Source organism: Triticum dicoccoides, chromosome 3B, assembly GCF_002162155.2.
Source record: "Triticum dicoccoides isolate Atlit2015 ecotype Zavitan chromosome 3B, WEW_v2.0, whole genome shotgun sequence".
Lineage (NCBI taxonomy): Eukaryota > Viridiplantae > Streptophyta > Magnoliopsida > Poales > Poaceae > Triticum > Triticum dicoccoides.
This window is the reverse complement of record NC_041385.1, coordinates 356,181,246-356,253,334: the sequence shown is the minus strand read 5'-3', so window position 1 is coordinate 356,253,334 and position 72,089 is coordinate 356,181,246. Positions and strand designations below refer to the sequence as shown.

Genomic DNA, 72,089 nt, shown 5'->3' with positions numbered 1-72,089 from the left:
AACAATCGATTTCGATAACAATTAATTAAATCCTGCCTAATATTACCTGCCTAGATCAATCACGGGAGGAATCAATCAATTTCGAGAAAAATAAATCAAATCCTGCTCAGATCAATATTACCTGCCCAATATTCAGTCAATCAAGGAGGAAATTGCTATTGTTTTTGAAATAATCAAGGGAGGAAATATCTACTGAAAAATTGATTCCAGTATTTTGGAAACAATCAATATTATTTTTGAAGTAACCATAAATTTGCTGGATGTAAACAATTATGCTGGCAACTCGTAATGGCATTTTAGTTGTCATCTGAAGATGAAGCTATGAATTGGATGTGTTGTAGGGTGGAACCCTAGGTGAAGATCTTTCATGAATTGGAGGGGAATCCCCAATAACAAGATGAACACAAGAGGGAAAACAAGAGGAACACTCAAGAACAAGTCCAAATCACACATCCACTAGACTAACAAACACACAAGATCCACAAGGTACATGAACAATCAAAGGGAAACAAGATACATGGTAGAGTTCATCCCAAATCCTATGAAGGAGATGAGGGCTTGATGATCCTATGATGGGGATCCTTCCCCAAGAAGGAGGGCTTGGGTTTGGTCACTCCAATAGGAGGTCTTGATCTCCTAGTGGAGTGGATCCATGGAGCAAACCTCACAAATATCTATCATATACTTTGTTATCCTTCCAAATGACCTAGGAGGTGTCCTTATATAGTCTAGGGGCAACATAATGCAAGAAGAGAGGGGTACAAGGCCAAAAAGGCCATCAACGTGTGGCTGGGCGAAGGGGGGCGGGCACTCGGACGGCTCAGGGGGCGGCTGGCATGTGGCCGGGCACCCGGGGTGGCGCTGGAGAGGGCCGGGCACCCGGGGGCCCAAGTCCTGGGCACCCGGGGGTGGCGCTGGAGATGGCCCAGGGCACGCCAGGCACCCGGGGTGGGCTGGCGAGGCCCAAGTGACAGGCCGGGCACCCGGGGCCAGTTGGTCGGGCACCCGGGGCCGGCTGGGGCGCCGCCCAGGCTGTGGCCGGGCACCCGGGGCCTTGGCAGACGGGCACCCGAGGAGTCCAGGGGCTGCGGCCTCTTCTTCTCCTCGGTCTTCTCTCCTCTTCCTTCTCCTTCCTCCATGCGTCTCCTGGTGAACTTGGTGTTTCCCTCCGTGCTTCCTCGTGACGATCTCCCAAGTACCTAAGAATGCACAACGTATCCATTTGAGGTATAACCTGACTCTCGTGTGAATCCGAATGAAACTCAAAGAGGAAAGAGTTCACCTCGGTTCCGACGTCGCGTGCGTGAGCTCTCGTCGTAGGTCCTCTCCATGCTTGCGGTGGCGGTGTGACATCCATGGGGATGGTCGAGGGATGCTCCGCATCATCTCCCCCCCCCCTTGGGAGAGATCCGTCCACGGATTGTGATCTTCATCACCATGGGTAAGAGAAGGCGTTGCCGTGTAGAAGTGGACAACCACCAAGCACTTGTCATGTTGAAGCTCGAAATGGTCACCCTCCAATGTCGCACCGTCTTGTAATTCCTTCAAAAGGAGCAAAGATAACAAGCACTTGGAAAAACAAATATGGTTGGCATTAAAGCAAAACCAAGCATTCAAGAGGTGATTCACCCAACAAGTGTTGTCATCAAGCATAGCATATGGTTTGACAAGGGAGTGTGGCATAGCATGTAAGCACATAAATTTATCATATGGAGAAGCATCATGGAAACGAGGATGTAAATGGGAGGTAGCGACGCAAATATGTGTGTCAAGAGAATAATCATCTACCTCAAGATCATAGCAAACATGCATAAAACACTCAATAAATGGTCGATAGAAAGCATAAGAATCATTCACAACACCAAAGAAGATGATATGTCTAAACACATATATCAAGTGCAAGACAATCCAAGCATAATGTGCATAAGGTGTAGTGAAAATCGAGTGGCACTCAACACGATAGCAAGAGCAATTGTTCATCATGTGTGAGGCAATCAAGGCAAGCATGTAGCAATCAATGGGACATGGCATAAGTGAAGTAACGACATTGTTGCAACCAAGCATGTTATAGGTCCAAGTAATCCAAGAATTGGATGCAACATGAGAAAGCATAGGAATCAAGTCGTGTGAACTAGTGGAGCGAAGATGCAACGCACTAGATGAAATCATGGCAATCATGTCATGTGAGAAAATGATAGATATAGGAAATGCACATGACATAGCGCAAGCACGAGCACAAAGCATGATCATAGTATCATCATAGGCATGGGTCATAGGTAGAACATGGCAATAACAAGCAATATCTCCACCAAGCTTGCAAATACACATGCACGTAGTAGAATCAATCATCATGTGTAATGCAAAGCATGGGTCACAAATGCATGGCAAAGGCATCGGAATGAGCATATCATGCAATGTGAACATGGCAATATGGGCATAAAGTGAGAAGTGGTAAATAACCCATAACCAAGTGAGAGCCATGTAGAAGAAATGCGCAAAGTCCTTGCGCGAAGAGAGCGGTGGGAAAGGCAATCCATGTGATCCCAAGTCATCGTTGCTCTCTAGAGCTCGTTTTGTCAACTCGTGGGATTGCGAGGTTGACAAGTATTCATGGGTACCTACACAAAAGAAACACAAACCAAAGAAATTGTGCGCGTGGTAAATGTACACATCATCCATCATGATGTGTATGTGCACATGTGAGTTAGCACAAGATAAGCATCGCTCAAAGAAATTTGATGCATGGTATAAGAACATGTCATCCATCATGAAAGAATAGTTATTGTGTATGACACGATGGAGATGCAAATTTAGCATAGAAGTATATGGCACATCAATAGCATGTTTATTCATGGGAAGCATATTGTGCACACAATTATTGGGATCATGCAATGGATAGGATGAATCAAAATCTCCTAATATGGATGGGGAAACTATGGGGGTCTCCTCATGAGCAATAGCGGAAACATCATATGGAGAAAATGGAGAACATCCACAACAATGCATATCCGAAGCTAGGTGGTCATGGCATGGCATATGAGATAAATGATGCAAAGGAAGCATATCAATGTCATCACAAGAAAAACAAATGCCAATAACCATGGGCTTGTCATCTATGCCATATGTGCAAATTGGGTTTATGTTGATGGCATATGCATAGTCACTATGGTGAGATTGCAAATAAGACATATGATTGATCTCATGCATAGCATATGACAAGTCAAGCGGATTATCAAACATGATGTGACCAAGAGAATTATCACAAGAAATCCTATGTAACATGGCATCCCAACTACTAGACTCCGCATGGCAATCATCAAACTCATCATAAATGGGTAAATCGTCGCATGGGGAAGTTGAACTAGAATGAAGCATGTCGATAGGTGGATCAACATCATGCAAGCAATCAATACCAAGGATGTCCACTAGTGGGACAAGAGCATCACCTTCACCTATGTTACCTTTCTCGTTCCACTCAAGTGGTGTAGGTGAGGTGGGAAAGATCAAAGCATGGTCAACATCAACATCGTGATGGGACCATGTGGGAGGTGCATCATAGTTCGCCATGGCCATCGTCTTGTCCAAAGGAAGGACTAAGTCGTCGAGGATCGGCACGTCATCATAAATGGGACCTAGCACCAAAGGAGAAGACACAAAAGAGGTAGAGGTTAAGTTGTTAGAAATCGGAATGGCCTCACATGCCCTATCAACTACCTCACACTCTCTATGTGGTGGTGGCTCACTCACTCCCTCAAGGTAGGTGCACTCAATGTCACATATGGTGGAGTCACTCAAATCACTCAAGTGGTGGTGGTGGTGGCTCTCCTCACATGGGAATTGGGGTAACTCGTCATATATGGGGCTAGTGGTGAAGTCACTCTCACTCTCAATATGGTGGCACAAGTCACTCAAGTCATCATACGTCGCCGTGGTCGAAGGGAAAATCCCATGCTCAACCATCTTGTCGTCGTCGCCATGGATGAAGGCCGAAGATGGCACATCATCGCTCTCCTCCATGACCGAAGGGAAAATCTCATGCTCAATCATCTCGTCATCGTCGCCGTGGATGGCCTTGAGAACACTTGGCGAAGATGCTGAAGTGGTGGTAGTAGTCGTAGCTCCGTCTCGGTGGTGCTTGTCTCGCGGTCTTCTCTTGTGCTCATGAAGTTTGGCCGTAGCTTGATGTAGATCTTTTTGGGACTTGTAGGTGTACGCATCGCGAGCATCTTCATCTTGATGGTGTTGTAGTGCTTGAGCTCGATGACGTACCGAAGATTGGCCACTTGAGCGTCGCTGCCTTGAAGATGCCGAAGGGGAAGAAGACTTGTAGTTGGCCAACATGTCGTGTACTTGATCCCTTTGTTCGGCCAACTTGGTGTTGAGGTAGTCTCTTGTCCGTGCTTCAAGTTGATGAATGTCGGCGGTGAGTCGCTCAATGCCTCGCGTTGCTCGTTGTAGTCCGAAGATGGGCATTTTGGTGATGTAGTTGTTCATGCCGTCGTTGTCATGGAAGACCGGAGATGAAATGCCTTACCTATCCATCACAAGACTCGAGTAGAGGTGAGTAGGAAATGAGATAAACAATACCAAGTTACCTTTTCCCAAAGTTGAGGATGTATCCCGTTTCACTCAATGTGAGATGAAAGAATAGTGGAATTGGTACCGGACTTGTTCACTCACACCTATCAAGTAAAGCTTATGGTGGATCTCGGTGAGGATAGTGGCACAAATTTTTGATGCAAAATGTTAGCAAGAGTCAATAATGTTGGAAAAGATTCACAAATTCGCAAGTGAAACAAGTAGACCAATAGCAATATGTGGCACACGGATAGATAAATGGGGTCGTGCAACCAAGGAATGAGCACAAAATCTGGAATCCACGGAAAACGCTCGTGTTGCACAACTCAAGAGAGACGCTAGCACGATTGCTCAATAGGCGGATACGACACTTGTGCACAACCTAGAAGATGCAAAATGTATGAGCTTTCTATCCCAAGAATGCTATGTGTATGATGTTCCCAATGTTCCTCTCAAGATGATCCAAGATGATCGGATATGACAATCTTATGTGCAATGTGGTATGATGCTATGGCTTTTGCTCACGAGCTCTTTGCTCTCTTTTTGCTTAAAAGCTTATTCTCTTTTTTCTGATATGGCCACTTATGCAAAATGTAGAAACCAAGATAGCAATTATGTATATGCGGGAACGATCTTGTGACACAAGGGGTGATATGATGATACCACGATGATACCAATATGATATGGTATGTATGCAATGGAAGGTACGGATCACTAATGTGCACAGGTAACGTTGCCGGCAATACTCAAATGGCTAGTCTCGATAGGCAAGTGACGCAAAATGGGCTAAGGGGTTAACAATGTAATGGCAAGTATGTACAATGAAGGGGTACCACGATACCAAGGTGATGCGAAGGTTACCGTTCTTGCTTACGGTTAGGGTGTCAAATTGGTGAAGTGGTCGATGTCGATGACGACCTCGTGGCGATGATGAGTGGCGGTGTTCTTGATGTAGATACCAAGATGATGTAGACCCGTCCCTAAGTAGCCGAAACACCTTAGGAAACAGTAAAAAACCGCGAACACAAAATCTCAAGGAAAATGTCAAATGGTGGTAGCGAAATGTGTTGGTGGTTCCGGAGTTAGCAAATGCGGAAGTGGTGGTGGTGGTTGATGATTAAACAACCGTCCCTAAGTAGCCGAAACACCTTAGGAGACTGAAGTCACCACTCAAGCAACCACAAATGCTATATGGAACTAAAATGGGTTAAGTTGCGGAAAGCGATGGTGGTATGGCGGATGATAAGGTGGATGGCCTATGCAAAGATGCCAAAATGCCAAATTTTTGATGGAGTCAAATGATGTTGGAACCTATCTAGATGGATGGGGGATGTCAATAGCTACTCAACGAGCTAAAGAACGTCAAAATCGGACTCCGGAAGTGAAAGTTATGACCGAAACGGTGAGTGGTGTTGGGCTGTTTCGGGGGGGTGCGGGCACCTGAGGGTGGGAGGTGCGGGTGCCCGGGGTGGGCAGGGGCAAACAGCCCGGGGGTGCGGGTGCCCGAGGCTCGGGGTGCGGGCACCCGGGGGGGTCAGCGAGGTTGCACGGGGGGGTCCGGGTGCCCGGGGTTTGAGGTCCGGGTGCCCGGGGTTGACGGATTTGGGCGGAAATTCGTGGGAAAGTGCAAAAAATTGGTGGACTTCATGGAGGGAAAGGTGAAGATGGATGGGGGAAAGGCTAGATCCACTTAAAACAAAGCAAATCCATGGATCAAATCCAACAAAATCTCAACAAACCAACAAAACACAAAAAAAATTGAGGCTATTTTTGGTGGGGAATTTTCGAATTTGGGGAAGAACACAACAAAATTAGGCTAGAGAACAAGAAGGGGGGCTCCAATTTCGTGAGAAACCATGGCTCATGATAACAAGATGTTGTAGGGTGGAACCCTAGGTGAAGATCTTACACGAATTGGAGGGGAATCCCCAAGAACAAGATGAACACAAGAGGGAAAACAAGAGGAACACTCAAAAACAAGTCCAAATCACACATCCACTAGACTAACAAACACACAAGATCCACAAGGTACATGAACAATCAAAGGGAAACAAGATACATGGTAGAGTTCATCCCAATCCTATGAAGGAGATGAGGGCTTGATGATCCTATGATGGGGATCCTTCCCCAAGAAGGAGGGCTTGAGTTTGGTCACTCCAAGAGGAGGTCTTGATCTCCTAGTGGAGTGGATCCATGGAGCAAAGCTCACAAATATCTATCATATACTTTGCTATCCTTCCAAATGACCTAGGAGGTGTCCTTATATAGTCTAGGGGCGACACAATGCAAGAAGAGAGGGGTATAAGGCCAAAAAGGCCATCAACGTGCGGCTGGGCGAAGGGGGTCGGGCACCCGGGCAACTTCGGCCGGGCACCCGGACGGCTCAGGGGGCGGCTGGCATGTGGTCGGGCACCCAGGGGCCCAAGTCCCGGGCACCCGGGGTGGCGCTGGAGAGGGCCGGGCGAGGCGCCGGGCACCCGAGGGTGGCGCTGGAGATGGCCCAGGGCAGGCCGGGCACCCGGGGCCAGTTGGCCGGGCACCCGAGGTGGACTGGCAAGGCCCAGGTGACAGGCCGGGCACCCGGGGCCTTGGGGCCGGGCACCCAGGGCCTTGGGGCGGGGCACCCAGGGCCGGCTGGGGCGCCACCCAGGCTGTGGCCGAGCACCCGGGGCCCTGGCAGCCGGGCACCCAGGGAGTCCAGGGGCTGCGGCCTCTTCTTCTCCTTGGTCTTCTCTCCTCTTCCTTCTCCTTCCTCCGTGCGTCTCCGGCTGAACTTGGTGTTTCCCTCCGTGCTTCCTCGTGACGATCTCCCAAGTACCTAAGAATGCACAATGTATCCATTTGAGGTAGAACCCGACTCTCGTGTGAATCCGAATGAAACTCAAAGAGGAAAGAGTTCACCTCGGTTCCAACGTTGCGTGCGTGAGCTCTCGTCGTAGGTCCTCTCCATGCTTGCGGTGGCGGTGTGACATCCATGGGGATGGTCGAGGGATGCTCCGCATCAGGATGCCTCTAGAAGATGAGAGGAAGAGGATGAAGCTCAAGAGGAAGAGGATGAAGTTATGAATTGGATACTTCAAGAAGATGAACAAGCTCAATGAGATGAAGAAGATCAAGAAGATGTCGCGGGTAAACAGAAAAGAAGAGAATTGTCAGATAAGGAGAGGCATGGTGTTTACTTTGCCTTGCTGGTATTCGAGCTCAGAGATGGATCTGTTCAACCAGACGACAAGCTGCTAGTTTCAACCCTGTTGAACATAAGTGTACGATCTGTTGAAAGAATCTGGGAAGACGCCAAAAATCATATTGCCGAGGGCAAAGAAGTAGATGTCTCAAACAAGAAGAAAAGAAGATCTTGCCGAAAGAGAAAAGAGTTGGATCTTGCAAGGACCTCAACAATCCCACCGAATAGAAGAAGGACAATTCAATCTCTGGCACGATCTCTATGTGTGGCCCGATCGACCCTACATAAGAGGTTCCAGTTGAATGAGCTCAACCGCATCACAAGCACTGTGAAGCCTCACCTCAAGCCAGAGAACAAGCTTGCGAGATTAAAATTTTGCATGTCCATGCTCGATGACAAGTGGATCTCAACTTCCTGAGCTATGTTCAAAACAATGACCAATATGGTTTACATTGATGAAAAGTGGTTTGACATGACGGGATTGAAGAATAGTTACTATGTACTTCCAGGAGAACCTGAACCCAAGCGCACTGTGTCAACCACTAACATCATTGGGAAGGTAATGTTCCTAACTATTGTGGCCAGGCCTCGAAATAACAATGAGGGGGAGCTAACATTCAATGGAAAAGTCGGCATTTGGGCATTCATCGAAGAGACTAAGGCGGTGTGAACCAGTAAGAACAGGGCAAAGGGAGCGAAAGTGCTGAAACCAGTGAGAGTAACTAGGCCCGTGTCAAGAGATTATCTCATTAATAAGGTTATCACAGCAATTCAAGATAAGTGGCCTGACGATGATGAGGGAGTAACAATATTCATCCAACAGGATAACACAAAGCCCCATGTCCTTCCCAATGATGTAGCTTTTTGAGAAGCTGTGGAACAAACTGATCTAGACATCTGATTGCTACAACAACTGCCAAATAGCCCTGAGCTCAATTGTTTGGACCTCTGCTTTCATAACTCTCTCCAGTCTCTAACCGACTGCTGGTCACCTACAAACATCCAGGAACTGGTATAGGGGGTGGAAGAGGAATTTGAGAACTATGATCCCCACAAGTTGCACAGAAGCTTTATCACATTAGAAGCAGTTATGTTTGAAGTTATGAAAGACAAAGGAGGAAATCAATATAAGTTGCCACACTTGCACAAGGATCGTATTGAGAATGATGACAGGGAAATAATTAGTGTATATTTCGACAGTCGGGTAGTTGCTGATACCAGGGCCATTGTATAAGGAATGCAATAGAGGGGAGAAAGAAATTATCGGAAGATTAATGGTGTAATCCTTGTGCTCCTTGTGTATGTCTTGTGTAATCATGTGTCAAGAGGGGACAAAGAGGCCCTTATGTCATGTCCTTGTGTGTGCCTTGTCTAATCCTTGTATATCAATTCCTTGTTCAAATTTATTTGAATTTATTGGAAATGTTGGAATTTATTGCAATTTGTTCATAAACTTGAACATGGAGTATTTTCAGCAAAAAAACTTGAGTATGGCAACATTTTCTGCAAAAAACATCTTGAGCATGAAGTATTTTCACCAACTTACAAAGAGTATATAAGGGGTATTTTCACCAACTTACAGAGAGTATTTGAAAATTTGGTCACTACAGGACCACTACACTACTCCATGTCACTACTGTTCAGAAACAAACTTGGCTGAAAATTCAGTCATTCTAAAATTCTAAAATGCATTAACAACAAGGCCTTGAGTAAATATAGACTTGCTAACAGCATGTTCTGATCCACTAACAGCAAGTCTAAACTTGGTAAATCTGGTCAACAAGAGTACTCCAGAATTGATGAAGCTATGGTGTACTCATACTTTTGTCATTTATGCACAATAAAAACAGAAGCTATGGTGTACTCATACTTTTGGCACTTGGGAGGATGAGGGCCTCAGAATTCAATCAGAGAGACAGGAAAGGAAGGCCACTAGATAAGGAGGGAAGACTCACACTACACCACACACACACACACACACATACACACACACACACACACACAAGACATGATGTGAAGATGACCCGAGTTTTTTTTCAGAAACAGAATTCAGAGTGGTTCAAAAAGATCCATTCCACTGACAAAATTCAGTTAAATGTTTCAAGCTGAGACTAGTTCACTGAAACCTGTGCACAACATTTCAAATGATTTGTCAATTAAACATTTAAATAAAAACTACAGTAGATCAGGACTCAATAGCTGAGACTAGTTCACTGAAAGAAAAATAAAACGCACAAGATCAGGACTCATGCTGAGACTAGTTTCTGATTTACTCATGATTGAAAATGCCAATTGCTTTGCTTTACAACCAATGAGGAGGCCCACATCAAGGAGTACTTTACTCTGTTAATTACCGTTACTTTACTCTTTCTTAGTCACAAACAAGCATGTAGAATGGTCTCGATTTGTTTACATGATGGGAGTAGCAGATAATTAAGCCGAACAAATAATTCAGGCAAGCTTAGCTTCTAGCTAGCTGCACCACAAGTGCTAGTGCAGTATCAACTACAGTACAAAGTTTCTATAGTAAACCCGCCGTAGCACCGTCAAAAAGAAGAAATAAAGTTTCTATAGTCCCCTGGTATGGAAAGCTACACTACAAAAAAGAAAAAGAATCAGCAGCATTCACTTGAACCTGGTTTGATTTGCTTAATTACCCGACAACATGCCGATAAACGAACTCTAACACCGAGACGTGATGTCACCGCCTTAATTTAACCCAACTAGAGGAGATCTCTGCATCAGCACTACAATGTAAGCTACCATGCCAGCATGCCCTATGTCCCTGGATCTAAAGAAAAGGGTGTGAAACCAGATACAAGTTGTAGAAGAACTAGTTTCTATCTCATCTTGTTTTACACATCTCTCTCTATCTCTCTCAATCATGGCCAGATCGAAAGCATCAAACTTTAGCAGCAATCAGTAAACAAACGCCGATGAATTATTGACACGTTACGTTGGCTCTAGATGTGCGAATGGGTCGCTTAATCTTCTGAATCTCTGGATCAAACTAAAAGTGCCCACATCAAGGAGCAAATTGACAGTTTTGATAGTGAACTTTAGTCTAAATCTTAGCATCAAGTAGTTTCAGTACTCACCTCTGAATCTGAAATCTTGAACAGGAGTGGACAACCTTGAGGTGTTGGACAATGTCGACCTTGAGGTGCTGGTCAATGGCATTGTGGCTGAACAGGAGTGGACGACGTCGTCTACCTGCTGGCGACGGCGACATGGGGCGGAAGGCGGCGACGGCTTGCTGGCGAAGGAGCTGCGGCGTGGCGGGGCCGCCGGCCGAAGATGACGCGGGAGGGGCGGGGTGGGGCCGGCGGGGGAAGGGATGGAGGCTAGCCGGCAAGGAGGTGATCCACGACGTGCAAGGGAACTAGGCGGCGACAAAAATCGAACCATGCCGCTTGCTCTGTTTTGGCAGGGGAACGAGGCGGCGACGGAGGGAGGGGGGGGCGGCTACATGGTGCGGCAGAAGGTGGGGGTGAGCAAGGTGGCGTGGGGCGGAGGGTTGGAGGCAGCGCCGTCGCCGGCGTGGGGGAGCGACAAAGAGCATTGAAGGAGATGGGATGGACTGCGGGTTTGGTCGGGAAAATTCGAAGGACTAAATTGGAAAAAGCCCTTGCGACACATGTAACCACGCAAATCATCCTATGGTTGAATAGTTGTGATATAGGGTACAGCTGAGTCAGGGCCCGTAAACAGATTTCCGCTTGCCCATCCCATAGTTGAACTAGTAGTTATAAGATAACACTAAATATACTCCCTCTGTCCGGAAATATTTGTCGGAGGAATGGATGTATCTATACGTATTTTAGTTTTAGATACATCCGTTTTTATGCATTTCTCCGACAAGTATTTCCGGACGGAGGGAGTACTCTAGAAGAGAGAATATAGACAACAATAGGCGACAATATTTAACAATCATCTCACTGGTAACATTTCATCCAGACGGAGAAACTCGAGTGAGCGTGTTTCAGCACAACAAACAGGCCAACATGTTACACTTGTCCAACTTGAGTCGTTGGTATCCTGTAGGCGGAGACCAAAACAGGTCGTTTGCACAACAATATAGACATCATCCTTCATGCTTAGCAATTAGCAATGGTGGGGAGGCCGTCGTCCTTTTCAATTGCAAGATTAGTGCGTCAAGATCAAGTGAGGCGTGATTTTATCCAGTAAATCGTTGTTGGATCCTCCAGGTTACCAAAATGGTAGCTGCTTCTACAATCGCACGACTCTGCTTTCTAGATCTTCTGGACACTGTATCCAGCTTCTTCAGTATTCAAGCTGTCGTTCCAGCTCTGAAACTCCGACCCTCCGAACTGTACTTCCTTAATGCCCAGATGACTGCAGAGAACCAAACAAACCCGAATAAGATTGAATTGTTCTTGCATATATGAATACCGTAATAAAAACTTGACAAAGTGCAGAAAAATGCGAAGGTAGCAGTGTCATTCTAGCATTGTACCACCCGGGGAACTAGCAGTCAGGCAGATTCATTTTAACATATGAAGTCAAACAAGAACTAGACATGTACTTGCCATTATTCAGACAAACCAATCATGAGTGACATGTTGGTAAAGAAACAAATCAATTAATATACATTCCTTTCAGGTGGTCTATTTCAGGGCCGTGCTCCAGGGCACGCGACACCAGGGGCAGGAGACCACCCCTTTTGCTTGGTTCGAGGGTGGCATGGCAGACACGGGTACTACATGAGATGATCGGAGACACTGCAGTTTATCCAGGTCCTGTCCGCATGATACGCATGATGCGTAAAACCCTACTCCTACTTGTTTGGTTTCTTTGGTGGATGAAGGTCACAAAGTTGTGGAGTGGTGCTGCTTGTCCCGGGAAGGAAAAAGCAGATTCTAAGCTTATGTCTAATTACCTAAAATGGTGTCCCTTTATACGGTAGCCTGGGCCTTCTTTTATAGGGTAGGGGTCACCACAGTTGCTAAGAGCATCTCCAGCCGTTTGGCCCCCCAGCGCATCCGGCGAAGGGCTTTGAGCGTTTGCGCCGGCGGTTTTTTCAGCCAGGGGGGAATCAAGTTTCCAGCCGCGCCCCCAGGTTTCGGCCCCCAAACGCACAAAACTTAAAGGTTCTCTTTCCCGCTACCAAAAAACGACACAGGTTCAACGATCATCATGCCACAGGTCAGCGATCGAACATAGCCAAAGTCCGGCGATCAAAAGGGGGGAACCATAGACATGAAACTCAAACGGCTGGCTCCTCTGCCGTAGGGCTGGGAGAGGTCGGCGTTGGCGTCGTGGGCACAGCTTCAGTGCTCGGCGTTGGCGTGGGCATGGACGTGGGCGTAGGGGCAGTGGTCGCCGCCGGTCCTGGCATCTGGTTCAAGATGAGGCCGCGCTCCGCCAGGTACCACGCCTTCACATGCTCGTCCATCGTCGACGTGTATGCTCCCATCAGGAACGCCAGGTCGGTGTTCCTCTTCTTCGCAGCGACATATTGGTCCTGAGAAGGTCGAACTTGACGCCCTGCTTCGTCATCAACGCCGACCACCTCGCCTCGGATTTCTCCTCCCTCTTGGCGGCGTTGCTCTTGGCGTCGGCGATGCACTGTTCTATCGACGATTGCAGCCATTCCACAGCGGGTGTCGCGTCCCTCGCCCCCTTGGCTCTTTTGTTGCCATCAGGACGCCGTTCTACCGCTGCTGAGGCAAGCGCGTCCGGGTTGGAGACACCATCCTTGGCCTTGGCGAGAGCGAGCCGGCACTCTGTCCATTTCTCGCATGACTTGATCTTGGTGAACACATGAAGGAACTTGAACTCTTGGTCGATGTTGTCCTGGCGAAACATGTCGAACATCCGAACCATCTGCACAGTCGAAGAACAAGTGTCGGCGAAGTACACGGCGAAGAGCTGGGCCGGCGAGCGATGGACATACCTGACGCTTGAAGTTGGCGCCGCTTTTCGAGCGAGCCATGACCTCCTCTTGAATCCCATGACACTTGTTGCAGGCCTGCTGGATGGTCGCTCAATGGTTCGCCATGGCCTTCTCGCCGCGATCCATGTGAATGCTGGAGAAGTCGGGGTCGACCAATTTGCGCTCGTCGAACGCCGTCTTGATCCTTCTCCAGTAGGTGTCGGCGTTCTGATTCGCGCCGGTGATTGGGTTGATGCTGACAGTCTTCCATGCTTCGGCGAGGCACTTGTCTTCCTTTGGCGTCCACTTGACACGAGGCTCGCCAGGCCTGGGGTTGGATGGCCGCTTCTTCTTTCTCCCTTTGGCCGCTGGCTCCGCCGGCTCTTCCTCCTCGGCATCGTCATGCTCGATGTCCTCCATGTCAACAGCAGTGTCTAGCGTTTCATCTTGCGAGCGGAACCTAGGGCACAAAGCGGAGGCGACTGAGCCGTTCGTGATGATCTCGTCCATGTCGGCGGCTGTGCTGCTGAACTGCGGGGCCGAGCCAAGTGCGAAGGGTAGGTCCCCAAGGCGCAGAGTCAGCGCAGGCGAGCCTGAGTACGTCAGCGACAAGTAGTTGTATTGGGTGTTGAGGCCGGCGGTGAACGCGGGGAAGGGTGTGCGCGGGTCGGGGTTGAAGACCGGGGGGGAGGGGGGGCGGCGGCGCGGCGCCATGCGGGAAGGTGATGTTGGGGTTGAAGCCGCCAAGCGCGTCGCCGTCAACATACCCAGGCGAGGGCGCGTACCCCCACAGTGGAGGCGAGAAGTTGACCGGCGACGCAATGCTCTGCTGGCTCCCCCACGCGCGCCTCCTCCTGCTCCGCCGTCGCGTCCCTGGCCTTCTTCATGTTGAGCCTGTTCTGCCGATCAGTGGTGACCGCCGCCCGGCGATCAACGTCGGCCTTCCACTGGGCGTTCGTCAAGCCCGGGGGCCTTGGCATCAGCGCCCTCGGCTTCCTCTGCTTTGGCTGGACGGAATCAGCGGCATGGCGGGCGGACCTGGGGAGAATGGCGGGAGCGGCGGGGAAGAAGGGGGCAGTAATGGGAAAATGGAGGGAAAGGGGAAAACGACGGGAAATGCAACCGGTGTCGCCGACAGCACGGGCCCACGCACCATTTCGCTTCAGCTGGTGCCCCCAAGCGCCCCCTGGTGTGCTGGGTTTTGCTTGGGTTCGCCATTGTAATTTCGGCCCAAACCAGCGAAAAACGAGGATCTGGGGGCGCGGTTGGGCCATTTTTTCGGCGTTGGCGGTAAAAAAGGCGCCCCGGGGTCCCTGTTGGGGGGCGGCTGGAGATGCTCTAAGAACGGTGCACCTAGACGTACACCATGACGTCTGCCACCCGCATGAAATGCGGGGGCAAGTGTCTTTTTTTCTAGCTCCGGGAACGAACGCCGGTGATGCGGAGCATCCCACGATCAACCCCATGGACGTACCTACATCCCCCTCGACACCACTTGGACCTATGACAAGAGATCGAGCGAAGGCTATCGAAGATAAGGTGAACTCGCTCCTCTCCGAACTACCCCTTTCTACACATGAGTCATGGCTACTACCTCAAGCGGAAACATTATGTGTGATCAGGTACTTAGAAGAAGGCCACGGAACAGCTACATTCAATGGCCAAGAAGGCGAGGACACCGAGCGTGAAGGCCAAGAAGAAGGGACGCCGAAGATGTCACAGCCACCGAACGTCCGGCGCCTGGAGCCCAGCCTGCCCAAGTCACAGCCGACGCATGCTACAGTGAGCGGACGACCGGCCCGGACCGGACGTCCGGCAACACATCCCAGCGAGCGGACGACCGGTCCGCACCGGACGACCGGCAGCTGCACACCCGAAGCGAAATTAGCGGAAGAACGAAGACACCGGACGTCCGGCACCACCATCATATAACAGAATCAGCGGAAGACCGACGACTACCGGACATTCAGCCGTTCATGAGCCACCGGACGACCGGTCCCCAGCGGACGTCTTTTACCTGTGAGGCCGCAGCCTCGGGCTGATGCCCTTGTACCCCTTCACTTCGGCTCCCATTTGTACTACGACTATAAATAGACCTCTCCCGCCTCCTAGCTAGGGTTAGCGTTGATTTAGCTCATTTGTGAGATAGAGCCTCGCTCATCCACCCGCATCTACTCCTTCGTGAGGGACCGACACCTCTTCGGAGAAGATCCACTTGGATTCAAGACCTCCTTTCGAGAAGACCATCTTCAAGACCTCCTCACCAAGAAGAACCGGTTACCCTATGTATCGTCCCTTGTTGGATTTGGATCTTATATCACCTTGTGTCTCGATGATCTAGCGCATGTGTGACTTTATTCTTGTTGGTTGAGTGTTCCTCTCGTGTTTTTCCCTCGTTCCCCTCCTCGTGTTCTTGGTGTTCCTCGTAGGGATCCACTCCAAACGTGAAAGATCGTCCTCTAGGGTTCCACCCTACATCATCTTGGTATCATGAGCCACGTTGATCACGTTTTTGGAGCCCCTACCCTTTGTTTTCTAGCTTGATTTTGTTGATTTCGTCATAATTCCGAAAATCCCCACCAAAAATAGCCCCAAAAGTTTTTTGTGATTTGTTGGTGTGATGAAGTTTTGTTGGATTTGATCCATGGATTTGTGTTGCCTCATGTGGATCTAGCTTTCCCCCATCTTCTTCACCTTTTCCATCCACAAAATCGCTCGGATTTGACCTCTCCACCTTCCTCCACCACGAAAACGAGTTGTTCATCCCGTGCCCGAAATCGCCCAGGCACCGGACGACCGCTGGCCACCAGACATCCGGCGACCAGACGACCGTTGTCCACCGGACGTCTGTTGAACCCTGACGAAACTGAACATTCTCAGTTCAGTTCTCCCCAGTTCCACCGCCACTTCTGCATACGCACTTGCATACCACCACCACTTTCCGCAACTACCACTGCTCACCCGTTTCGCACTCTGACAAGTTTCGACACATTTTGGTCTTTGAGATTTTGAGTTGCGGTTCCCGTGTCCTATTGTGTTTCGGCTATATAGGTGCGGTTCGACATCAACATCACCGCCGCTCATCTTCGCAAAGGACTCATCATCGCCAAGGACGGTAACCTCGACGACATCTTTGTCATCCCATGCCATTGCATTGATAACCACATAGCCTTACTTTTTGCGTTGCTTACCCATCGAGACTAGCCATTGAGTATTGCCGGCAACATGACTTGTGCACATTAGTGATCATACTCCATAGCATACATACCATATCATAGTGGTGCATATCTTGGCATCATCTTTTGTGTCACAAAGTTGTCATCGCATACACAATTACTATCTTGGTTCATGAAGTTTTGCATGAGAAAAGAGCTCAAAAGTGAAAGAGCCAAACAAGCTTTTAAGCAAAGAGAGAAAGATAAGCAAAGAGCTTATAAGCAAGAACCATAGCATCATACTACATTAAGATTGTCATATCCGATCATCTTGGATCATACCATCGGAACACCATACATATAGCATACTTGGGATAGAGGTAGTTGCATTTTTGCTCCGTAGGTTGTGCACAAGCTCTGTATCCGCCTATTGTGCAATCGTGCTACCGTCTCTCTAGTATTGTGCAACAAGAGCATTCTCGTGGACTCCACATTTTGGCTCATTTTTGGTTTGCACAATCCCACTTATCTATTTGCGTGTGTGTTTCCGTGTACCACTACTTGCTTGGTCTACTTGTTGCATTTGCAAATTTGTGAATCTTTTCCAACATTATTGAAGCTCACTTACAATTGCATCAAATTTTGTGCCACCATCCTAACCAAGCTCCACCATAAACTTTTACTTGTGTAGGTGTGAGAACCGACAAGCATTGGTACCAATTGTGCTATTTCATTGTCCGCATTCGAGTGATTGTAAGGGCATATTTATCCCTAAGGTGTTTTGGTGATTGATGACAATGCTTTTACGGACTAATCGCGTGCCTTGAGTATTTCAGACGTTTCGTCACTAGGCACAAGACGGTTTGGTGCCCCTCGAAGACTATGGAAGACGGCGTTTTTCTACGTTTCTTTTCGGTGGATTTGAGTCGTAGGAAAGCCGTACTATTAAGAGGGGGTCCGCGTTGGAAAGGTTCGGGTGGAATCATCACGTACACATTTACTCCCTCTGCACCGCCTTTCCCTTGCGCTTTGGAGCAACCTCCGTTTTCTTCATGTATTTGCAAAGAGAAGGATTCCTAGTGTTGCTGTTCTGAGGCATGCGGTAGTACTGCTCTTAGGAGCGGTAGTACCACAGGCCCCCACGGAAGTACCGCACGCCCTTGCGGTAGTACCGTAGGTGCCCACGGTAGTACAGCTCCTATGGAGCTGTAGTGCCGTGGCCTCAGGCCTGACTCAGCCGCTCGTGCGGCTGTAGGGGCGGATGTAATTTTTACATCCGCGCCCCACGGGGTAGTACCGCCCCATGCGCGTGGTAGTACCATGAGTCCTGGTCTGGCACAGCAACATGAGCGGAAGTAGGGGCGGATGTAGTTTTTTACATCCGCTCCCTGCGCGGTAGTACCGTGTCGGATTTTTGCACTGTTTGATTTTCAGCAGAAGTAGGCACGGATGTATTTTTATTCATCCACGCCCTTCCCAGGCTAGTCCAATCCAGCCTTGCGGTAGTACCGCAAGGGGGAGCGGTAATACCGCGTCAGCGGCAGTACCGCCCTCAGCCTTTGCGGCTCGGGCCTAGACTAGCTCCTGCCGTAGCAGCGGTAGTACCGCGGTCCTCCGCGGTAGTACCGTGAGCCCCTGCGGTAGTACCGCAGGTCGCGGGCTAGCTAAGTGGATAACGGTTGGATTTGTCTCTCCACTATATAAGGGGTGTCTTCTACCTCTAGTTGACTACCTCTTCCACCCCAAAGCTCCATTATTGCTCCAAGCTCCATTTTCGCCCGATCTCTCTCCCTAGCCAATCAAACTTGTTGGTTTGCTCGGGATTGGTTGAGAAGGCCCCGATCTACACTTCCACCAAGAGAAATTTGATTCCCCCCACTAATCCTTAGCGGATCTTGTTACTCTTGGGTGTTTGAGCACCCTAGACGGTTGAGGTCACCTCGGAGCCATAGTCCATTGTGGTGAAGCTTCGTGGTGTCGTTGGGAGCCTCCAATTAAGTTGTGGAGATTGCCCCAACCTTGTTTGTAAAGGTTCGGTCGCCGCCTTCAAGGGCATCAATAGTGGAATCACGGCATCTCGCATTGTGTGAGGGCGTGAGGAGAATACGGTGGCCCTAGTGGCTTCTTGGGGAGCATTGTGCCTCCACACCGCTCTAACGGAGACATACTTCCCCTCAAAAGGAAGGAACTTCGGTAACACATCCTCGTCTTCACCGGCTCCACTCTTAGTTATCTCGTGCCTTTACTTTTGCAAGCTTATTTGTGTTGTATCCCTTGCTTGCTTGTGTGCTTGTTGTTGTTGCATCATATAAGTTGCTCACCTAGTTGCATATCTAGACAACCTACTTTGATGCAAAGTTTAATTTGGTAAAAAAAAGCTAAAAATTATTAGTTGCCTATTCACCCCCCCCCCTCTAGTCAACTATATCGATCCTTTCAGATCCTTTCAATTGGTATCAGAGCCTCATCTCTTTATTAAGGACTTTGCCGTCCGAAGAGTATGGTTGACACCGTAGACGGTGTGGAGGAGCACTCCGGTGTGAATCCGAGCTCGTCTATGGCCGATGGGGGAACCGCGGTTTCTCGTGAGGAATTCAATATGGCTTTGGACACATTAAAAACCTCCATGACAACCGAGGTTGAAAGCATGTTTAATAAATTCTTAGAAGGACTTAAACTATCTACCTTGCCGATGAAAGTGGGTGATCCCACTAACAAGGTGACGGATGCTAACTCCGACAAGGGGGAAGCTACTAGTGAAAAGGGTCCTTCTACTAAGTGGTAGAAATGGCACCGGCATCTTTGCCAATGTGGAACCTCCAATCTATGGAGGACCGATTCCCTTTACTCATTTAAATCATGTCGGTCCTCCTCCTAAGATTGTGAAAAATGAGGACTTTGATTCTTGGGTTTATCGCTTCAAGCGTCATTTAAATCATGTGAATACTAATCTTTGGAGAATCATTGAAGAAGGTTTTCATCAACATGACCAGAGCAACTTCACCCCTAGAGAAGCCGTGGATAATCAATTCTATGAGAATGCTCTCTTCATCATTCAAGATGCGGTTCCACCCGAAGATCTCCCTCATCTTCGACCCTTCGCCATGGCCAAAGATGCATGGCATTGTGTTGTTTCCCTCTATAAGAGAAGCACAAGCATTCAACGCTCCAACTATGAAGTGGTGCAAGATGAAGCCGATGAGTTTGCAATGAAAGAAGATGAAGAACCTCGTGAGCTCTTTCGGAGAGTAACCAAACTCGCGGTCTCACTCCGAGATCATGGGAGTAAGGACACGGATGACAATTGGATCAAGCGCAAGTTCCTCAAAGCAATGATGCCTTACCACAAGGCCATGTCCTCCGTCATCCGTCAAAGACCGGACTTCCACTCCTTGACCTCAAATGAAGTGTTGGATGAGTTTGTGGCAATGAGGATATTAGACAAAACCGCTGACAATGTGGTTTTGCGTTCTCAAACAGCAAAGAAGCCCAACCTTGCCTTGAAGGCCAAGGTTATTGTGGAAGAAGAGGAAGATGAGGAGAGCAACCCCGAAAATACAAAATATAATTATTATGAGCACATGGCTCTTCCTTCAAGGCAATTTTGAAGCAAGAACACAAGGCCCAACTTCAACAAGAACAACTCAAGTGGGTTCAAGGGCAAGCAACGTGTGAGAACATGTTACAATTGTGGCAATGTGAGCCATTTTGTTGTGGATTGCCCTTACGAGAAGCGGGAAGACAATGGTGGCAAGCTCATCCGAAAAGACAAAGCCAAGTCCTTCCCAAACAAGAACAACTTCACCAAAAAGACTCCTACTCGAGGGTTGGTGGTTCAAGAAGAGTACCATGAGGATGACGATGATGATAAAGATAGTGAAGCCATGCCCATGGCCTCCGTTGCCATTGCCACAACTCCACGGGTGTCCCTCTTCGACTCGCCCAATGAGAACATCACCGCCAAGTGTCTCATGGCTAAAGCCACCAACAAGGTAGCCCCCAATATCAAAACCACCATCATTACTAATCCCTCCTTGACGGATGACATTGATGAAAGTGAGGGGTCTAATGAGGAAGTAAATGAATTTGAGTCTTTTATGAGTAAGCTCAAGGGCAAATCCAAGAAGCACTTCGTTGCTCTCTTGGAACAACTTGGTGAAGCCAATGACATGATCGAGGCTCATGAAGAAACCATATCTAAGATGGAAGGTCATAGTCGTGACTATACCGATGAGATATCGGATCTCTCTAATGCTCTTGAGGAAGAGCGTGGGCATCGTTTGGCTCTTGAGGAGTCACACAACGATGACCATGCTAAGTTAAAAAAAGATCTTGATCATGCTCTTGTTGTATCTCGTGTGCTAACTTCCGAGAAGGCTAAACGAGCGCTGCTTCCACGGGCGATCTGGCGAGCGGGAGGAGCGGGCCTGGCGATGGGGTTGGTGGCGGGGGGAGAGAGGAGAAACCTGCAGCCGGACCAGAGGAAACACGGCAGCGGCGGTGACGAGAAGAGGGTCAAGCACGAGTTGCGCGTGCTAAAAAAAACCTAGGCTCTAATACCATGATAGGAATATGCAACTTGTATTCCAATGAGGCCATAGGCCAGTATATATATACATGTACAGGTGTAGGAAATATATGCAGGAAACCCCTTATACAATGGGGTAAATACAAAAGACTACATGGACTCTAACAGTAAATACCCTACACACATAACTAGGTAAGAACTAGTGCCTTCTGTTCCATTTTAATTTGTTCAACAGATGCTACACCATGATTCCAAATTAATATTTCGCAGACATGACTTTCATGAGGCATGCAAAACAGAAAGACAGAGGGAATACACATAATGTGAAGTATATCTAAGGATCCAACTGCATCATCCTAGTGTTCAGATCCTGATGAACAAAGCCTTTAGTCCCAAACAAATTGGGGTAGGCTAGAGCTGAAACCCATAAGAGTGCAGTATATAACAACAATGATAAAATAGCAACAAATGATTCCTCAAAAGAAAAATGAAGTTCAAGGTTCAGAGTCTCACTCCGAATTTATGGTGGTTAATGAATTAAGCAGGATGTCCAAAAGCAATGGATCTTGAATACCAATGTCCACCCTGGGGAGATCAATAAGATCAAAACTAAGAGTCAAGGCTAATGTCAAATGCAACTACATATTGAACAAGTACAAGATGCATAATATTTTCTGTCAGATAGATCTATTTTAATTAAAGGGACTGGATATTTCTGACTCAAGCAGCCACACAAGCCTGAGAAAAAATATATTAGTATGATAAATGTCATTTAATGAAGGTGTTGCACAAAGGTATAGTTTAGTGTTCAGGGTTGAAATATGGAACAGTTTAGTGTTCCAGTAGATGTTGCACAAATGTACAGTATATTAGATAAATGGATAGTTCATACAATTCAGATGCTTGTCATAAGTGGAACTAGTATCAATTTCAGTCAGAGTTGGGACGTCGTACAAACTGATTTGACATACATGCAATAAGTCATAGCAGGCTTATTGCACCAACAAATTTGGTTAAAAGTCTGAGGTCGCACCAACTGATTTCTGAAAATTACACCCAGATTCAATGGTCTTTATGTTGCAAATGCTCTGTTGCATGTAATGTTGTACTTTGCAAAATCTTGCTTATACAAACAACTGACAATGTCATTTAATAAAGAATGTTGTGAAGCCAGATAGAACAATCATGAAATCAGACTCTGGAATGACAACCCTGTTCAAATTACCCTGCCATAACTCACATGCCAACATGAAAAAAATTGCAATCAACAGTTTGTAATAAGGGCTAGAGAAAGAATCCACACCAGACACGTGCTAGGTTCTCTTGAATCTCTAGATCACCAATGTTGTAAAAGGATGTTGGTGTGGTGTTTGCTGCTTCAAGAGCATCATAAGTTGGTCTTTTACAATCTAAACTCAACTGTGATAGCTGCAAAGAAACAGTAGTTTCTTACTGCAAAGTAGGAAAGTCCAATTGAAGAACTGAAGTGACCACAATATCCAAGATAATAGCAGATGTTAGGTGTTATATTCTTTTTATGTCAGCCATTTCAGCAAACACCATAGTATAGTGAAAGTGAACACTATGAATTAGCTGTGTGGTGAGCCACGTAAGGTCATCTACCAGTTTCAAAATGACAAATGTCTCATAATTAGCTGATATAAAGATTCTCATACCGTAGTATCATCATAGTTGAAGTATATGAGCAAGAAAACAAAGGATTTGCTCTCTACAAACTTCAGAAGGGGCCGTACATCTGGTGCAATAAGTTTACCTGCATATTCATGGAATTGCACCCACCAAGGCGTCCAAGTATATGCCATGATCGCAGAGTCTGCAAGCACAATAAAAACGAAAATTGCAACATCATGTGAATATATTAGCTGCTACATAAAGCATCACGAGTACTTTATTTTGAAGGAAAAATGAAAGAACTCACATCACAAATTAATTTCACATCTTTTGGCAATAGAGCATTGTAGAACTCAAACCATATATATGAATTGGAGAAATCAAACCTAGCACAGGCAACAAAAAACACAAATTAATTACACTAGCAAAAGATCGTGAATACATCTTGTACACATGGTGCATGTATGGGTATGGAAGAAAACAGCGCTTGTTATGGCCGGTTTAGCTAGGCCCACCGGGCATCTTAGCCCACAAGTTATCTTAGGTTAATTCTTATGCAAGTTATCTTAGGTTAATTCTTATGCAAGTTATCTAGGTTATAAATATAGGTTGTAAGACTCTTTTTGGAATTAAGCAATAAGAATATTATCTCTATTGCCCGGCTCCCAGAGGAGCCGGAACCCTAGCCGCCCTCTGCCCTTGTGCCGCTGCCGCCACCCTCCTCTCCCGCGACGGCGCCCAACCACCGGCGCGGCCGCTCATCGCCTCGCCCAGCCCCCTCCTTCCCCTACTGCCTACGGCCAAGACCGGGCAGAACCCTAGCTCCTAACACCTTGGTATCAGGTACCCGGGTTTCGACCATGTCCTCGCCGCTGCCAAACCCGCCACCACCACCACCGCCGCTGCCCGTCAACTCTCCCACCGCCGCTGCCTCCGACTCCACCGCCGCCGCCGCTTCATCGCCGGGCGCCACGGCCTCGCTGTCGGCGCCGATCTCCCCCGCACCCGGCACCACGCCGGGCCAGGGCCAGCCGCCACCCCCCGTCCAACAACAGCCGCCGTCGCCTCCACCCGTGCCGCAGTAGTTTACGCCAGAGGCCATGGCCGGCGTGCTCAACGACTTGGTCGTCGTGGTCCAGGGTATCCGCCTATACTTGGCTAGCCCGTACGGGCCGTTCCCGCCGCTCCACCCGGACGTGGCCGCGGGCTAGCAGGCACGGCCATCACCGGAGGCTATCCGGCGCTTCCCTCACCGGCGGCTTCGGCGCCGCCTTGGCCACAGTGGCCGACGCCGACACTCGCGGCGCCACCCGCGCCGCCAGCCGCCGCCCAAGGCCCGCAGTGGCCGATCTGGGCCGCGCCGTCCACGTCGTCCCCCGCCGCGCCGTCCCTCCCGGCTGCACCCGTGCAGGTGCCACCACCGCCCCCGCCCAGCCCTAGCCTGGGCCGGTCCTCGCCGAGCGGACTCCCGATCCAGGAGGTCCGCTTTCCTTCGTCACCGTCTCCGCTTCCCGGCTGGCTCCACGGGCCGCCGGCGGCTTACACGGAGGCCCGGCCGCCGTCGGATTCCCAGTTGCAGCCCGAGGCGTCGGGCGCCACAGGGAACTACGCCGGCCTTCCCACCATGGACCGAGCGCCGTCCTCAGCGCTCCGCACCGCCGAGGCCGTGGGCCATGGCGCGCCGCACCAGCAGCCGCCCCAGTTCGCCAAGATCGACTTCGCCATGTACGACGGTTCGGACGACCCGCTTAACTGGCTCAACCAGTGTGACCAGTTCTTCCGCGGACAGCGCACGCCCGCGTCGGAGCGCACGTGGCTGGCTTCCTACCATCTTCGCGGGCCGCCTAGACATGGTACTACGCCCTCGAGCAGGACGAGGGCGGCATGCCCCCGTGGGATCGTTTTCGCGAGCTGTGTCTTCTCCGTTTCAGGCCACCAGTACGCGGGAACCGCCTGGCGGAGCTCGGCCGCCTGCCCTTCACCTCCACGGTGCAGGACTACGCGACTGTTTCCAGGCCCTGGCATGCCATGCGTCGGGTGTGACGGCGCAGCAGCGGGCCGACCTCTTTGTCGGTGGCCTTCCGGATCACATCGGCGTGGACGTGGAGCTTCGGGGACCCCAGGATCTCCAGTCGGCCATGTACTACGCCCGCGCGTTCGAGCGCCGCGCGGTGGCCATCCAGCAGGAATCACCGTTCCGGACCGCTGGGTCGCGACCCGGGCCGGATTCCGCGCCAGGTCGGCCTGCGCAGGCTTCTACGGCACCCCTCGCCGTGACCGCGGGACGCCCGTTCCGCCGGCTCACCCCAGTCGAGCTCCTCGAGCGTCGCCGCCAAGGGTTGTGCTTCAACTGCGACGACCCCTACACACCCGGCCATGCCTGCCCGCGACTTCTACCTGGAGGTTGCAGACTACGTTCCGGAGGACGCCGTCGCCGCTGACCTGACCGCCCCCGCTGTCGAGAAGGTGTTGGACGCTGGCTGATCGCCTCGAGGAGTTCCGCAAGCGCTTCCCCACCTTACAGCTCGAGGATGAGCTGTTTGTGCAGGCGGGGAGAAGTGTTATGGCCAGTTTAGCTAGGCCCACCGGGCATCTTAGCCCACAAGTTATCTTAGGTTAATTCTTATGCAAGTTATCTTAGGTTAATTCTTATGCAAGTTATCTAGGTTATAAATATAGGTTGTAAGACTCTTTTTGAAATTAAGCAATAAGAATATTATCTCTATTGCCCGGCTCCCAGAGGAGCTGGAACCCTAGCCGCCATCTGTCCTTGCGCCGCTGCCGCCACCCTCCTCTCCCGCGATGGCGCCCAACCGCCGGCACGGCCGCTCATCGCCTCGCCCAGCCCCCTCCTTCCCCTACTGCCTACAGCCAAGACCGGGCAGAACCCTAGCTCCTAACAGCGCTGCTGTCTTTAGTCGAAAAAAAAGAAAGAAAAAAAACTGTTGCACCGAAAGTGTTCTTCTGCTCATCTCGGGTGAACAGTAAATTGAAAGAAAATGAAAATTAATTCAAAAATTTCTGAATTTTTTTTTGTTGTAACCTTTGACAAATGTTTTCTATGCTTGAAAATTTACAAAAAAAAAACAAAATCGGTACTCCAAAATGCTTTCAAAAAATAGCATTTTTGGAGTATCAATTTTTTTTCCACGACTTCCAGGAATGTTCATTCATGATAAATTTTTGCAAGCACGTAGAAAATTTGTCAAAGGTTACCACAAAAAAATCAGAATTTTTTGAATTTGTTTACTATTTTTCCCGATTTTACTGTTCACCGGGAGCATTTGAGCTCGGGTGTAAATATTCCACGTCCTGTTGCACCTAGCACTATAGTTGTGCTCGCCTCACTCTCCAAGGGGGGCGGCATGCGCGAACCCTAGCCGCAGCTGCCCCAGCGCTCTCCTCCTCAACCTCCAGCCCTGACCGCTACCGAATGAGGCCGACGGCCTAAGCCCGGCTCGGCGGATGGCAGCGGCAAGGCGACCTCCCTTCGCGTGTGGCCCGTCGCCTTGGCCGGCGCAACCTGCTCGCAGCATGGTGGCAAAAGCCGGGGCAGCAGTGGGCGGCGAATCTTGTGGCAGCCTACTCGTCAGCATGACAAGGAGGTCGAGTGCGGCTGACCATGGGGCGGTTCGACTCGCATGGGATCCAGGCCCCGGTGCCTGGATCTGATGGTCACGACGATAGTTGTCGTGCTCGTGGGGACGATAGTAGCCAGTGCGGCGGCGGGTGCTCACTTGTAGCGCCCGAATTCGGGGCAATGGCCTGTGGTGGCGCGTCGGGTTATGGGTGGCTCGGCGCATGGCAAATCTAAGCCACAATGTCATGCTTCCTTGGTTGTGGTGGCGCTTGTGATGAGGACATCAATACAATTGTTACACCCACAGCCCCTGCTGCTATACATACTGGACCAATTACTAGAGTTCGTGCACGCCAACTAAATTACCAGGTACTTTCGTTTCTTGGTAATGATTCTAATGTTCATGAGAATATGATGTTGCCTAAATTGGATACATTTGTTTTGCTTACAAATGAAGGGCCTAGCTTGGAGAAGGATGAACATTGGAGCACGAACAAGCATGGAGATGATGGCATGCGCAAGGGGAACAAGAATGGAGTTACAAGTGATGATTTCAAGACTTTGAAGCCACCATAATGGGTGCATGAAGCCTTGGACGAAATATACAAGATGCCACTTCATAAATTTCGTCCCGAGGCTATTATAGGTGCTGCGTCACCTTATTATTGGGCCAGGCCCATGTAATTTCGAAATACATAAGTATATGCTATTTTTAGAGTCCTATGTGTGGGGAAACAAGAGATAGGGTTGATTTCAGACCCCTCCACCAAGGGCCATGAAATTCCCCCCTCTTCCTCCATATATACAGCCCTTAGGGCATCGTTTAGACTTTGGGTTTTGTTTAGATTAAAAGTTCGCCATAGCTGCAACTTCGCGTACTTCGTTTGTGTTCAACGACCAGACAAAGGCGTCACGGAACCCCACCTTGATCAATAAAGCTTTTATCTTATATTCGCAATATCCAGATTGCAATCTCAGATTCTTGCTTGTTCTTCGTTTGCTCGCAGGAAACAGACCCTCGTGGTCAAGTTGATCGTGCTCCGGCGTGGTCAATAACCTCTCGGAGTTGGTTTAGCGATTGCTAAGGCGCGACGTCCTCGCACGTTCGTAGTCGGATCGTCAAAGTCGACTTCCACCAAAGCGAAATCCATCATCTCATCGAAAGACGGGACACCTTTGCGTCTATCAAGTGGTATCAGATTTCCAGGTTGCTCGGTGAGATTTTACAGTTTTTCGTAGTTTAGATCGAGTCTGTTCTTCATACCTACAGTCCACGAAAAAACCAAAAAAAAAATTAGGGTTAGTTCATCATATCCGAACCAATCTGAGCCTTTGCATAATCTTTTTAGGGTTTTGCTTTGTTGAATTTGCGGTTGCATCGTCGTGTCTAGTTGCTGGTCTTAGCGTTAGTCTTTTAGAGTTTCGAGTTCTGGTCATAAGTTGTCACGCCGCCACCGCACCATCATCATCGCCCCTGTCAACTACCACCACCGCTCCGAATCCGTATCCATATACCACCACCAATCCGTATCCATATACCACCACCAATCCATATCCATATACTACCACCGCTGCCATATACCACCACCATATATCCACCACCAATCCGAGTTCCTTGCATATTAGGTGTGTTTTCGAGATCCATCTAGTTTCCGATTCGTGTTTCCTTGCCGGAGTAGGTTTCAAAAAAAAAAAAGAGTCTGGAAACCACCCTCCGTTTAGGCCCAAAAATTTTCGAAAACGCATTTTTCGAAAAAAAAATTGGCTGTCTTATTTTTAGGTGTTTCTGAGTGTTTTGAGACAGGTGCCATTATAGGAAGTTTTTTTTGACCCGTTTCCAGTTTTTGGGTCCGGGCAGTCGAAAAAACAAAAAAAAAAAATTGGTCGAAAAAATTTCGTGCCCATCCTGTCAGTTTGACCTAGGAAGAGTTTTGAGACACTCGCCATTATAGTGATTTTTCGCAAAAAAAAAACAACGCAAAAAAAAAGAGCGCAAAAAAAAACACAAAAAAAAATTCCAGAGTGTGCTTTTCCCTTGTTTACGTGCAGCGCCGTGATTTTGTTAGTGTTCTAGGCTCGCGTCTCTAGCACGGTCTAGCCTAGGACCAGCACAGTACCGTCGTTGAGCGTTTATTCAACTTTGCATCTCTCAATTGATTTTTGCTGACCCCTTTTGCTACCATATTATAAGCCTTCCCAGCTCCACATACATCTACGTCGTGCGTTTGACTCTCCCTGGTAATCGCTCTATCCAAGCTTTGAGAGTTTTGACTACAACGGTTGCCGATCACCACCTGCTGCTGGGTAAGAACTGGTAAGAATTTGAGATTTGCTTGACGGGTTTGTGATACACCACCACCACTTCTTAGTAGTCTGTAGGATCATATTCTTGTGTGTTTCTATTTGCTGCTAAGCATGGTAGGATCACAAGCCGATGAGACTGATTGAGAGAACCTGACGAACAAACAGCTACATGATAAATTTCAGCAAATGATGAGTGGACAGGTGCAAGATGTGCTAAACAGATTTGACGAGGCCATGGAGAAGATAGATGGCATGGAGAAGACGTTCGAAAGAAAGCTTGATAGCAAGTTTAATGAATTGCTCGCGCGTTTACCACCACCACCGCCGACTGCACCTATCGCACCTCTGCAACACCAACAACAACGCCTCCTTCCGAATCAGTATGGACGAGCGAAGCGTGTTCCTATTGAGGATGGCCAAACTTCTGGTGCTGTTGTTCCTGTTATTGATGCTTCTTTGGCTCCTGCTACTGCTGCTGCTGGTACCCAGGAGGATGATGAGTATGCGGGCGATTATGAGGATGAGGTTGATCAAAATCAGAACTACGTGCACCCACCAGCACCACCACCAGCAGGTCGACCTCAGGTATATATTCGTAATGCTAGGCCTGCACCACCACCTCAGGTATGAGATGATGTCCATATTCCTAAACTGAAATTGAATATTCCACCATTTGAGGGTAGATATGTTCCTGATATATATCTTACTTGGGAGTTAGAAACTGAACAACGTTTTACATGTTTACAATATCCGGAGGAGAGACGGGTTGTTGCTGCTGTTTGTGCTTTCACTAGTTTTGCATGTGTATGGTGGTCTGAACATTGTAGATTATATCCTATTCCAACTACTTGGGCTGCTTTGAAAACTGCTATGCGTACGCGTTGGGTTCCACCATATTATCAACGTGAATTGCTTCAAAAATTGCAGCGTTTAAGACAAGGAAAAAATTCTGTAGAAGAATATTATCAGGAATTACAAACTGGCATGATTAGATGTGGTATTGTCGAGGAGAATGAAACTATGCTTGCACGTTTTCTGGGTGGATTAAATAGAAAGATTCAGACCATTCTAGACTATAAGGAGTATACTAATATCACTCGTTTATTCCATCTTGCTTGTAAAGCTGAACGTGAAGTGCAGGATCGACAAGCATTGGTGCAATCTAACTTTTCTGCAGGCCGACCTTCATCATGGACACCGCGTGCATCTTCTACTTCAACTGCACCAGCACCTCAATCAGGTGCCTCCTCCAGTCGTGATACAAGAAAACAGGCACAACCACCATTATCTGCCAAGAGCGCACCTGCTGGGCCTGCACAGAGTTCTTCTTCTTCCATTGCATCAATAGGGCACACAAGTGATATTATTTGCCGTCGTTGTAACGGAGGAGGTCATTATGCAAGAGAATGCAAATCTCCGCGTGTGATGATTGCTACCGCGGATGGTGGATATGAGTCCGCTAGTGACTATGATGAGGAGACTTTGGCTCTTATTACACGTGAAGAACATGGTGAAGATGATTCTGATCATGAGACGCAATACATGGCTCCTGAAGACGCTGACAGGTATGAATGTTTAGTGCGTGTCATAATAGACGGAGGGAGCTGCAACAACTTGGCTAGCATGAAGATGGTGGAGAAGCTTTCTCTCACCACAAGACCACATCCACATCCTTACTACATCCAATGGTTCAACAACAGCGGCAAGGTTAAGGTAACACGTACTGTTCGTGTGCATTTTAGTATCTCTACATATGCTGATTATGTTGATTGTGATGTGGTACCTATGCAAGCATGTTCCTTATTACTTGGTAGACCATGGCAATTTGATAAAAATTCTGTACACCATGGTAGAAACAATCACTATACTCTTGTTCATAAGGATAAAAATATTACTTTGCTTCCTATGACTCATGATTCCATTTTGAAAGATGATATTAATAGAGCTAATAAAGCAAAACAGGAGAAGAATAAGAGTGAAAATCAGATTGTGGCAAAAGAATTTGAGCAACAAATGAAGCCTAATAATAAGCCATCTAGTGTTGCTTCTGAAATTAAATTGAAAAGTGCATGTTTATTTGCCACCAAATCTGATATTGATGAGCTAGATTTCAGCAAATCTGTTTGCTATGCTTTTGTGTGCAAAGAGGCATTATTTTCATTCGAGGACGTGCCTTCCTCTATGCCTCCTGCTGTCACTGACATTTTGCAGGAGTTCGCTGACGTTTTTCCACAAGACGTGCCACCGGGATTACCACCTATTCGAGGGATTGAGCATCAGATTGACTTAATTCCCGGTGCCTCACTGCCAAACCGTGCACCATACCGTACCAATCCAGAGAAGACGAAGGAGATTATGCGTCAAGTACAAGAGCTTCTCGACAAAGGTTATATACGCGAATCCCTTAGTCCTTGTGTTGTTCCTATTATTCTAGTGCCGAAAAAGGATGGTACATCACGTATGTGTGTTGATTGTAGAGGCATTAATAATATTACTATTCGTTATCGTCATCCTATTCCTAGGCTAGATGATATGCTTGATGAATTGAGTGGCTCTACAATATTCTCCAAAGTTGATTTGCGTAGTGGCTACCATCAAATTCGTATGAAATTGGGAGATGAATGGAAAACAGCATTTAAAACTAAGTTTGGATTATATGAGTGGTTAGTCATGCCTTTTGGGTTAACTAATGCACCTAGTACTTTCATGAGATTAATGAACGAAGTTTTACGTGCTTTCATTGGACGATTTGTGGTAGTTTACTTTGATGACATATTGATTTATAGCAGATCTTTGGAGGAACATTTGGAATATTTACGTGTTGTTTTTATTGCTCTACGTGATGCACGTTTGTTTGGTAACCTTGAGAAGTGCACCTTTTGCACCGACCGAGTGTCTTTTCTTGGCTATGTTGTTACTCCACAGGGAATTGAAGTTGATAAAGCCAAGATTGAAGCTATTGAGAGTTGGTCGCAGCCCAAAACGGTCACACAAGTGAGGAGTTTTCTTGGTCACGCTGGATTCTATAGGTGTTTTGTGAGAGATTTCAGCATCATTGCTGCACCTCTCAATGAGCTTACAAAGAAGGATGTGCCTTTTGTTTGGGGTACCGCACAGGAAGAAGCCTTCACGGTGTTGAAAGATAAGTTGACACATGCTCCTTTACTCCAACTTCTCGATTTTAATAAGACTTTTGAGCTTGAATGTGATGCTAGCAGAATTGGATTAGGAGGTGTGTTATTACAAGATGGCAAACCTGTTGCATACTTTTCTGAAAAATTGAGTGGGCCTAGTCTGAATTATTCTACTTATGATAAAGAATTATATGCTCTTGTTCGGACTTTAGAAACATGGCAACATTATTTATGGCCCAAAGAATTTGTTACACATTCTAATCATGAATCTTTGAAACATATTAAAAGTCAAGCTAAACTGAATCGTAGACATGCTAAATGGGTTGAATTCATTGAGACTTTCCCTTATGTCATTAAACACAACAAGGGTAAAGAAAATGTTATTGCAGATGCATTGTCTCGTCGCTATACTATGCTTTCACAATTTGACTTCAAAATATTTGATTTTGAGACCATCAAAGATCAATATGTGCATGATGCTGATTTTAAAGATGTATTGCAGAATTGTAAAGAAGGAACAGCTTGGAACAAGTTCGTCGTTAATGATGGATTTGTGTTCCGTGCTAACAAGCTATACATTCCAGCTAGCTCCGTTCGTCTTTTGTTGTTGCAGGAGGCGCATGGAGGAGGACTAATGGGACACTTTGGCATGAAGAAGACGGAGGACGTACTTGCTACACATTTCTTTTGGCCAAAGATGAGACGGGATGTTGAGCGCTTTGTTGCTCGCTGCACTACATGTCAAAAAGCTAAGTCACGACTCAATCCTCATGGTTTATATATGCCTTTGCCTGTACCTAGTGTTCCTTGGGAGGATATATCTATGGACTTTGTTTTAGGTTTACCTCGAACAAAGAAGGGGAGGGATAGCATATTTGTTGTCGTGGATAGATTCTCGAAATTGCACAGTTTATACCATGTCATAAAAGCGATGATGCTGTTAATGTTGCTGATTTGTTCTTTCGTGAAATTATTCGCTTGCATGGTGTGCCAAATACTATTGTTTCAGATCGTGATACTAAATTTCTTAGCCACTTTTGGAGATGTTTATGGGCTAAGTTGGGGACTAAACTGCTTTTTAGTACTACTTGTCACCCCCAAACTGATGGACAAACTGAAGTAGTCAATAGAACATTGTCTACTATGCTTAGGGCTGTTTTGAAGAATAATAAGAAAATGTGGGAGGAATGCTTGCCTCATATTGAATTTGCTTATAATCGTTCATTGCATTCTACTACTAAGATGTGCCCTTTTGAAGTTGTGTATGGTTTTCTACCTCGTGCACCTATTGATTTGTTGCCTCTTCCATCTTCGGAGAAGGTTAATTTTGATGCTAAACAACGTGCTGAATTGATTTTAAAAATGCATGAGTTAACTAAGGAAAACATTGAACGTATGAATGCTAAATATAAACCTTGCTGGAGATAACCTCTCGGAGTTGATCGTGCTCCGGCGTGGTCAATAACCTCTCGGAGTTGGTTTAGCGATTGCTAAGGCGCGACGTCCTCGCACGTTCGTAGTCGGATCGTCAAAGTCGACTTCCACCAAAGCGAAATCCATCATCTCATCGAAAGACGGGACACCTTTGCGTCTATCAGCTTGTCGGGCACATGGGGTCGAAGGTCTTTGATGCGCGGTGTGGTGGTGGTAGGTTGGTGTGGCCAGCCTATGTCTGGCTCAGAATAGGGTGGCTGCCAGCAAAAGCATGGGTCAATCTGTCACCTTCCTAAAGGTGTCGTCGAGGATAGTGTCGCATTCCTTCTCGAATGCTCCAAGGGAACCCTCTATCCGGCTGCTTCTCAATTGGACGATGGCGGCGCCATGTGTCGTGCGCCTCTTGAGGCCGTGGCTGATCTTCTTCTAGTTGGCGTCATCTTGATGTGGTCTAGAGGTACCGGAGTTTTCCGTCTGCGATCAGGATGGTGGGTGTGCATGTTTTTTTTTACTGATAAAGGGGGGAGCCCCACCTGAAAATGATATCATTTCAAAAGGAGACTGATCCAGTTTATAAGGGAAACTGGATCGAAAAGCTATGCAGATTGCAAGGATAACATATCGACGGTCGGTTGTGCATGGTGAAGCAATCCAGATGTGGACTCGACTCGACTTTACCTCAAAAAAAGAGATGTGGACTCGACTCTTCTTTTTTTTATTTTTTTTTATTTTTTTGAGGAGCTGGACTCGGTCCTTGATGCCCTTGGATTTCGATGGCAGCACCACTGTTGTGATGTAGCTTCAGTCGTATACAACTCTTGGTTCGGGTGTGGACTTAGTCACTCGTTGCCCTTTGGCTGCGCCAATAGCCTCCAGGCATCAGGGTTTGGTGTCGCAGATTGGAGCTCTTAGCATACAGCTGTGGTGTTCCTATGCAACCTCTGAGGACAATGGAGAGGACGGCCCTCTGTTTCCTTCTTTTTGGCGCTCGCTGTCTCAGTGCAGCTTTTCTCTTACGCTTGTTTTTTTAAAACTAGGCAAAGATTTGCTATTTTCACCAATTAAGAAGAGAGTTGCCTGGTTAATTAGAGGAAAGCCAGACGAAAACCTAGATTACAAACCCCACACCGGGCACCGGTGGACAACCTGGCCACTGACAAGATCACAAGACAATCAACGACACAACCGGATCATCGACGCCAACCGAGAGCATCATTGGCATCATCCATCACACCTGATCTCTTAGGCTTGTGAGTGCCAGTTGTAATCCCTTACCTTGTATTCTTCACACCTCTTAATGGAAAGGAAGAAAAAAAAACATGTTTCTCGAGAACCAACCTGTGGTTGGATGGATAGGAGGATAGTGGTACCCTGAGCCCACGAGGTATTAAACTCAAGTTTGACGCTTTGGTGTCTCATAAAGGCGGAATGTTCTTTCAGTGGGAGGCTTGCTCATGTTCATACAGGTGAGTGTATGTATGTGCTTGTGAGCGTCTGTACTGTGATTCTAAAAAAAAGAACTCGTGTTTCTCAGAATGAAGTTTACCCTCTTTCTGTGCCGGGAAGAAGATTGAGATACAATTCAAAATAGTGCTCTTTATAAATACTTCTTCCGTTCGGAATTACTCGTCTAAAAAATGAATGTATCTAGATGTATTTTAGTTGTAGATACACCTATTTTTGTGACAAGTAATTCCGAACGGAGGGAGTATAAAGAGTAGGCGTAGTTGAAAGACAGAAATTACGTGTCGCTGCTGTCTTTCGTCAAAAAAAAAAAGGGAGTATGGAAGACATAATTACTTGTTGAAGACGACCTTCATGGGATTGGGCGAGCCGGTCTTGGCCTGCACGATCTTGTGCCGCTTCTTCTTTATCCTTTCCTCCATCTACCCGATCAAAGAAACAGACCCATCATTAGGGACAAGCCATAGAAAAGGGGGGGTGGGGAGATAATCAGTTCAGTGCTCACACGGGACTGGGCTTTCTTGGGGTCGTCGAAGTAATCCCCCATAATGTCCGCGATCTCGGGGTCGTGGTCGTGGTCATCCTCGGCGTGCTGCCCCCGCATCGGGAGCCCCTCCTCCTGGAGCTCCTTCCACTCCTGCTCCTCCTCTTCTGTGGCCGTTGCGTGTACAGTTTCCCCTGCGCTTCGGCGGGCGACGAGGCGGGAGGAGGGCCTGAGACCAGGGAGTACGCGTGCGCGCGGAGTCGCTGTCGCGGTTGGGTGCGGTAGCGCGGAGACGGTGAGGTAGCCGCCGAGTAGCGTGGGGAGCATCCTGGTGAGGGAGGATTTGATTGCTGGCTGCTGATACCCTGCTGGTGGTACTGAGGAGATTGTGAGGCGCGTGTTCCAGCCTCTATGCCCGCCGCGCCTCTGGGACGAACGGGGCGGCACGTCGGAGGTTGCGGAAAGAGGACTGGGGGGACTCGGGTCGCGAGCGTAGTAGTGGATGAGGAAACGAAGAAGAGAGACGGACGGGGCCAATCAGAGCTGGCCAAACGGGCTGTGCTAGCTGGGCCGGCCTGAAGGCTGGGCACGCGAGCCGGCACCGCATGACCCTTTTATTTATTTATTTATTTATTCCTTCATGTCACCGTCGTTGTCGCCATCTAGCAGACCCCGTGTAAAGCTGCGACCCGAAAAATAACCGCCAAAATATAGATCGACGCGGATAAAGCTGCCCAACCAGATCCGTAAACGCGTCCGACCCGTAAATATTTTTGAAGGGCACGGCAAAATCTCGGCCCTCAGCAGAACCTATGTACTTTATCCTCAGCAGAACCGATTGATGATATTGTTTTTTCTTTTCTTCTGGGCTTGTTGAGCTGTGCCCTCAGCAGAACCTATGTACTTTGTCGTGAGACTTGTGTGTGTGTGGACTTGTGTGGGTTTGTATGCTCTGTGGCGGTTTGCTTTATTTATAAAGCGGGGCGAAAGCCTTTTTCGGCAATCTCGGCCCCAACTCACGAATACGCAGGTTTCCGCCTCGCCCCTACGGTGTTCCGTATCCTAGGAAAGCGGTTAGCGGGAGGTACATTTCAGCCCGCATCCTTTCCCCACCTCCTTCCGCCGCCGCCCGCCATTGGTTCCGCCCGTCCGCCGCCAACGGTTCTGGCCAAATATGTAGGCGGAATCGCGTCGCAGGGCGCCTCCACCCTCTTCCACCGATACGCTGCACCCCCCTCCCCCGAATCCGGCGACACAAGCCACCCCTGGTCGTCGTCGCCGTCGGGGATCGACCACCCCCGAGCCGCCCCTATTCGTCGTCGCCACCAAAGATTGCCCGCCCCCGAACCGCCGGAGAGCCATCGCCCTTCGAGCAGCCGGTGAGTGTTTACTTGTGCTTTGTGCCGAGCGCTATGCATAGTTGGTTGACGCGGCGTGCGATTTTTGTTCATGCAGATGGAATTGAGCCCGTGCGAGAAGTTTTTGCTCGACGATTCGTCCGATTCGGACGGCTCAGATGTTGAGACGCTGCTTGCAAACTATCGGCATCAGACGTTGGTGATGGCCCTTTGCCATGAAGGAGCATGAAGATGAGAACCGAAAGAGGCAGCGAGGATCAACCATCGGTCGTCTTTGCATTCCTCGAAATCGCCATCTCGGGAACGAGATGTTAATGCAAGACTACTTCGCGGAGAATCCAACATATCCGTCGCACCTCTTCCGGAGAAGGTACCGAATGCGCCGATCTCTCTTTGTGAAAATTGTTCAAGCTTGTGAGACAAATTTTAGGTATTTTACTCAAAGAATAAATGACGCGGGCTTGAAGGGATTTAGTGCATATCAAAAAATCTCGGCAGTTATGCGGGTGATTGCATACGGCGTTCCGGCTGACTATGCCGATGAGTACCTTCGCATTGGTGAAGATACCACAATTGAGTCAGTGCGTAGGTTTTCCAAAGTGATCATCTGTGTCTTTGGTCCTTAATATCTTCGGGCACCCAACGAGGATGACACAAAAAAATTGATGGCATCTAAAGAGAGGAGATGTTGGCCTGGCATGCTAGGTAGCATTGACTGTATACATTGGAATTGGAAAAATTGCCCGAAGGCATGGCAGGGAATGTATTGTGGCAAGTCTCATGATGCAACAATTGTGCTAGAGGTCGTATGATGAGGACATCAATACCATTGTTACACCCACAGCCCCTGCTGCTATACATACTGGACCAATTACTAGAGCTCGCGCACACCAATTAAATTACCAGGTACTTTCATTTCTTGGTAATGATTATAATGTTCATGAGAATTTGATGCTGCCTAAATTGGATACATTTGTTTTGCTTACAAATGAAGGGCCTAGCTTGGAGAAGGATGAACATTGGAGCAAGAACAAGCATGGAGATGATGGCAAGCGCAAGGGGAACAAGAACAGAGTTACAAGTGATGATTTCAGGACGTTGAAGCCACCATAATGAGTGGATGAAGCCTTGGACGAAATATACAAGATGCTACTTCATAACTTTCGTCCAGAGGCTATTTTAGGTGCTGCGTGATGCGGAGCATCCTTCCATCATCCGCATGGACTCTACACCGACACATCCTACCCCACGAGGACCCATGACAAGAGCTAGAGCACGTGCTTTGGAAACCAAGGTGAACTCCTTCCTACTAGACTTGCATATGGACACGAATGGAGTATGTTTACTACCTCACCAAGATATGCTATGCCTCCTTAGGTATGAAGAGGAACATCACCAAGAAGCTCAGGAGCATCACCAAGGAGAAGGAGGACCACCCCAAGGCCGTGCGAACCAAGAAGAAGGACAACAGCAGCAGCACAGGAAGCTCCAGGCGACCCCGTGCGCACGGCCCCCCAAGACCCCGTGCCCACGGGCCTCCCAGGAAGTTGGCGCTAGAGCACCCCGTGCGCACGGGCCTGTACCGTGCCCACGGGACACCCGTGCGCACGGGCCCAACTTACCCTGTGCGCACGGGCCTCCCAGGATGGCCGGCTGAGATTGCATCTTCGACTCTTCTTCATCTCCTTCGACCCCAAGGCTATATATTCCGTACCAAGGACCATGTTTAGGGTTAGCAAAGTATTAGATGAGATATTTGTGAGCTTTGCTCCTTCACCTTCCCTCTTGGAGGATCAAGACCCCCTAGGGAAGAATCCTTGTGGATTTCAAGACCTCCATAAGGAGAAGACTACCTTCAAGACCCCTTCTCCTTTGGATCTGGGATGAACTTTGCCATTGTATCTTTCCTTTGATTGTGTTTGTGACTTGTGGATCTTGTGTTGTTACCCTAGTGGATGTGTAATCGGGAATTGTTGGAGTGATTGCATCTTTGTGTTCTTGTTCTTTCTCTCATTTTCCCCCTCCAAGTGTGAAAAGATCCATCCTAGGGTTCTACCCTACATCATCTTGGTATCATGAGCCATGGTTGATTCACATCTTGGAGTCCCTACCTTCCACTTTCTAGTTTGATTTTGTTGTTTTTCGTCCTAACCCGAAAATCCCCATCAAAAATAGCCCCAAAAATTTTCTTGCAATTTGTTTGATCTTGTGAGATATGGTTATTTTGATCCACGAATTTGGTGTTTGGCAAGTGGATCTACCCCTCCACCATCATCCCCGCCCTTCCACCGTTTGAATTTGGCCAAAAACTTGGAAATCACCACGGGATCCGAGCAGTTCGTCCGCTCACAGGAGACCCCGTGCACACGGGACCCCGGGCACACGGGACTCACTTACCCCGTGCGCACAGACTATCCAGGGAGTTTCGGTCATTTTCTATTTTTCCTCATTTGGTTTCCCCACCACCTCTTGTGTTCTTCCGCACAATTCCACGTGTTTGTTTGAGTGTTGGGTTGCGATTTCTCTCGTGTCCTAAGGTGTTTCGGCTACTTAGGGGCGAGTTGGTATCATCATCATCGCCACCAATCATCGACTCGGACAACACTCCGGCTTTGACAAGATCATCTTCATCACTACCGTAAGCAAGGACGGTAATCTCGACGACGCCTTGTACTCCCTTGCCATTAACTTGATAGCTTCGAGCCCTTTTGCGTCGCTTACCCATCGAGACTAGCTTGTTGTGTATTGCCAGGCCACGTCTCAGTGCACCATTTAGTGTTCCGTCCATCCCGTGCATTTACTACTTGTTACCTCGTTGTGTGGCTCGTATATCAAGCATCGTGGCATAGTCAAAAAAAGAAGAGAAAAAGCTTTTAAGCAAAAGAGAAGAGAAGCAAAGAGCTTATAAGCAATAGCATCGAGCCTCTTAGTGATAGAGGCAAAGGTGTCCCGTCTTTCGATGAGATGATGGATATCGCTTTGGTGGAAGTCGACTTTGACGATCCGACTACGAACGTGCGAGGACGTCGCGCCTTAGCAATCGCTAAACCAACTCCGAGAGGTTATTGACCACGCCGGAGCACGATCAACCTGGCCACGAGGGTCTGTTTCCTGCAAGCAAACGAAGAACAAGCAAGAAACTGAGATTGCAATCTAGATATTGCGAATATAAGATGAAAGCTTTATTGATCAAGGTGGGGTTCTGTGACGCCTTTGTCTGGTCGTTGAACACAAACGAAGTACGCGAAGTTGCAGCTATGGCGAACTTTTAATCTAAACAAAACCCAAAGTCTAAACGATGCCCTAAGGGCTGTATATATGGAGGAAGAGGGGGGAATTTCGTGGCCCTTGGTGGAGGGGTCCGAAATCAACCCTATCTCTTGTTTCCCCACACATACGGACTCTAAAAATAGCCTATACTTATGTATTTCGAAATTACATGGGCCTGGCCCAATAATAAGGTGACGCAGCACCTAAAATAGCCTCGGGACGAAATTTATGAAGTGGCATCTTATATATTTCGTCCAAGGCTTCATGCACCCATTATGGTGGCTTCAAAGTCCTGAAATCATCACTTGTAACTCCGTTCTTGTTCCCCTTGCGCATGCAATCATCTCCATGCTTGTTCTTGCTCCAATGTTCATCCTTCTCCAAGCTAGGCCCTTCATTTGTAAGCAAAACAAATGTATCCAATTTAGGCAGCATCATATTCTCATGAACATTAGAATCATTACCAAGAAACGAAAGTACCTGGTAATTTAGTTGGCGTGCACGAGCTCTAGTAATTGGTCCAGTATGTATAGCAGCAGGGGCTGTGGGTGTAACAATTGTATTGATGTCCTCATCATCCTCCCCTTCTTGAAATGAAGTCGTCCTCGACGGAAGTTCATCTTCCTCACCCAAATAAGGCTTCAAATCTGCAATGTTAAAAGTGGGACTAACCCCAAAATCTGCAGGCAGCTCAAGTTTATATGCATTATCATTTATTTTCTCTAACACCTTAAAGGGACCATCAGCACGTGGCATTAACTTTGATTTGCGCAAATCAGGAAATCTATCCTTACGCAAATGTAACCAAACAAGATCTCCAGGTGCAAACACAACATGTTTTCTACCCTTATCTCCAGCAAGTTTATATTTAGCATTCATACGCTCAATGTTATCCTTAGTTAACTCATGCATTTTTAAAATCAATTCAGCACGTTGTTTAGCATCAAAATTAACCTTCTCCGAAGATGGAAGAGGCAACAAATCAATAGGTGCACGAGGTAGGAAACCGTACACAACTTCAAAAGGGCACATCTTAGTAGTAGAATGCAATGAACGATTATAAGCAAATTCAATATGAGGCAAGCATTCCTCCCACATTTTCTTATTATTCTTCAAAACAGCCCTAAGCATAGTAGACAACGTTCTATTGACTACTTCAGTTTGTCCATCAGTTTGGGGGTGACAAGTAGTACTAAAAAGCAGTTTAGTCCCCAACTTAGCCCATAAACATCTCCAAAAGTGGCTAAGAAATTTAGTATCACGATCTGAAACAATAGTATTTGGCACACCATGCAAGCGAATAATTTCACGAAAGAACAAATCAGCAACATTAACAGCATCATCGCTTTTATGACATGGTATAAAGTGTGCCATTTTCGAGAATCTATCCACGACAACAAATGTGCTATCCCTCCCCTTCTTTGTTCGAGGTAAACCTAAAACAAAGTCCATAGATATATCCTCCCAAGGAACACTAGGTACAGGCAAAGGCATATATAAACCATGAGGATTGAGTCGTGACTTAGCTTTTTGACATGTAGTGCATCGAGCAATAAAACGCTCAACATCCCGTCTCATCTTTGGCCAAAAGAAATGTGTAGCAAGTACGTCCTCCGTCTTCTTCACGCCAAAGTGTCCCATTAATCCTCCTCCATGCGCCTCCTGCAACAACAAAAGACGAACGGAGCTAGCTGGAATGCATAGCTTGTTAGCACGAAACACAAATCCATCGTTAACGACAAACTTGTTCCACATTCTTCCTTCTTTACAATTCTGCATTACCTCTTTAAAATCAGCATCATGCACATATTGATCTTTGATGGTCTCCAAACCAAATATTTTGAAGTCAAGTTATGAAAGCATAGTATAGCGACGAGACAATGCATCAGCAATAACATTTTCTTTTCCCTTCTTGTGTTTAATGACATAAGGGAAAGTCTCAATGAATTCAACCCATTTAGCATGTCTACGATTCAGTTTAGCTTGACTTTTAATATGTTTCAAAGATTCATGATCAGAATGTATAACAAATTCTTTGGGCCATAAATAATGTTGCCATGTTTCTAAAGTCCGAACAAGAGCATATAATTCTTTATCATAAGTAGAATAATTCAGACTAGGCCCACTCAATTTTTCAGAAAAGTATGCAACAGGTTTGCCATCTTGTAATAACACACCTCCTAATCCAATTCCACTAGCATCACATTCAATGATGAGGACATGACTACCTTGGATATGACCAAAAATATTGCATATATGCATATTTGTCAGGTGATTTCTAGTGCAAACTATTCAATAATCTATTTATGTTATCCAGAACAAAAATACTTCACACACTTTTGTGTTTTGTCTAATTGCAGGTGTATGGGACATTTGTACAATCCACATATGAAGATAAGGAAGAAAGAGATGTTTATTTGCTGTCCAAAAAGTTCTCTCACGTCACTTTTGGCCCAAGAGAAGATAGAGTCCAAGTCTCTCACGTTCTGGATTCAGATTCGGACTGCACAGACATACCTGACTCAAAACGCACACAAGTTTTTCATACGGACTCCGAATTGGGTGATTCTTTTTGTGTTGGAAACTAGATTTCGTGCACTTTCCAACCCAATTGGAATCACCTTCAAATTCGTCCGGAGCGTTGAGTTGTGGACGAAACAATCTGATGCTGCAGCAGAATCCGAGTCAAACTACAAGTCCAAAGGTGTTACATCACCTCCACTTGGACCCATTGGCCTTGTACGACCTAGATTTAGTTTTAGGCTGCCTTGGGACGTCCTCCCACCTCCTTGGCCGCCACCCCTTGCTCCTATATAAGTAGATCCATCTAGTAGCTTTTCCTTGGGATTTGTTTAGTTAAAAGTTAGCCATTGCAACTTCGTGTACTTCGTTTGTGTCCAACGACCAGACCAAGACCGCTTACGGATCCCCACCTTTATCAATACTTCATATATACTCGCAATATTCAGATTGCTTTTATCATATTCTTGCTTGTTCTTCGATTGCTTGCAGGAATAGACCTTCGTGGTCAGGTTGATTGTGCTCCGGCGTGGTCAATAACCTCTCGGAGTTGGTTTAGCGATTGCTAAGGCGCAACGTCATGCACGTTTGTAGTCGGATCGTCAAAGTCGTCTCCACCAAATCGATAGTTATCATCTCATCGAAGATCGGGACACCCCGCCTCTATCACAAGCATTCCTCCCACATTTTCTTATTATTCTTCAAAACAGCCCTAAGCATAGTAGACAACGTTCTATTGACTACTTCAGTTTGTCCATCAGTTTGGGGGTGACAAGTAGTACTAAAAAGCAGTTTAGTCCCCAACTTAGCCCATAAACATCTCCAAAAGTGGCTAAGAAATTTAGTATCACGATCTGAAACAATAGTATTTGGCACACCATGCAAGCGAATAATTTCACGAAAGAACAAATCAGCAACATTAACAGCATCATCGCTTTTATGACATGGTATAAAGTGTGCCATTTTCGAGAATCTATCCACGACAACAAATATGCTATCCCTCCCCTTCTTTGTTCGAGGTAAACCTAAAACAAAGTCCATAGATATATCCTCCCAAGGAACACTAGGTACAGGCAAAGGCATATATAAACCATGAGGATTGAGTCGTGACTTAGCTTTTTGACATGTAGTGCAGCGAGCAATAAAACGCTCAACATCCCGTCTCATCTTTGGCCAAAAGAAATGTGTAGCAAGTACGTCCTTCGTCTTCTTCACGCCAAAGTGTCCCATTAATCCTCCTCCATGCGCCTCCTGCTGATGGGGTTATGTACCTAGGGTAGGGTCATGGACCTGTTCCAAGTAACTTACCCTAGGACATCCCTAGAAGAGGTCGCCTTCCAGTCGACCAACGAGGATTCACTCGACTGACATGAAGGACTCGACCACGAAGACTCACTCGACCACCAGGAGGTCAAGAGGCACGCTGCACCGCAACGGCCTGTAATTAAGTAGACTTTATGATAGTAAAGGCACTTTATGTGGGGCGTTACCAGTAACGCCCCAGACTTAACTCACCTTAAACCCTCTCCTACGTGGGCTGGCTGGGGTCCTGGCGCACTCTATATAAGCCACCCCCCTCCACAGGCAGAAGGGTTCGGCACCTTGTAATTCATACATTCATAATCCACTCGACCGCCTCCGGGCTCCGAGACGTAGGGCTGTTACTTCTTCCGAGAAGGGCCTGAACTCGTACATCTTTTGTGCTTACAACCTCTCCATAGCTAGGACCTTGCCTCTCCATACCTACCCCCCACTCTACTGTCAGGCTTAGAACCACGACAGTTGGCGCCCACCGTGGGGCAGGTGTTTTAGCGATTTTGTGGAGAAGTTGCAATTCTTCCGAGTATTTTCATCATGGTGTCTGCTGGAGTTTTGATCGAGGGTCAAGAGATCCGTCTCGGCACTCTCACCTTCATCGCCGACGACTCCGCATGGCTCCAGGACGCTCCACTCGACGTAGATGCGCTCCCCGTCCGCGGTGCGACGCATTTTCGTGCATGTATCCGCGGCGTTCTGCTGCGGCAACCATCGACCCAGTATCGGTCGGCTCCTCCGTCTTCCACCCTCCCGGTCTCCCGCCAGCGCAAGCGCTCAGGCCGGTCGAGGCTTCAGCGATGGGTGAGTCACGCGGTGGCTCGCCAGTCGACCACTACACAAGTTGCGGCAATCGAGCCCAACGAATCTCTCTACGGCTTGTTCGATCAGTCGACTGGCTCCGGAGAGACTGCATCCGAGTGCGGAAGCAGTGATCCAGCGGCGGAAATCTTGATGGTCGACGGGCCCCACAGCCCTCCTGGCTTCGCCCGCGGTGGTGGAGCAGGCGACGGCGGCGACCCTGCTCGAGGCTACGAAGAGTACCAGCCCGAGCCACTCGACTCTCTGCAAAGAGAAGAGCTTCGCCGCAGGAACGAGGAACCCCTGCGTATTCCCATCGCAGGAGAAACCCCCGAGGCTCGTGCCTTGGAGGAGGCGCGTCTGGCCAATTTGGCCGAGCGCACTCGACTGGAGAACCTTCAGCGAGCACTCGACGAGCGCGCGCGGCAACGAGTTCCCGACACCAGTCGACGTCAACTCTTCCCGCCGACTCAGGTATATCGAACCCCAATTCAGAATTTAGCAGCTGCGACCCGTATAGCAGAGTCCATTCAGCCTTCGCAGTCAGAGGCTGGCAGGGGTTTGCTGCAGATCAGGGATCTGCTCCGAGCAGCAGGAGATCAGAATTCAGCCGTGTCTCAGTCGCGCAACAGAATTCACAGTCGATCCGTCACTGTGAATACGGTTCAGTCGGCTCACAGCCCCAGATCGCCTCCGCGGCGCGAAGGGCGTGAGAATCGGCGAGATCAATATGGCGACAGACTCGACCGAGATGATAGGCGTCGAGTGCCCTATTCCCCTCCGAGGGGTGGGTCTTACGCTCCTCGGCAGCCAGATGATAGGCGTCGGTACAGTACAGGGCGTAGGGTTCCAGTTGACCCCAGAGAGCTAGGCTTTGACGCGCGATCCATTATCGTGCAAGGGTTGGTCGACCGGAACAGAGCCCATCGAGGCGCACTCGACAGAGATGTGCCCACGAGCAGTCGAGTTCATGTTTCTGGTCCTGAATGTTTCAGCAGAGCTATCAGAGCCGCAGTTATCCCCCCCAATTTCAGGCTGGCAACAGGAGTCAGCAAGTTCACTGGTGAGTCTAAGCCTGAAACTTGGCTTGAAGACTACCGAGTGGCAGTTCAGATCGGTGGTGGGAACGACGAGGTGGCCATGAAGCATTTGCCCCTCATGTTGGAAGGTTCTGCCAGGGCATGGTTGACTCAATTGCCTCCTAGCAGCATTTACACTTGGGAAGATCTGTCCCGAGTGTTTGTCAGAACGTTCGAAGGGACTTGCAAGCGACCAGCGGGATTGACAGAGTTGCAAGTCTGCGTGCAGAAAACCAATGAGACTCTCAGAGAGTATATTCAGAGGTGGATCACTTTGCACCACACTGTGGAAAATGTCTCTGACCATCAGGCAGTATGCGCCTTCAAAGATGGTGTCAAGAACAGAGAACTGAGTTTGAAATTTGGTCGAACCGGTGACATGACCTTGAGTCGGATGATGGAGATTGCTACCAAGTACGCCAACGGCGAAGAAGAAGACCGACTCCGAAGCGGCAAGCACAAGCCGAGTCAGTCGGAAAAAGGAAACACCAGTCGGAAACAGAAGCGGAAGGCTGAACCAGCAGCTCCTGGAGAGGCTCTGGCCGTGACTCAAGGAAAGTCTAAGGGGAAACCAAAAGGATCCTGGAACCCCAAGAAGGTGAAGGATAAAGAAGGGAACGACGTGATGGATATGCCGTGCCACATCCACACGAAGAAAGATGAAGAGGGGAATATCATTTACCCAAAGCACACCACTCGCCAATGTCGACTCCTGATCCAGCAGTTTCAGGGAAAACAGTCTAAGGACAAGGAGAAGGAGCCGGACAAGGCCGAAGACAAAGAGGACAGTGAGGGAGGATATCCGCATATCAACTCCACTCTGATGATCTTCGCAGATGTGGAAAGCAGAAGTCGACTGAAAGTGATTAACCGAGAGGTTAACATGGTTGCCCCAGCAAAGGCAAATTATCTGAAGTGGTCTCAAACACCCATCACATTCGACCAATCTGATCACCCGACTCATATTGCCACCCCTGGGAGGCAAGCTTTGGTGGTCGATCCAGTTGTCGAAGGCACTCGACTGACAAAGGTGCTGATGGATGGTGGAAGTGGGCTGAATCTGTTATATGCAGACACGTTGAAAGGTATGGGCATTCCGATGTCCCGACTGAGCACTAGTAACATGAGTTTCCATGGAGTTATACCAGGGAAGAAGGCCGAGTCACTCGGCCAGATAGCTTTGGACGTAGTGTTTGGCGATTCAAAGCATTTTCGCAAAGAAAAGTTGACGTTTGAGGTCGTGGATTTTCAAAGTGCATATCATGCCATTTTGGGGAGACCAGCCTATGCACGGTTCATGGCTCGACCATGTTACGTGTACCTCAAATTGAAGATGCCCGGTCCCAAAGGTGTGATCACTGTCACCGGTGATAGGAAAAAGGCAGAGGAGTGCTTTCAGAAGGGCTCCAAAATTGCCGATTCCCAAGTGACAGCGGTCGAGTTCGAAGAATACAAGCAAAACGCAGATCCGAGTGACTTGCTGCGATCCAAGAAGCCCGCCACAGAATCTGCATTCCAGTCGTCCGGTGGGACGAAGCCTGTTCACATTCACCCGACCGACCCCGAAGCAGCTCCGACCCACATCTCCACAACACTCGACCCAAAATAGGAAGAAGCGCTCATCCAGTTCCTCCGTGAGAACTGGGACATTTTTGCATGGAAGCCCGCTGACATGCCAGGTGTTCCCAGGGGACTGGCTGAGCATCGCCTAAGAGTCGACTCGTCTGCAAAGCCAGTCAAAGAACATCTTCGGCGGTCCGCCGTCCAGAAGAGAAAGGCCATCGGTGAAGAAGTGGCTCGACTGTTGGCGGCAGGATTTATCCGAGAGATATTCCACTCCGAGTGGCTCGCTAATGTCGTCATGGTTCCTAAGAAGGACAGGTCGCTCCGAATGTGCATTGATTTCAAGCACATCAACCGGGCCTGCCCGAAAGATCACTTTCCTCTCCCTCGCATAGATCAAATTGTTGACTCGACCGCGGGATGCGAGAGGTTGTCTTTTTTAGATGCTTACTCCGGGTACCACCAGATCCGTCTGTATGGGCCCGATGAAGTAAAAACAGCTTTCATCACTCCATTCGGGTGTTTCTGCTATATCACCATGCCATTCGGCCTCAAGAATGCCGGAGCCACATTTATGCGAATGATCCAGAAGTGTCTACTCACTCAAATCAGTCGGAATGTGGAAGCTTATATGGATGATATTGTTGTCAAGTCACGAAAAGGTTCCGACCTACTCGCTGACCTCGCCGAAACATTTGCCAACCTCAGAAGGTATGATATCAAGCTCAATCCATCAAAGTGCACATTTGGAGTTCCTGGTGGCAAGTTACTCGGTTTTCTCGTTTCCGAACGGGGAATCGACGCCAACCCAGAAAAGATTGGCACTATTCTCCGAATGAAACGCCCTGTGCGAGTGCACGATGTCCAGAAGCTTACTGGATGCTTGGCCGCATTAAGTCGATTCATCTCACGACTCGGTGAAAAGGCATTGCCTCTTTACCGACTGATGAAGAAGGCTGACAAGTTCGAGTGGACTCCAGAAGCTGATGCAGCGTTTGCCGAGCTAAAAGCTCTGCTCTCCACCCAGCCGGTGCTTGCTGCTCCAATCATCAAAGAGCCTCTGTTGCTCTACATCGCAGCCACAGGACAAGTCGTCAGTACTGTGCTAACGGTCGAGCGGGAAGAAGAAGGAAAAGCTCTCAAAGTTCAGCGCCCAGTGTATTATTTGTCTGAAGTCTTGACTCCATCCAAGCAGAGATATCCTCATTATCAGAAGCTTGTGTATGGAATATACATGACCACAAAGAAGGTTGCTCATTATTTCTCTGACCATTCCATCACAGTCGTCAGCGACGCTCCACTATCAGAGATTTTGCACAACAGAGACGCAACTGGTCGAGTGGCCAAATGGGCGATTGAACTTCTTCCCCTTGATATCAAGTTTGAGGCAAAGAAAGCCATTAAGTCCCAGGCGATAGCAGATTTCCTCGCCGAGTGGATTGAACAACAGCAGTCGACTGAAGTTCACTCGGAGCATTGGACCATGTTTTTCGATGGCTCTAAGATGTTGAATGGTTCCGGTGCTGGGGTCGTCCTGGTTTCCCCCAGAGGAGATAAGCTTAGATATGTGCTCCAGATTCACTTTGACTCCTCCAACAATGAGGCAGAATATGAGGCCCTCCTATATGGGTTGCGCATGGCCATTTCACTCGGCGTCCGTCGCCTAATGGTCTATGGCGACTCGGATCTAGTGGTCAATCAGGTGATGAAAGAGTGGGACGTGAGAAGCCCAGCCATGACTGGATACTGCAGTGCAGTGAGGAAGCTGGAGAAGAAGTTCGAGGGGTTGGGGCTCCATCATATACCCCGACTGAAAAATCAAGCAGCTGATGATCTAGCAAAGATAGGTTCCAAGAGAGAAGCCATTCCGAGTGGTGTGTTCTTGGAGCATATACATACTCCGTCAGTCAAAGAAGATCCTTTCACCGAAGAAACTCCGCAGCCCAAGAGTGCCATAGATCCGACTGAAGTTGAAGTCCCAGCGGTGGTCAACTTGATCATGGAGGTTTTGGTGGTCATTCCCGACTGGACGATTCCGTATGTCGCATATATCTTGAGGAAAGAGCTTCCGGAGGATGAGGAAGAGGCTCGACAGATCGTCCGTCGATCTAAAGCCTTTACCGTAATCAAAGGACAATTATACAGAGAAAGCGCGACTGGAGTTGGTCAGAAGTGCATAACACCAGAAGAAGGTCGACTCATCCTCAATGATATTCACTCGGGGACCTGCGGTCATCATGCGTCCTCTCGGACCATCGTGGCCAAAGCATACCGAGCCGGATTTTACTGGCCCAAGGCGAATGAGATGGCAAAGGATATAGTGGATAAGTGCGAGGGATGTCAGTTCTACTCGAATATGTCGCACAAGCCTGCGTCAGCTTTGAAGACCATCCCACTCGTCTGGCCTTTTGCAGTTTGGGGGCTGGACATGATCGGTCCTTTGAGAACAGGACGAAGTGGCTTCACGCATGTACTGGTGGCAGTCGACAAGTTCACCAAGTGGATCGAGGCTAAACCAATCAAGAGCCTTGACACCGGTACTGCTGTTAGCTTCATCAGGGAACTAATATTCAGATATGGAGTCCCGCACAGCATCATAACGGATAATGGGTCGAACTTTGACTCAGAGGAATTCAGAGCTTTCTGCAACTCCCAGGGCACACGGGTCGACTACGCATCAGTCGCCCATCCGCAGTCGAATGGACAAGCAGAGCGAGCTAATGGACTGATTCTCAAGGGACTGAAGCCGCGACTGATGCGTGATCTCAAACACGCGGCTGGAGCTTGGGTCGACGAACTTCCATCTGTACTCTGGGGACTGCGGACCACGCCCAACTGGTCGACCGGAAGAACTCCATTCTTCTTGGTCTATGGAGCCGAAGCAGTCTTGCCGAGTGATCTTCTCCACAATGCTCCTCGAGTCGAAATCTACAACGAAGCAGAAGCTGAACAAGCGCGGCAGGACGCAGTCGACCTTTTAGAGGAAGAAAGGGAGATGGCTCTGATCCGGTCGACCATCTACCAACAAGATCTGCGCCGTTTCCACGCCCGAAATGTGAGAGGTCGAGCCTTCCAGGAAGGGGATTTGGTTCTCCGAGTGGATCAGCACAAACCACACAAGCTTGCTCCTTCTTGGGAAGGTCCCTTCATCGTCACCAAGGTTCTCCACAACGGGGCATACCGTCTTTACAACGTCGAGCATAATATCGACGAGCCCCGAGCTTGGAATGCGGAGCTACTCCGCCCATTTTACACTTAAGTTTTATCACTCGGATGAGTTGCAATAAAGTACTTCTGTAGTTCATGGGTTTGGAAATAATAGTGTCATCACTTTTTATTTTTGTCCACATAAAAACTCCCCCTCAGTGGGTGACTTAGCCGCGAATCCGTTTCGCCTAAGTTTGTAAAAATCCTACCGAGTGGTGAGCCAGACTCTCACTCGGAGGCTTAGCTGCGAATCTGTTTCGCCTAAGTTTATCAAAATCCTACCGAGTGGTGAGCCAGACTCTCACTCGGAGGCTTAGCTGCGAATCCGTTTCGCCTAAGTTTATCAAAATCCTACCGAGTGGTAAGCCAGCCTTCCACTCGGAGGCTTAGCTGCAGTCCAAGGACTCGCCTAAGTTTATCAAAATCCTACCGAGTGGTAAGCCAGCCTTCCACTCGGGGGCTTAGCTGCAGTCCAAGCACTCGCCTAAGTTGTGAAAATCCTACCGAGTGAAGAGCGATCCTCTCACTCGGAGGCTTAGCTGCAGTCCAAGGACTCGCCTAAGTTTATCAAAATCCTACCGAGTGGTAAGCCAGCCTTCCACTCGGAGGCTTAGCTGCGACCTCGCGCTCGCCTAAGTTATAAAAATCCTACCGAGTGAAGAGCAACCCTCTCACTCGGGGGCTTAGCTGCAGTCCAAGCACTCGCCTAAGTTGTGAAAATCCTACCGAGTGGTAAGCCAGCCTTCCACTCGGAGGCTTAGCTGCAGCCTCCTGCTCGCCTAAGTTATAAAAATCTTACCGAGTGGAGAGCAACCCTCTCACTCGGGAGCTTAGCTGCAGCCCTGCGCTCGCCTAAGTTACAAAAATCCTACCGAGTGAAGAGCGACCCTCTCACTCGGAGGCTTAGCTGCAGTCCAAACGCTCGCCTAAGCACAGGCACCTTGCTTTGAACCTGCAAAAGACATTTTGAGCCGAAGGCAATCATATTCAAGCGCCAAATTCAAGTTCGAATCGATATCTAAAGGAACCGAAAGTGCTCAGGCGTCAAGCCTGTTAAAGTTTGTCGGTTACAATTCCACTCGGCATACCGAGGCAAATTTAAAGAGTCGAGCCAGAAGAAGTTTTTTTTTTACCCCTCCTGTGGAGGGCTGGAAGGTGCAACAAATTCATCAAGGTCAATTCCGTCGGCAATCCGAGTGGCAGCTGCAAGGAAAGTCTCCATAAAGGACCTGAAGTCGTGCTTCTTGGTATTGGCCACCCGAAGGGCCGCCAGCTTCTCCTCTCGTGCATCTTTGCAGTGGACTCGGGCCAGACACAGAGCGACATCTGCACCACACCGAGCCGAGGACTTCTTCCACTCCTGCACTCGACCAGGGATCGTGTTCAAGCGGGCCATCAGCGACTCAAGGTCATTCTGAAGTGTCTCCTCAGGCCAGAGCGTCGAGTCGATGCGAGATGTGGCGACCTTCAGCCTTGCGAGATAGTCCACGACAGCTGCAACACGAGACTCCAGTCGGAAAACATCCATGGCAACTTCGTCGTTCACCGGAGAATTGACGAGGTCAAGGTTTGGCTCCAGTCGGCTGGTTTCCTCTTCGAAGTTTTGACAAAATTCTGCAAGAGTGATCACTAAGTCAAGGGGATAGTCGAATGGAAAAAGCCACAATTGGAAATATTTGCCAAACATGGAGGTTTACCTTCAAGCATAAGAAACAGCTTCTTGGCAAGGCCACTCAGGAAGGCCTCCAGTTCAGTTTTCTTCTCAGTCAATTTGCTGACTTGGTCGGTCAAGGCAGCTTTGTCAGTTCTCAGTCGACTGACCTCCTTGTTGGCAATCCCAAGAGCAGTTTTCAGATTGGTATTGTCTTGTTCGAGCTTGGTGACTGAAGCTAACTTCTCGTCAGCAAGCTTGATCTTCTCAGCTAGCTCAAGGTCTTTCTTCTGCTGGGCCTCCCTTACCTTACCTGCAAGCCACAGCAAGATCAGATGCTGAAACAAGCAAGGGGAAAAGCAGTCGTCAGGGTCTCACCAAACATACCTTCGGTCTCCTCCTTTGCCTTTGTCAGCTTCTCTTGAACCAGCTTCAAGCTCAGCTCGACTTGAGTATGCTTCTGTTCCAGCTCTGAGTAGCGAGCCACAAGATCACAAGAGTTCTGCGAAGAACCAATCGACTAAATGTCAAAAATAATTCACTTCCGAGTGAAAAGGGAAAAGCACACGTTTCTAAGACTACAGCCGAATACAAACATTCGACCGTAGTCTCGGGGACTACACCCAGTGGGTGCACTCAGCGTGCCCCCACTAATCCTGTTGAAGACAAAGTCGACCAGTCGACCTCAAAAAAAAAAGCGTGCGAGATGCATTCTCTAAGACTGTGATCAACTGCAAGCAGTCGACCACAGTCTCGGGGACTACACCCAGTGGGTGCACTCAGCGTGCCCCCACCGGTTTGTGAAATCCAGTCGACCAGTCGACTGATAGAAAGATTTACATTATAAAGCCTAAGGCCGACTGCCAGCAGTCGACCTTAGCCTTGGAGACTACACCCAGTGGGTGCACTTAGCGTGCCCCCACCGGTTTGTGAAATCCAGTCGACCAGTCGACTGAGAGAAAGATTGATATCATAAAGCCTAAGGCCGACTGCCAGCAGTCGACCTTAGCCTTGGGGACTACACCCAGCGGGTGCACTCAGCGTGCCCCCGCTAACACGGAGTTTATTCGACACACCCAGTGGGTGACTAATATAAATTCCGGAAAAGAAAAGTTTTTGGTAGCATATCCAACAGAACAAACAGCGGTCGACTGACCTGGACATTGCTTTGGAGGGCAGAACTGGCGTCATAAGCTGCCTGGCTCACGTCCCGGATGGTCTTCAGCTGCTCCATCATGAGTCCCGCCTGGCGTATCGCCTCCTTCGCTGCGCCAGCTTGGTCCTCCGGGACGTGGTGCGTCATGAAGAGGGAAGGCTGCTGAACACTCGTCAGTGGATTCGCGAAGGTCACCGTGTGTCGAGTGGTGTTCTCTTCCTCCACAGTCAGAATTTCAGGCGCCGGCACATCCTGAGGCACCTTACTGGCGGACGCTTTCCGACTCCTCCTGTGCTTCAGCGGCTCTTCATCCTCATCATCATCAGGAAGATCGATAACAGTGTTGGGTGGAGCTGCGGAGAAGGATCAGGATCAGAGATCGCGAGTCAGTCGACTAAGAATGGTATTAAGAACACAGTACCTGGATTCGAAGTTGCTGCATCCTCCATCTCGTGGTCATCGGCCCGGGCCGAGGTCTCAGAAGTAGCAGCACTGCAACTCCAAAGGATCAGTCGACTAACCTCAGCGTCGACCAGAGATAAAGTTTGCACAGAATAAGAAAATATGAGCAACACAATTACCCTGATATGGTGGGGATGGACACCTTCATCTTCGGCAGGAGCTTGGTCGGCTTCGATGAGGCCGCCCTGGGCTGCTTCGGCGCCTTTTCAGTCGGCGCCGGAGAGGTGGTCCGAGGGCGCTTGGTCGACTGAGTGGCGGTCGCAACCCCCTTACCACGTTCGGTCGAAGGGTCGTGGACAAGCTTCGACCGCCTTTCTGAGCGCGGTGGAACGACCTCCTCCTCCTCTTCTTCCTCGTCCTCGATGTCATCTTCATCACCTTCATCATCATCATCGTCGTCATCATCCCCTGCAGCATCCGAGTCCCATTCCTCCTCTTCCTGGCTCTCGCCCCCACTCGCCTCGCCCCCGCTCGCCTCGCCTTCCTCAGTCGAAGCTTGTGCCCCATTGGGCATCGAGTACAACTCGGTGAAGGCCTAGCAGATGCACAAACAAGGATCAGTCGACCAGTCGGCAGGGTTAGCAGAAATGAATACGACAAGGACACAATGGAAAGCAGAGCAAGTGTACCTTGTTTGGGTCGCTGTTGTGGTCGAGTGGAGGAATCCTTCTGGCTCCGCGCGGGTTGTCCCTGTTTCCGGTAACGGCTACCATCCATCTTTCCAGAGTGGCATCGTCGACTTCTTCTGGATGGACCCTAGTCTCGTCTTCGGGCCCACAGTACAACCACATGCAGTGGCTCCGGAATTGAAGGGGTTGGATGCGACGCCTGAGGAAGACCTCCAGAAGATCCATGCCCGTCACCCCCTCCCGAACCAACTGCACCACGCGCTCCATCAACATCTTCACGCCGGCTTTCTCCTCCGGAATCAGCTTCAGAGGGGAGGGCTTGTTCACTCGGTCCATGGTAAACGGAGGGAGTCCACTCGACTGCCCTGGCGTCGACTGGACCTGACAGTAGAACCAAGTCGACTGCCAGCCTCTGACGGACTCGGGAAAGGACATGGGCGGGAAGGTGCTATTGTTCCTCACCTGAATCCCCAGGCCCCCACACATTTGGACGACTCGGGTCTTCTCATCACCTGGGCTCGCCTTCTTCACGGTCTGAGAGCGACACGTGAAGATACGTTTGAACAAACCCCAGTGCGGTCGACAGCCCAAGAAACCCTCACACATGGACACGAATGCAGCAAGATAGGCAATGGAGTTTGGGGTAAAGTGGTGGAGCTGCGCTCCAAAGAAATTCAAGAAGCCACGGAAGAAAATGCTTGGCGGCAAGGAAAACCCACGATCAACATGAGTGGCCAGAAGCACACACTCACCCTCTTCTGGCTGTGGCTGCCACTCCTTCCCCGGCAACCTCGCAGCTCCGTGAGGGATCAAGCCCTCGTTGGCCATATCGAGGAGGTCCGTCTCCGTGATGGTCGACTGGATCCAGTCTCCTTGGACCCAGCCTTTCGGCAGGCGGGATCTGGACGAGGACCCTCTGCGGCTGGTGGATCTCCCCTTCGCCTTCTCCGATGCCGACGCCTTCTTGGCACGCTCCAGCGCCGCCGTCTTCTCCTTGGCCATGGTCGCCGGTGAGATGCACGAAGGGAAGTGGTGCGGGGGCGAGAGCGGGCACACTGAGCAGGGAGGAAGGAAGCAGAGGGAGAGAGGGAGAATGCTGAGGCGCAGCACAGAAATCCTCGCCGGGCACATTTATAAGGTCCCTTCTGAGTGGCTGACATGTGGGCCCGGTCGATCTAATCATATCTGGGAGCAGTTATGAGGACTGGATACGTGGCGAAAAAGGCGGCGCGGAGATCGAGGCGTCTATGCCCCGTCCCATCCGAACGCCGCGGTCTGCCCCGCTTCGCGCGCGCCCCCAAATTTCGCACCCCGCGGAATCCGCGAGCAACAAATCAGTCTGTCAGACGCGGTGTATCCGGCGATCCGTCGCTCGGAGATCGTCGAAGCTCGAAAGATCACTCGACGCAAAAATAGAATGGATCGAGTCGACCGAAGACAAATTGCTCCCTGTCAACGAAGAGATTCTTTGATCCAGAACAGCGCACAACTAGAGCGCAAAGGTTAATCGGAAACGACATCAACTCCTTCTTCACTCGAAGCCTCAATCCATTCGGGGGCTAATGATGGGGTTATGTACCTAGGGTAGGGTCATGGACCTGTTCCAAGTAACTTACCCTAGGACATCCCTAGAAGAGGTCGCCTTCCAGTCGACCAACGAGGATTCACTCGACTGACCTGAAGGACTCGACCACGAAGACTCACTCGACCACCAGGAGGTCAAGAGGCACGCTGCACCGCAACGGCCTGTAATTAAGTAGACTTTATGATAGTAAAGGCACTTTATGTGGGGCGTTACCAGTAACGCCCCAGACTTAACTCACCTTAAACCCTCTCCTACGTGGGCTGGCTGGGGTCCTGGCGCACTCTATATAAGCCAACCCCCTCCACAGGCAGAAGGGTTTGGCACCTTGTAATTCATACATTCATAATCCACTCGACCGCCTCCGGGCTCCGAGACGTAGGGCTGTTACTTCTTCCGAGAAGGGCCTGAACTCGTACATCTTTTGTGCTTACAACCTCTCCATAGCTAGGACCTTGCCTCTCCATACCTACCCCCCACTCTACTGTCAGGCTTAGAACCACGACACCTGCAACAACAAAAGACGAACGGAGCTAGCTGGAATGCATAGCTTGTTAGCACGAAACACAAATCCATCGTTAACGACAAACTTGTTCCACATTCTTCCTTCTTTACAATTCTGCATTACATCTTTAAAATCAGCATCATGCACATATTGATCTTTGATGGTCTCCAAACCAAATATTTTGAAGTCAAGTTGTGAAAGCATAGTATAGCGACGAGACAATGCATCAGCAATAACATTTTCTTTTCCCTTCTTGTGTTTAATGACATAAGGGAAAGTCTCAATGAATTCAACCCATTTAGCATGTCTACGATTCAGTTTAGCTTGACTTTTAATATGTTTCAAAGATTCATGATCAGAATGTATAACAAATTCTTTGGGCCATAAATAATGTTGCCATGTTTTGAAAGTCCGAACAAGAGCATATAATTCTTTATCATAAGTAGAATAATTCAGACTAGGCCCACTCAATTTTTCAGAAAAGTATGCAACAGGTTTGCCATCTTGTAATAACACACCTCCTAATCCAATTCCACTAGCATCACATTCAAGCTCAAAAGTCTTATTAAAATCAGGAAGTTGGAGTAAAGGAGCATGTGTCAACGTATCTTTCAATACCGTGAAGGCTTCTTCCTGTGCGGTACCCCAAAGAAAAGGCACATCTTTCTTTGTAAGCTCATTGAGAGGTGCAGCAATGGTGCTAAAATCTCTCACAAAACGCCTATAGAATCCAGCGAGGCCAAGAAAACTCCTCACTTGTGTGACCGTTTTGGGCTGCGGCCAACTCTCAATAGCTTCAATCTTGGCTTTATCAACTTCAATTCCCTGTGGAGTAACAACATAGCCAAGAAAAGATACTCGGTCGGTGCAAAAGGTGCACTTCCCAAGGTTACCGAACAAACGTGCATCACGTAGAGCAATAAAAACAGCACGTAAATGTTCCAAATGTTCTTCCAAAGATCTGCTATAAATCAATATGTCATCAAAGTAAACTACCACAAATCGTCCAATGAAAGCACGTAAAACTTCGTTCATTAATCTCATGAAAGTACTAGGTGCATTAGTTAACCCAAAAGGCATGACTAACCACTCATATAATCCAAACTTAGTTTTAAATGCTGTTTTCCATTCATCTACCAATTTCATACGAATTTGATGGTAGCCACTACGCAAATCAACTTTGGAGAATATTGTAGAGCCACTCAATTCATCAAGCATATCATCTAGCCTAGGAATAGGATGACGATAACGAATAGTAATATTATTAATGCCTCTACAATCAACACACATACGTGATGTACCATCCTTTTTCGGCACTAGAATAATAGGAACAGCACAAGGACTAAGGGATTCGCGTATATAACCTTTGTCGAGAAGCTCTTGTACTTGACGCATAATCTCCTTCGTCTCCTCTGGATTGGTACGGTATGGTGCACGGTTTGGCAGTGAAGCACCGGGAATTAAGTCAATCTGATGCTCAATCCCTCGAATAGGCGGTAATCCCGGTGGCATGTCTTGTGGAAAAACGTCAGCGAACTCCTGCAAAATGTTAGTGACAGCAGGAGGCAAAGAGGAAGGCACGTCCTCGAATGAAAATAATGCCTCTTTGCACACAAAAGCATAGCAAACAGATTTGCTGAAATCTAGCTCATCAATATCAGATTTGGTGGCAAATAAACATGCACTTTTCAATTTAATTTCAGAAGCAACACTAGATGGTTTATTATTAGGCTTCATTTGTTGCTCAAATTCTTTTGCCACAATCTGATTTTCACTCTTATTCTTCTCCTGTTGTGCTTTATTAGCTCTATTAATATCATCTTTCAAAATGGAATCAGGAGTCATAGGAAGCAAAGTAATATTGTTATCCTTGTGAACAAGAGTATAGTGATTGTTTCTACCATGGTGTACAGAATTTTTATCAAATTGCCATGGTCTACCAAGTAATAAGGAACATGCTTGCATAGGTACCACATCACAATCAACATAATCAGCATATGTAGAGATACTAAAATGCACACGAACAGTACGTGTTACCTTAACCTTGCCGCTGTTGTTGAACCATTGGATGTAGTAAGGATGTGGATGTGGTCTTGTGGTGAGAGAAAGCTTCTCCACCATCTCCATGCTAGCCAAGTTGTTGCAGCTCCCTCCGTCTATTATGACGCGCACAGAACATTCCTTCACAACTCCCTTGGTATGGAACAAATTGTGCCTCTGATTTTGCTCAGCTTGTGTGACCTGCACACTCAAAACACGTTGAGCAACTAAACATACATACCTGTCAGCGTCTTCAGGAGCCATGTATTGCGTCTCATGATCAGAATCATCTCCACCATGTTCTTCACGTGTAATAAGAGCCAATGTCTCCTCATCATAGTCACTAGCGGACTCATATCCACCATCCGCGGTAGCAATCATCACACGCGGAGATTTGCATTCCCTCGCATAATGACCTCCTCCCTTACAACGACGACAAATAATATCACTTGTGTGCCCTGTTGATGCCATGGAAGAAGAAGAACGCTGTGCAGGCCCCGCAGGTGCGCTCTTGACAGATAATGGTGGTTGTGCCTGTTTTCTTGTATCACGGCTGGAGGTGGCACCGGATGGAGGTGCTGGTGCAGTTGAAGTAGAAGATGCACGTGGTGTCCATGATGAAGGTCGGCCTGCAGAAAAGTTAGTTCGCCCCAATGCTTGTCGATCCTGCACTTCACGTTCAGCTTTACAAGCAAGATGGAATAAACGAGTGATATTAGTATACTCCTTATAGTCTAGAATGGTCTGAATCTCTCTATTTACTCCACCCAGAAAACGTGCAAGCATAGCTTCATTCTCCTCAACAATACCACATCTAATCATGCCAGTTTGTAATTCCTGATAATATTCTTCTACAGAATTTTTTCCTTGTCTTAAACGCTGCAATTTTTGAAGCAATTCACGTTGATAATATGGTGGAACCCAACGCGTACGCATAGCAGTTTTCAAAGCAGCCCAAGTAGTTGGAATAGGATATAATCTACAATGTTCAGACCACCATACACATGCAAAACTAGTGAAAGCACAAACAGCAGCAGCAACTCGTCTCTCCTCAGGATATTGTAAACATGTAAGTCGTTGTTCAGTTTCTAACTCCCAAGTAAGATATATATCAGGAACATATCTACCCTCAAATGGTGGAATATTCAATTTCAGTTTAGGAATATGGACATCATCGCGTACCTGAGGTGGTGGTGCAGGCCTACCATGACGAATATATACCTGAGGTCGACCTGCTGGTGGTGGTGCTGGTGGCTGCTCGTAGATCTGATTTTGATCAACCTCATCCTCATAATCACCCGCATACTCATCATCCTCCTGGGTACCAGCAGGAGCAGTAGCAGGAGCCAAAGAAGCACCAACAACAGTAGCAGCGGCACCAGAAGTTTGTCCTGTCTCAATAGGAACACGCTGTGCTCGTCCATACTGATTCGGAAGGGGGCGTAGTTGTTGTTGTTGCAGAGGTGCGACAGGTGCAGCCGGTGGTGGAAGACGCGCAAGCAGTTCATTAAATCTGTTATCGAGCTTTGTTTCGAACGTCTTCTCAAGGCCAGTGATCTTCTCCATGGCCTCTTCAAAATTGTTCAGCACATCTTGTACCTGTTCAGTCATCATTTGCTGAAACTTATCATGAAGCTCCTTGTTCGATAAGTTCTCCCAGTCAATCTCGTCGGCTTGTGATCCTGGCATGGTTAGCAGCAATAGAACACACAAGAATATGATCCTACAGACTACTAAGAAGTGGTGGTGGTGTATCACAAATCCGTCAAGCAAATCTCAAATTCTTACCAGTTCTTACCCAGCAGCAGGCGGTGATCGGCAACCGTTGTAGTCAAAAACTCTCAAAGCTTGGATAGAGCGATTACCAGGGAGAGTCGAACACACGACGTAGATGTATGTGGAGCTGGGAAGGCTTATAGTATGGTAGCAAAAAGGGTCAGCAATAATCAATTCAGAGATGCAAAGTTGAATAAACGCTCAACGACGGTACTGTGCTGGTCCTAGGCTAGACTGTGCTAGAGACGCGAGCCTAGAACACCAACAAAATCACGGCGCGGCACGTAAACAAGGGAAAAGCACACTCTGAATTTTTTTTTCGCTCTTTTTTTTTGCGCTCTTTTTTTTTGCGCTGTTTTTTTTTTGCGAAAAATCACTATAATGGCGAGTATCTCAAAACTCTTCCTAGCTCAAACTGACAGGATGGGCACGAAATTTTTCGACCAATTTTTTTTTTTCGACTGCCCGGACCCAAAAACTGGAAACGGGTCAAAAAAAACTTCCTATAATGGCACCTGTCTCAAAACACTCAGAAACACCTAAAAAAAGGATAGCCAGAAATTTTTTCGAAAAATGCGTTTTCGAAAAATTTTGGGCCTAAACGGAGCGTGGCTACCCGACTCTTTTTTTTTCCGACACCTACTCCGGCAAGGAAACACGAATCGGAATCTAGATGGATCCCGAAAACAAACCTAATAAGCAAGGAACTCGGATTGGTGGTGGATATATGGTGGTGGTATATGGCAGCGGTGGTGGTAGCGGTGGTAGTATATGGATATGGATCGGTGGTGGTATATGGGCACGGATTGGTGGTGGTATATGGATACGAATTCGGAGCGGTGGTGGTAGATGGCAGGGGCGATGATGATGGTGCGGCGGCGGCGTGACAACTTATGACCAGAACTCGAAACTCTAAAAGACTAGACTCTAAGACCAGCAACTAGACCGACGATGCAACCGCAAATTCAACAAAGCAAAACCCTAAAAAGATTATGCAAAGGCTCAGATTGGTTCGGATATGATGAACTAACCCTAATTTTTTTTGTGTGGCTTTTTCGTGGACTGTAGGTATGAAGAACAGACTCGATCTAAACTACGAAAAACTGTAAAATCTCACCGAGCAACCTGGAAATCTGATACCACTTGATAGAGGCAAAGGTGTCCCGTCTTTCGATGAGATGATGGATATCGCTTTGGTGGAAGTCGACTTTGACGATCCGACTACGAACGTGCGAGGACGTCGCGCCTTAGCAATCGCTAAACCAACTCCGAGAGGTTATTGACCACGCCGGAGCACGATCAACCTGACCACGAGGGTCTGTTTCCTGCAAGCAAACGAAGAACAAGCAAGAAACTGAGATTGCAATCTAGATATTGCGAATATAAGATGAAAGCTTTATTGATCAAGGTGGGGTTCTGTGACGCCTTTGTCTGGTCGTTGAACACAAACAAAGTACACGAAGTTGCAGCTATGGCGAACTTTTAATCTAAACAAAACCCAAAGTCTAAACGATGCCCTAAGGGCTGTATATATGGAGGAAGAGGGGGGAATTTCGTGGCCCTTGGTGGAGGGGTCCGAAATCAACCCTATCTCTTGTTTCCCCACACATACGGACTCTAAAAATAGCCTATACTTATGTATTTCGAAATTACATGGGCCTGGCCCAATAATAAGGTGACGCAGCACCTAAAATAGCCTCGGGACGAAATTTATGAAGTGGCATCTTGTATATTTCGTCCAAGGCTTCATGCACCCATTATGGTGGCTTCAAAGTCCTGAAATCATCACTTGTAACTCCGTTCTTGTTCCCCTTGCGCATGCAATCATCTCCATGCTTGTTCTTGCTCCAATGTTCATCCTTCTCCAAGCTAGGCCCTTCATTTGTAAGCAAAACAAATGTATCCAATTTAGGCAGCATCATATTCTCATGAACATTAGAATCATTACCAAGAAACGAAAGTACCTGGTAATTTAGTTGGCGTGCACGAGCTCTAGTAATTGGTCCAGTATGTATAGCAGCAGGGGCTGTGGGTGTAACAATTGTATTGATGTCCTCATCACTTAGCATACGTGCATCATCTTGGTCATCACATACATAAGCATACTTGGGATAGTGAGACGAGTGCTTTCTCTATTAGGTTGGTGCACTAGCGTATCTAGCCCATTAGTGCAATCGAGCTAGCGTCTCTCTGGTATCCGTACGACAAGAGCTTTTCCCGTGGTTCGACATCTTCGAGCTCACCCCTTGGTTGTGCGGATCCCATTTATCTTCCGTGTGTGTGTTCCTCGTGTTATCTTTGGAGGTTGATCTATTTGTCTTACTTGCCATTTGTGAATCTTCTCAACTTTATCAACATCTTGACTAACATTTGCTTCAATTATTTATGCCTTTCCTAACCAAGATCCTCCATAGACCATTTACTTGTAGGTGTGAGAAACAATTTCCGGTACCAATTCCCCTATTGTAACATCACGTGGGATCGTACTTGTTACATCCACAAACTTCGGCAAAGGTAACTTTGGTTTTGTTCTCTCATTTTCCTACTTACCACCACTTTCATATGATGGATAGGCCAAGTTCCTCTACCAACCCACTCTTCATCGAGCAAGACGACGACATGTCATCATTCGTCACCAAGAGCCACCTCTTTGGTGCACAACGAGCGCTACATCAAGAGCAACAAGCAATGAACGACCGCATCGACAACCTCGCCACCGACTTGCGACTCTCCGAGCAACGTACACGAGACTACTTCGACAACAAGCTCGACACGCACAAGCAAGAGAACAATGCAAGAATGGACGAGATCCGAGCTTTGTTGGTCAACCGGCCTCCTTCAACTTCTTTCTACTCAAGACAGAGCCACTCAAGTCGACACTCCGACGACACCTTCTCCGACTCAGGTACTCCGTCATCGACCATTCTTCAACGAGCCGTGTGTCAAGACCGTCATGCATCTCACAAGCCGCTACACGTCAAGCATTCACAAGAGCAAGCCGATGAGCAAGTCCCTCGACCTCAATCAAACCAAGTCACTTTTGCTCAAGCTCAAGAACGACAACGTCTTCGTCGTCAAGAAGAAGAAGAACAAACGCATCTACACCAAGAGGAACAAGACGCCGAGGCTCAACGTCTTCAACAACAACAACGTGAAGCGCAAGCTCTTAAGGCGCAACGTGCCCTTCAAGAATCAAGTCGAGCCATCGCCAATCGCAATCGCGAACGGCGCAATCAAGAGGAAGCCCTTCGAGAAGAGATCCAAGAGAGGAACTACCAACCACGTGTGCAATGTCAAGTTCCTCAAGCTCCTCCACAAGCTCGTCAAGCTCCACCTCAACCTCAAGTTCAACAAGAGCAAGTTGATCATGGACTTCCTCCACGCCAAGAGCAATATGAGGATGACTACCTCCCGCGTCAAGGGCGTCATCATCACCATCGCCAACAATACAATGAAGAGCAACGCTATGGAAAGCTCAAATTCACAATGCCCAAGTTCAATGGAAGCAACGATCCGAAAGAATATCTCTCATGGGCATTGAAGGTCGACAAAATCTTTTGTTTGCACAACTATGAGGAAGAGAAGAAGATCGCAATGGCATCACTTGAGTTCCAAGACTATGTGCTCATATGGTGGGAACAAGTCCTTGAGCGCCGAGAAGCAAGAGATGACCCTCCAATCACCACTTGGGCTCAAATGAAGGATGTCATGCGAGCACGATTTGTGCCCACCTACTACAACCGCGATCTCTTCAAGAAGCTACAACTCCTCAAGCAAGGTACAAAGAGTGTTGAAGAATACTACAAGGAGATGGAGATAGCCATGATTCGAGCCAATGTCAAGGAAGATGATGAGCAAACAATGGCACGATTCTTGAATGGACTCAATCATCCCATCAAGAAGATCGCCGACTTCCAACCCTACTCCAACCTCATTGAGTTCGTGCATCAAGCTACAAAGGCGGAACGTCAAGTGCAAGATGACTTCAAGTACACCAAGTACTCATCCAAGACATACGGCTTCTCCAACATCCAAGCTTCAACTACCCCTCCAACATCTACATCAACCAAGCCTTCTCCAAGCAACGACGACAAGTCAAGTTACAAGAAAACGTCAGCAAGTTCAAGTCGTCTTCCTCCTACTACAAGCAACTTCAAGCCGCGTGCTACTTCATCTACCACGACCGACGAGACCGTCAAGACAAGTTCAATCAAGTGCTTCACACGTGGCGGCCGAGGCCACAAGTCCTTCCAATGCACCAACAAGTGCACCATGGTCCTTAACGACGATGTCACCTACGACTCAATGAGTGAAGATGAAATGGAAGCTCTTGAGCAAGTGGCCATGCACCGGCAAGTGAATGAGGATGAAGATGATAGAGTCTTTTGTGATGAGGATTCGAGCCCCGCTCTCGTTGTCTCCAAGGTCTTGACTCTTCAACATCAACAAGAAGAAGACCAACGATGCCATATCTTCCACACCAAGGTCGGCATCAATGGAAGGTCCGTCAAGGTCATCATTGATGGAGGTAGTTGCCACAACTTGGCAAGCGAAGAACTATGCTTCAAGCTTTAATTGGTCAAGAAGAAGCACCCGCACCGCTACAAGGTTCAATGGCTAAGTGACTCCGGCACTATACGAGTTGAGCATACGGTCCAAGTCTCCTTCAAAATTGGTGCATATGAGGACACTTTGGAGTGTGATGTGGTCCCAATGACCGTTTGCCACCTCCTTCTTGGTCTACCATGGCAATTCGACCGTGGTGTCATCCACAATGGGCGTACCAATCACTATAGCTTCAAGATGAAAGGGAAGGTGTATGTGCTACGACCTATGTCTCCTAGTCAAGTGATAGCCGACAAGCAAGCCAACCATCATGGAGAGAAGAGTGAGAAAGTGAGCCACCCAAAAGTGAGTGAGAGCCACAAGCCAAACTTGAGCGCCTCTTCGCCTAGAGAGAAAAACCTCATACTATTTGCCACAAAAAGTGAGATGAGAGAAGTGTGTGAGAACCCATTGAATGTGATGCACTTTGTCCTTGTGTGCAAGGATGGAGCACCTACAACTAACACCGCTCACGAGCTACCTTTGGTGTTTCAATCTCTTTTGCAGGAATTTCAAGATGTTTTCCCCGATGAGCTACCTCATCCCGGCGCTCCTCTTCCAAACAAGGCTCCCTACCGCGTCAACCCCAACGAGACAAAGGATATTCAACGGCAAGTACAACAACTCATCGGCAACGGTCATGTACGTGAAAGCTTAAGCCCTTATGCCGTTCCCCGTTATACTTGTGCCCAAGCAAGATGGTACATATCGCTTGTGTTCCGATTGTAGACCCATAAATGCTATTACCGTTCGCTATAGGCATCCAATTCCTCGCTTAGATGATATGCTTGATGAACTTAGTGGAGCCAACTTTTTCTCAAAAATTGATCTTAAAAGTGGCTATTATCAAATCCGCATTCAAGAGGGTGATGAATGGAAAACTGCTTTCAAAACCAAATTTGGCTTATATGAGTGGTTAGTTATGCCTATGGGTTTATCGGCGGCTCCCGGTACTTTCGTGCGTGTCATGCATCATGTACTTCGCCCTTATATTGGAGTCTTTGTTGTGGTTTACTTTGATGATATTCTTGTGTTTAGCAAAACCATGAAAGAGCATCTTAATCATGTTAGGGCGGTTTTGCAAACACTTCGCAAGGAAAGTCTTTATGCCAACATGAAAAAGTGCACATTTGGTGTTGACAAAGTGGTTTTCTTGGGTTTTGTTGTCTCTTCCAAGGGTGTCCATGTTGATGAATCTAAAATTGAAGCAATTAAAACTTGGCTCCAACCCACCAATTTGCAACAAGTGCGTAGCTTTCTTGGTCTAGCTGGTTTTTATCCTTTGCATGCTTTGAGTAAGAAAAATGCTCCTTTTGTTTGGGGATCTTTGCAATCCACCGCTTTTGATGAGCTCAAGTCTTTGCTTACTCATGCTCCGATTCTTGCTTTGCCCAATTTTGACAAAACTTTTGAGGTTCATTGTGATGCAAGTGGTACCGAAATTGGCGGAGTTTTGATGCAAGAAAAACGAGCCATTGCATATTTTAGTGAAAACTCTCCGGTGCTCAACTTAACTATCCCATCTATGACAAAGAATTGTATGCTTTAGTGCGTGTACTACATGTTTGGGAACATTATCTTAGACCTCATGAGTTTGTCATCCATACCAATCATGGAACGCTTAAGTACTTAAAAGGTCAAACTAAGTTGAACAAGCATCATGCCAAATGGAGCGAATTTATTGAATCTTTTCCCTATGTGATCAAGTACATTAAGGGTAAGGAAAATGTAGTTGCGGATGCACTTTCACTCATGTGCACGCTTGTCACCAAACTCGAGTTGAATGTTATTGGTTTTGAGCACATCAAAGACTTGTATGCTAATGATCCATCTTTTTCTATTCCTTATGCTAAGTGTTTGATGCATACTTCTTGGGAACAATATTACATCAAGGATGGTTATCTTATGAGAGCTAACAAATTATGCATTCCCGAGTCTTCTCTTTGTTTGCTACTTTTGAAAGAGGCTCATGGAGGCGGACTCATGGGACACTTTGAACGTGACAAGACATTCACCATGCTCTCTAAGAACTACTTTTGGCCCAAGATGTTCCGCGACGTCTCACGCTTCACCACTAGATGCTCAACATGTCGCAAAGCTAAGTCTAAAGCTCAATCTCATGGTCTTTACATGCCTCTTCCAATTACTTATCAACCTTGGGAAGACATTAGCATGGATTTTATACTTGGTTTGCCTAGAACTCAAAATGGAAAGGATTCCGTGTTTGTTGTTGTGGACCGATTTTCTAAGATGGCACATTTCATTCCGTGCAACAAGATAGACGATGCTTCACACGTTGCAAATCTCTTTTGTAGGGAAATCTTGTGCCTCCATGGAGTACCAAAGACAATCGTCTGCGACCGTGACGTCAAGTTCTTGAGTTACTTTTGGAAGACGCCATGTGCCAAGCTCGGAATCAAGCTCTTGTTCTCATCCGCATACCATCCTCAAACCGCCGGCCAAACGGAGGTGACGAACCGGACACTCTCTACTCTACTTCGCGTGTTGATCAAGAAGAACATCAAGGAGTGGGAGGCGTGTCTACCCATCGCCGAGTACGCCTACAACCATGCAAGACATTCGACTACCGGCAAGTCCCCCTTCGAGGTCGTCTACGGCTTCAACTCGTTGTCACCATTGGACATTCTACCTCTTCCTCTACAAGAGCGCACCAACATGGATGCGAGTGCACGAGCAAGCTACATCAAGAAGATGCATGAAGATACAAGGAACACTATCGAGCGCCAAGTACAATGACTAGCGACCAAGCTCATCGTCAACAAGCAACCCATGATCTTCAACATAGGCGATCTCGTGTGGCTACACCTTCACAAGGACCGCTTCCCCAACGAACGCAAGTCCAAACTTCTCCCTTGAGCCGATGGACCCTTCAAGGTGCTAGCACGCTACAACGACAACGCCTACAAGATTGAACTCCCACGAGACAAGTACAACATGAGCGACATCTTCAACGTCAAAGAACTCTCACCTTACCATGGTGATGAAGATTTTGATCCGAGGTCGGATCTTTCCCAAGGGAGGGGAGAGGATGCGGAGCATCCTTCCATAATCCCCATGGACTCTACACCGACACATCCTACCCCACGAGGACCCATGACAAGAGCTAGAGCACGTGCTTTGGAAACCGAGGTGAACTCCTTCCTACTAGACTTGCATATGGACACGAATGGAATATATTTACTACCTCACCAAGATATGCTATGCCTCCTTAGGTATGAAGAGGAACATCACCAAGAAGCTCAGGAGCATCACCAAGGAGAATAAGGACCACCCCAAGGTCATGCAAACCAAGAAGAAGGACAACAGCAGCAGCACAGGAAGCTCCAGGCGACCCCGTGCCCATGGGCCTCCCAGGAAGTTGGCGCTGGAGCACCCCGTGCGCACGGGCCTGTACCGTGCCCACGGGACCCCCGTGCGCACGGGCCCAACTTACCCCGTGTGCACGGGCCTCCCAGGATGTGATGTAGGGTAGAACCCTAGGAGGGACCTTTTCACACTTGGAGGGGAAAAAGGAGAGAAACCACAAGAACAACAAGAACACAAAGATGAACACAAGAGGCAATCACTCCAACAATTCCCGATTACACATCCACTAGGGTAACAACACAAGATCCACAAGTCACAAACACAATCAAAGGAAAGATACAATGGCAAAGTTCATCCCAAAATCCAAAGGAGATGGGGTCTTGAAGATAGTCTTCTCCTTATGGAGGTCTTGAAATCCTCAAGGATTCTTCCCTAGGGGGGTCTTGATCCTCCAAGGAAGAAGGTGAGGGAGCAAAGCTCACAAATATCTCATCTAATACTTTTCTAACCCTAAACATGGTCCTAGGTACGGAATATATAGCCTTGGGATCGAAGGAGAAGAAGTGGAGCTGAAGATGCAATCTCAGCCGGCCATCCTGGGAGGCCCGTGCGCACGGGCATGGTACAGGCCCGTGCGCACGGGGTGCTCCAGCGTCAGATTCATGTGTAGTCCGTGGGCACGGGGTCTTGGGGGCCCGTGCGCACGGGGTCGCCTGGAGCCTCCTGTGCAGCTGCTGTTCTCCTTGTTCTTGGTCCTCACGACCTTGGGGTGGTTCTCCTTCTCCTTGGTGATGCTCCAGAGCTTCTTGGTGATGTTCCTCTTCATACCTAAGGAGGCATAACATATTTTGGTGAGGTAGTAAACATGTTCCGGTCGTGTCCATATGCAAGTCTAGTAGGAAGGAGTTCACCTCGGTTTCCAAAGCACGTGCTCTTGCTCTTGTCATGGGTCCTCGTGGGGTTGGATGTGTCAGTGTAGAGTCCATGGGGATGATGGAAGGATGCTCCGCATCATCTCCCCTCCCTTGGGAAAGATCCGACCTCGAATCAAAATCTTCATTACCATGGAAAGGCGAGAGGTCTTTGACGTGAAGATGTCGCTCACGTTGTACTTGTCTCGTGGGAGTTCAATCTTGTAGGCGTTGTCATTGTAGCGTGCTAGCACCTTGAATGGTCCATCTGCTCGAGGGATAAGTTTGGACTTGCGTTCATTGGGGAAGCGGTCCTTGCGAAGGTGTAGCCACACGAGATCGCCTATGTTGAAGATCATGGGTTGCTTGGTGACGTTGAGCTTGGTTGCTAGTCGTTGTACTTGGCGCTCGATGATATTCCTTGTATCTTCATGCATCTTCTTGATGTAGCTTGCTCGGGCACTCGCATCCATGTTGGTGCGCTCTTGTTGAGGAAGAGGTAGAATGTCCAATGGGGACAATGGGTTGAAGCCGTAGACGACCTCGAAGGGGGACTTGCCGGTAGTTGAATGTCTTGCACGATTGTAGGCATACTCGGCGATGGGTAGACATGCCTCCCACTCCTTTATGTTCTTCTTGATCAACACACGAAGTAGAGTGGATAGTGTCCAGTTTGTCACCTCCGTTTGGCCGTCTGTTTGAGGATGGTATGCGGATGAGAACAAGAGCTTGATTCCGAGCTTGGCGCATAGAGTATTCCAAAAGTAACTCAAGAACTTGACGTCGCGGTCGGAGACGATTGTCTTTGGCACTCCATGGAGGCGCAAGATTTCCCTACAAAAGAGATTCGCAACATGTGAAGCATCGTCTATCTTGTTGCAAGGAATGAAATGTGCCATCTTAGAAAATCGGTCCACAACAACAAATACAGAATCCTTTCCATTTTGAGTTCTAGGCAAACCAAGTACAAAATCCATACTAATGTCTTCCCAAGGTTGATAAGGAATAGGAAGAGGCATGTAAAGACCATGAGATTGAGCTTTAGACTTAGCTTTGCGACATGTTGAACATCGGGTGGTGAAGCGTGAGACGTCGCGGAACATTTTGGGCGAAAAGTAGTTCTTGGAGAGCGTGGCGAAAGTCTTGTCGCGTCCAAAGTGTCCCATGAGTCCGCCTCCATGAGCCTCTTGCAAAAGGAGCAAACGAAGAGAAGACTCGGGAATGCATAGTTTGTTAGCTCGCATAAGATAACCATCCTTGATGTAATATTGTTCCCAAGATGTATGCATCAAACATTTAGCATAATGAGGTGCAAAAGATGGATCATTAGCATACAAGTCTTTTATGTGCTCAAAGCCAATAACATTCAACTCGAGTTTAGTGACAAGCGTGCATATGCGTGAAAGTGCATCCGCAAGTACATTTTCCTTACCCTTAATGTACTTGATCACATATGGGAAAGATTCAATAAATTCACTCCATTTGGCATGACGCTTGTTCAACTTAGTTTGACCTTTTAAGTACTTAAGCGTTTCGTGATCGGTATGGATGACAAACTCATGAGGTCTAAGATAATGTTCCCAAACATGTAGTACACGCACTAAAGCATACAATTCTTTGTCATAGATGGGATAGTTAAGTTGAGCACCGGAGAGTTTTTCACTAAAATATGCAATTACTCGTTTTTCTTGCATCAAAACTCCGGCAATTCCGATACCACTCGCATCACAATGAACCTCAAAAGTTTTTTCAAAGTTGGGCAAAGCAAGAATCGGAGCATGAGTAAGCAAAGACTTGAGCTCATCAAAAGCGGTGGATTGCAAAGATCCCCAAACAAAAGGAGCATTCTTCTTACTCAAAGCATGCAAAGGAGCAGCGATAGTGCTAAAATCTTTCACAAAGTGACGATAAGAACCTGCTAGACCAAGAAAACTACGCACTTGTTGCAAATTGGTGGGTTGGGGCCAAGTTTTAATTGCTTCAATTTTAGTTTCATCAACATGGACACCCTTGGAAGATACAATGAAACCCAAGAAAACCACTTTGTCAACACCAAATGTGCACTTTTTCATGTTTGCATAAAGACTTTCCTTGCGAAGTGTTTGCAAAACAACCCTAACATGATCAAGATGCTCTTTCGTGGTTTTGCTAAACACAAGAATATCATCGAAGTAAACCACAACAAAGACTCCAATATAAGGTCGAAGTACATGATGCATGAGACGCACAAAAGTACCGAGAGCCTCCGATAAACCCATAGGCATAACTAACCATTCATATAAGCCAAATTTGGTTTTGAAAGCCGTTTTTCATTCATCACCCTCTTGTATGCGTATTTGATAATAGCCACTTTTAAGATCAATTTTTGAGAAAAAGTTGGCTCCACTAAGTTCATCAAGCATATCATCTAGGCGAGGGATGGGATGCCTATAGCGAACGGTGATAGCATTTATAGGTCTACAATCGGAACACAAGCGGAAACTTCCATCGGATTTAGGCACAAGTATAACGGGAACGGCACAAGGGCTTAAGCTTTCACGTACATGACCGTTGTCGATTAGTTGTTGTACTTGCCGTTGAATCTCTTTGGTTTCTTCAGGATTGACACGGTTTGGGGCTTTGTTTGGAAGTGGCGCTCCGGGGATGAGGTCGATTCGATGCTCAATGCCTCGTAGAGGAGGTAGACCCGGAGGTAGCTCATCGGGGAAAACATCTTGAAATTCCTGCAAAAGAGATTGAAACACCAAAGGTAGCTCGTGAGCGGTGTTAGTTTTGGGTTCTCCATCCTTGCACACAAGGACAAAGTGCATCACACTCGATGGGTTCTCACACACTTCTCTCATCTCACTTTTTGTGGCAAAGAGTATGAGGTTTTTCTCTCTAGGCGAAGAGGCGCTCAAGTTTGGCTTGTTGCTCTCACTCATGTGTGGGTGGCTCACTTTCTCACTCTTCTCTCTATG

The 72,089-nt window shown here is 47.9% G+C and overlaps 1 protein-coding gene across 1 annotated transcript; it reads right to left on the bottom strand.

Moving 5' to 3' along the window:
• Positions 1–11,662: 11,662 nt before the first annotated feature.
• Positions 11,663–35,885, bottom strand: LOC119276056. Its single transcript, XM_037557024.1, has 7 exons — positions 35,395–35,885; positions 35,226–35,311; positions 23,281–23,359; positions 23,116–23,175; positions 22,645–22,769; positions 21,855–21,926; positions 11,663–12,118 (listed from the first exon to the last, which is right to left on the bottom strand). Exons 1-7 carry the CDS (start codon positions 35,698–35,700, stop codon positions 12,016–12,018), a joined length of 831 nt encoding a protein of 276 aa, XP_037412921.1. The 5' UTR covers positions 35,701–35,885; the 3' UTR covers positions 11,663–12,015.
• Positions 35,886–72,089: the final 36,204 nt, after the last annotated feature.

Excerpts from the sequence above, each read along its gene's own strand:
- LOC119276056 (XM_037557024.1), bottom strand. The coding sequence starts at position 35,700 with ATGCTCCCCACGCTACTCGGCGGCTACCTCACCGTCTCCGCGCTACCG. Across the intron at positions 35,312-35,394 it reads CCAAGAAAGCCCAGTCCCGT|ATGGAGGAAAGGATAAAGAA; the intron begins GTGAGCACTGAA and ends TTGATCGGGTAG. Across the intron at positions 22,770-23,115 it reads GCAATTCCATGAATATGCAG|CTATCACAGTTGAGTTTAGA; the intron begins GTAAACTTATTG and ends GTTTCTTTGCAG.